General features: G+C 39.1%; 5 protein-coding genes and 2 pseudogenes across 10 annotated transcripts; 5 read left to right on the plus strand and 2 right to left on the minus strand.

Moving 5' to 3' along the window:
• The first annotated feature begins 1,793 nt into the window (after window positions 1–1,793).
• Window positions 1,794–3,879, plus strand: LOC120295668 (annotated as a pseudogene).
• Window positions 3,880–11,158: 7,279 nt separating this feature from the next.
• On the plus strand, window positions 11,159–13,120 carry LOC104434498 (sodium channel modifier 1). 2 transcript variants are annotated; one of them, XM_039316821.1, is made up of 3 exons: window positions 11,159–11,367; window positions 12,296–12,736; window positions 12,926–13,120. In XM_039316821.1, exons 1-3 carry the CDS (start codon window positions 11,191–11,193, stop codon window positions 12,971–12,973), a joined length of 666 nt encoding a protein of 221 aa, XP_039172755.1. In that variant the 5' UTR covers window positions 11,159–11,190; the 3' UTR covers window positions 12,974–13,120. The 2 variants fall into 2 exon arrangements, with proteins under 2 accessions (XP_039172755.1, XP_018723375.2); XM_018867830.2 differs by lacking the exon at window positions 12,926–13,120 and having other exon boundaries at window positions 12,296–12,891.
• Window positions 13,121–14,085: 965 nt separating this feature from the next.
• Window positions 14,086–17,416, minus strand: LOC104428993 (DExH-box ATP-dependent RNA helicase DExH18, mitochondrial-like). Of its 5 annotated transcripts, none has more exons than XR_005552824.1 (2): window positions 15,229–17,416; window positions 14,086–14,453 (listed from the first exon to the last, which is right to left on the minus strand). XR_005552824.1 is itself a non-coding variant. In XM_039316612.1 (2 exons), exon 2 carries the CDS (start codon window positions 16,526–16,528, stop codon window positions 15,938–15,940), a length of 591 nt encoding a protein of 196 aa, XP_039172546.1. In that variant the 5' UTR covers window positions 16,529–16,641; window positions 16,863–17,416; the 3' UTR covers window positions 14,086–15,937. The 5 variants fall into 5 exon arrangements, 1 of the variants encoding a protein (XP_039172546.1); XR_005552823.1 differs by having other exon boundaries at window positions 14,086–14,790; XR_005552825.1 differs by having other exon boundaries at window positions 14,086–15,121.
• A 4,963-nt stretch (window positions 17,417–22,379) lies between these two features.
• On the plus strand, window positions 22,380–23,066 carry LOC120286049. The gene is made up of 2 exons (XM_039317002.1): window positions 22,380–22,808; window positions 22,916–23,066. Exons 1-2 carry the CDS (start codon window positions 22,543–22,545, stop codon window positions 23,064–23,066), a joined length of 417 nt encoding a protein of 138 aa, XP_039172936.1. The 5' UTR covers window positions 22,380–22,542.
• A 58-nt stretch (window positions 23,067–23,124) lies between these two features.
• Window positions 23,125–25,929, plus strand: LOC104438113. Its single transcript, XM_010051195.3, has 4 exons — window positions 23,125–23,147; window positions 23,701–23,771; window positions 23,985–24,323; window positions 24,549–25,929. Exons 3-4 carry the CDS (start codon window positions 24,095–24,097, stop codon window positions 24,854–24,856), a joined length of 537 nt encoding a protein of 178 aa, XP_010049497.2. The 5' UTR covers window positions 23,125–23,147; window positions 23,701–23,771; window positions 23,985–24,094; the 3' UTR covers window positions 24,857–25,929.
• Window positions 25,930–45,249: 19,320 nt separating this feature from the next.
• On the plus strand, window positions 45,250–48,357 carry LOC104452479 (26S proteasome non-ATPase regulatory subunit 14 homolog). The gene is made up of 6 exons (XM_010066957.3): window positions 45,250–45,506; window positions 45,664–45,841; window positions 45,939–46,020; window positions 46,541–46,717; window positions 46,796–46,963; window positions 47,964–48,357. The coding sequence occupies exons 1-6, from the start codon at window positions 45,362–45,364 to the stop codon at window positions 48,153–48,155; spliced, it is 942 nt and encodes a 313-aa protein (XP_010065259.2). The 5' UTR covers window positions 45,250–45,361; the 3' UTR covers window positions 48,156–48,357.
• Window positions 48,358–48,515: 158 nt separating this feature from the next.
• On the minus strand, window positions 48,516–49,232 carry LOC104452480 (annotated as a pseudogene).
• Window positions 49,233–71,280: the final 22,048 nt, after the last annotated feature.

Genomic DNA, 71,280 nt, shown 5'->3' on the forward strand with positions numbered 1-71,280 from the left:
GGTGAAATATATAAGACACGCTATTTTCATTTTTGACAATTTGAGCTTTGAAGATTGGTGAAATATATAAGACACGCTATTTCCCTTTTTGGCAATTTGAGCTTTGTAGAGCAATATTGGAGCATAGACTCTCCACTGCTTATATTCCTCTTTCATTTGTCAACTTAACTGTGATATGTGATGCGCATTTCTATGATTTGTCCATTCACCCATTGATCATGCATTGACCTTGACCTCAAGTTCAATCTCAAGACAAGAAGAACCGACCTCTATATGTCTATTTGTCAAAGAAACCTCCTTTGCTTGCACCCTCACTGCTCGATTGGGGGATTTGTGCGAAATCCAAAATTCGAGAGATGTCGCATCGGAGATTTTTGTCAGAACAATCCCAACATGGAAATTCACTCTTTTTTACTTCACAAGAACCGTCGATATTTGAAGAAACACAAGTACATCAAGATAATCAAATGTGCAAGCTCAAACTCGCCTGCCATGCCAGATCACTTCGAAACTGACCTGACCCAATCGATGCGGATAGACTTTATTCTCATGGGGGATCGTTTCACGTTAAGTATGCTGCAGGGGATGCCCAATGTGCACCCGTCCTTCAAGCGAGTGAAAGCCGAGAGAGGCCAAGGAATGGTGACGTCATGGGTTGCATACATACATATACGAGTAGTAATATAAATTATATTAATATGTAATATCTACATATGTATATATTTTAGGGAAAGGGAGAGAGAAAAGAATTGGGGGCAAACGGCAAGGGAAGCAAAAGAAAGGGGGGAGAAAAACACTGGAGAAAGCTTTTGGACCCCTTCCTTTCCAACGGACAAAAATTAAAGCTTACTATTATGTGTTTTTCTTCTCTCTTTAAGAGCCCCACTAGACTGTCCTGATAACATAATTCAGCTGAAGCGGAACTATTTGATTCACAGCTTTTATGCAGAAAAGGGTAAGCCAATCACTACCTTAATAAGGTCATTATGCATAAGAGCATAGAAGGCGATAAAGTATTTTGGATAGAAAATGTTGCCCATAAAAATCCATTTAGAGAGAGAGAGAGAGAGAGAGAGAGAGAGAGAGAGAGAGAGAGAGAGGGAGGGAGGGAGGGAGAGAGAGAGAGAGATTAGGAGTGGATAGTTAGGACACAGGGAATAGGAGTGCATAGTTAGGACACAGGAAGTATGCTGATGAAATTTTACTTTTAGGACAATAATGAGGAAGGAGAAGAATCATGTATTAGGTGTACGCAAATTTCTCCATTGGAGCTTCTTGATTCCCAAAAACATAATTAAAAAATTTCAAATTATACTCAAAGTGACATAAATATATAAATATTTATAATATAAAGTCCAAACTATCCTCCGGAGTTGTTCTTTGAGGTATTTTTGTTCTTAATCTTCTGCTTTTCTTCAGTACTAAACCAATCTAAAAATCTTTTCATTATGTGTTAAGCTTGCTGGAGAGCAAATCATGTAACAAGCACCAGGCCTACTACTGAATTAAAAAAAAAAAAAAAAAAAAAAAAAAAGAAGAAGAAGGAAAAATCAGCTAGCCTACCACTTGATAAATTAACATTGTTATTGCTCCTTTTCCCACCCTCTAGCAGCCAGTTACCTAGCACATCTAGCTTACACACTTTTGCTTTGAGATTTATGAGATGCATTTGATTGACCCTTACGTATCACTTTTTCCACGTCCACCCTCTCCATCATCCCGGCGGCAAATCATCTTTCCCAAATCATTGATCTTATTAACTTCTATGGTAACATTCATCAGCCAAGGCATATACTGTTTTTCTATGCAGTCAGAGACCAGTGATATATCTGCTACAGTTGTATCTGCTAATGAATCACAAGAAAATTCTCTTAATGCCAAGGACTGGGAATTAGGGATGTACCGAGATGAAGTAGCTGCTAGCCAAGGGATCAGGATTAGAAGAAGGCCACCAACTGGACCTCACTTGCACTATGTTGGGCCCTTTGAGTTTCGATTGCAAAATGAAGGCAACCCTCCTCGAAATATTCTGGAGGAGATCATATGGCATAAGGAAAAGGAAGTCTCACGGGTAATTCACTATAAATTTTCTTGTCGTATATCAAACAGGCAATATTTGTGACTCATTGTGATCGGTTGTTTCTTACGCTTTTAATTTCAGTTCAAGGGAAAGCAAGATCTGGCGGTGCTTAAGAAAGCCCTTCAAAATGCTCCCGAGACTAGAGATTTTGTTGGATCTCTTAAAGCTGCTCATGAGCGAAAAGGACTTCCAGGTTTGATTGCTGAAGTTAAAAAGGCTTCTCCAAGTAAAGGAATACTGAGGGAAGATTTTGATCTAGTAAGTTGTATATTCTGTTGTATGAACGACATCCCTATCCTATTTACGGTATTGTAAGTAACCCTACTTGAAATCACACCAATGTAACAATGCATGCTAGGTGACAATGGATATGTCCTCATCTCTTTATAAGAGAATGTCACAGTTCCAGTTACAGATATCTATCACCTATTAAGGCTTTGGGCAGCCTTGGTTTGTATCCACTATTCATAGCTAAGACGATATAGGTTCAACCATTGTTTCCATGAGAATTTTCCCCAGAATACTTGACTTCAGCTGTGCAACAGAGAATTTGGCAGACATACCTTGATTGGAGAAGAATCATTGCGACCAATCCCACTTAATGGGAAAGGACTTGATCGTTGTTGATGTTGATGGTGTCTTGTAAGCTGTGGCGGTGATCTAGCTCTGAAGTTTGATGAATAGTAGGGACTGTTAGAATCTCTTGAAACAATTATTTTTGGCTAATGTTTCTTTCAGATTGAAATCGCTCAGGCTTTTGAAAAAGGAGGGGCAGCATGTCTATGTGTTTTGACTGATGAGAAGTATTTTAAGGTAAACATGTTGGTGAACGTCTTTGGATGTAGCATTTTAATGTTTGTAAGTATTAGCAACATGCCGGCAGTGGCTGATATATGCCCATTCATTTTAATTTGGCCAATGCAGGGGAGCTTTGATAATTTAGAAGCAATAAGGAGAGCAGGAGTAAAGGTTTGCCCCTGGAGATAAGCTATCTTCTTGAATGGGTACATCGCTATGAAGTTCATTTTTGCTTATCCTCTTGACGAAATGAAATCTATGCAGTGCCCTCTCCTGTGCAAAGAGTTTATTGTAGATGCATGGCAGATTTACTATGCTCGAGTAAAAGGTGCAGACGCCATTCTTTTGATTGCAGCTGTGCTCCCTGACCTTGACATCAGCTACATGATTAAGATTTGCAAGATGCTTGGCTTGGCTGCTCTTGTTGAGATTTGAATATCTCTCTTTCTTGTATACCTTTCACTACTTGTAATTTTTCTCATTTCAAGCTTGCTTTGCTGTCCTGGTTGAGAGTTGGCTTTATCTCATTTCGAGCTGGTTTTGCTCTTCTGATTCAGAGTTGGCTTATGTCATTTGAAACTAGTCCTGCTCTTCCGATTGCAAGTTAGCTTAGGAAAATTCATGATGTCATTCATAAATTATATTTCTACTTCTTGTTGAAACAAATCCTTCAAAAGTTTGCGAAGCTTTTATGCCTTGTTATAGTCATCTCTTTTAATTGTGATTGGAACTTCTGTGATATTCTTTTTTATTAGTCCTTTGTGATCTATGTCCCATACCTTGTAACACAGGCATTAGTATGATCATCGCCCTTGGACTTTTAATTCAGGCAGTTCAGTTCGACTCTGGTGTGGTCAAACTAATTTTCTGATGAGAATTGCATTTATTTCCAGCTGCATGATGAGCGGGAAATGGATCGTGTCCTTGGAATAGAGTGAGTCGAGCTTATTGGCATCAACAACCGCAATCTGGGTAGGCTTTTCTTATATTTGATGACATAGCTTTTTAACTAGTTAATCAATTTTACATGATGCGAGTATCAAGGTAGAACAATTTTGCACTAGTTAGTTTCCATTTATTATTTCCAATTAAATCATTGATGGTAAAACCAATGAATAAGCTTGGAATTTTGAGGACAGCTAGTGCCACAAAAAAAGAAGAGTACAAAGTAATTTTGTAGGAGATGACATCTTAGGTCCAACTTCATCGTAATAAACACTGATTGTTCACATTTGATAGACTGGGAACCTCTCCTGGCCATTGCGTGCAATTTTGCCAATATATATCTGCCGTTTGTCTAATAGCCTTTCCTCCATGTTGAGCATCTTGTCCACGAGTACAAGAGCATGGTATATTTCGCATTCTGTACTCTCTCTCCAGAATGCCTTCCAAAATTTGCCTAGGCTGCCTACTGTTGAGGGTAAAAGGTCATCCATAGTTTACACGATGCAAATTATAGGGAACGCTAGAAAAATTGATGTGATCTATGTTGCTCCTGCTAGTATATTAAACATGTTCCTCTCCTCTATGAATAAATTAAATGAGAAATGGCAGCGCTCACACTCATTTCCGTAAAAAAATAAAAAAAGGAAAGAATATTTCCATTGAAGAGACAACAAGCATGGTCACCTAACATCATCGTGGACGCCACTTTCTAGATTTGAACACTTGATAGAAGCTGGACCTTCTGGAAACGACGAAGAACACTGCATAGTCGCCACCACATTTAATCAGGAAGAAACAACAAGATGTAATCAAATGAAAGAATTCACATTATAGAAGGTGAAGTACAGATGATGGTAGAAACATTACAAACATTGCAAGTCATTTTATGTAATCCATATTCTTTTCATATTTTGTCCCGTTTCTGTCAGAAAACTAAAGTCCATAGTTTACATGATGCAAATTATAGGGAACACTAGAAACATTGATCTGATCTATGTTGCTCCTGCTAGTATATTAAACATGTTCCTCCCCTCTATGAATAAATTAAATGAGAAATGGCAGCGCTCAAACTCATTTCCGTAAAAAAAAAATAATAAAAAAAAAAAAGGAAAGAACATTTCCATTGAAGAGACAACGAGCATGGTCACCTAACATCATTGTGGACTCCACTTTCCAGATTTGAACACTTGATAGAAGCTGGACCTTCTGGAAACAATGAAGAACACTGCATAGTCGCCACCACATTAAATCAGGAAGCAACAACAAGATGTAATCAAATGAAAGAATTCACATTAGGGAAGGTGAAGTACAGATGATGGTAGAAATATTACAAACATTGCAAGTCATTTTATGTAATCTATATTCTTTTCATATTTTGTCCCGTTTCTGCCAGAAAACTAAAGTCCATTTCACTCTCTGAAACAACAGGTCATACAAACGCACCTGGAATTCCCGGAATAATGAATCTAGACTCTCTCAAAACATCATGGAGTGTTCTCTTCTCGTTAACTCTGATCCACTTACTGGCAAAGTCATCACCTGAAAATATGCCCAGAGATTAGATGGGAATTGAGAATTGCATAAAATGTATAAACTTGCTCTACTTCTTTCAACTGAAATTTTCTCCACACAAGGAACATGAGAGAAAAGGATGGACTATCTAAAGCTGCCTTTCCGTAAAGACAGATGAACTCGAGACATCAATGACAAAAATGTCTATTTATCTTTAATACCATCATAAATTTTCTTTACATTACATGCTATTTATTTTCTTGTTCAAAATCAATACTCTTTCACAATCTTTATCAATTCAATTTAACCCATCCTCTTTTTGAAATTTTTTTTTGCTTTTTTGGGGGAACCAAAACCATTTTTTCCAAATACCGAGGTGCACTAGACTTGAATGCATTTCAGGCTTTCTTTATTTACAACAACCCTCTCATACTTTGTAATATCATTTGTTATTTGCTACCACAATTTTGAAACGGGTCTTGTTATTGAGTATCCCAACACTTGTTAATCATACCACTAAAAAACCTGTTATTATGTTGAAACAAGCCCGTGCTCCACTCGGGATAATGAAATGCCATATTAACTGGAGATATAGAAAGATTGGTTACAATGAGTTGGTTACAATGAGGCGTTTCACAATACGAGCCATCAAAACGATCCTTAGAAAGAAAGGCTAACCTGGTTAATTGGCTCACCAAGTGTTGCACAGTCCCATGATCAAGGCCTATTGGCTCATTTTTGTGACAAATGGTATCAAAATAAGGTTTTAAAATTGTATGTGTGAATGGCGTTTGTTACGATGTTTCCATAGAGATCAAAACCCTTCATTGGTCTTGAGTATGACTCACAGAAAAGACGGAAGATGGGTACTTGTTGGGCGAGCGTAGGCCATTCATGTGAAGCTTAGGGAAAGGCAATGATCATGTGGGGCAAAGGAAACAACAACGAGCTATACATTCTGTTGGCAAGCATTAGCCACTTATGTAAGACCTCGGCAAATGCAGTGATGGTTTGAAGAAGTCAAGGATATGAAGAATAGCTCACAATGAGGGCATTTTAAAAAATCAAGTGGGGAAAATGTCTGATCTGACTTTTCCTCATTCTATGAAGGCAAGGAAATGAACTCTGTAATATGAGAAAAACATGAGGGGTTGATATAACTAATATAGGAAAAAAATACTAAAAAATTCTAAACCTATTGCATTGGTACCAATTTAGTTCTAAACCTTTTAATATTGATATCAATTTAGTCCATCCGGCCAATTTTGGCCGGCCGGTGCTGATGTGGACATCAGCCAGTAGCCAAACGCTGACGTGGCAATTTTAATGATTTTTTTAATTATTTTTTGAATTTTTTTTATTAATCCATGTGAAGGCAAAGAGAGAGAGGCGAAAGCTTTCTGAAATATATTTTCACGATGCGATAGCTTCCGCCTTGGAGGGACTATTCTAATAAAAACTTCTTTTTGCATTTTATGATAATTCATTCTTATACATTAAATGATGAAAAAATGGATGAAATAGTAAATAAAAGATGCAACCAAGAATTAATAAAGAAATCTCTTGAGAAATAATACATTAAAATTAAAAACAAAGATTCACGTGAAAAGCCAAGATACTGCCAATACAACGTTCAAAAAGAAAAAGAAGAAGAAGAAGAAGAAGTCTCCCAATAACATGGTCATTGCTCCACGTGAAGAGAGGCAACTCAAAAAGGAAAACTGGGATAAATCATACATAATGTAATCATGATTGTAGCTATGCCATTGGCTGCCATCGTATTCTAAGAAGTAATGTTCCCCCGAGCGGAGACTAGCAGGACTCAGGTGCAAAATTACCTTACCTGGCACGCTAGTAATGGCATCTAATCATCAATGGGCTTATGTATTTTATATCAGTTGTAACACCATTTCTTTCGTTACTTCACTTAACATTATTTTATTATTATGTGGTGTCTCTTTAAAATATGTCATATTCACTAAAGCTACCATGATAATGACATAGATCGCAATAATGTTCGCATATCACAAGTAAAAACTTTGATAAAGCAATTTAATGTCAAATGATTATCATGTGTTAGTTAGGAAACTTTTGCTAGATTTGAATAGCTAGACTTAATACTCTCTATGCACATATCGTAGTCGCCTTTTCCTCATGTTAATTATTAGATTGCTAATCATGAATGGCTAGCCTAACTTAACAATCTCATCAAATTGTGTACAAGTGTAAGTGTGGAAGAATATTTGGCGGAGAATATTGACATACAAAATAAGTTTGACATTGGCAGACACAAAAAATTAGATATTAACATAACAATAAATTGAACTTGGCAAACAAAAAAAAAAAAGCACGAAGTTTCTCCATTTTGATTCCCAATTATGATTTGTGGAAAGTGAAATTAAAAAAAAAAAAAACTAAACTAAACTAAACATTGGACTAGGAAAATAATGCGAATGTGAAATATTCTCCATGCCATTGCGGGTAACTTTACCATTTAAACTCGATCATAGGCAAGATGTCAAAATAGCAAAACTAAAGATACAATAATGCCACCTAGCAAGATCCCATTGAATCCTAACATATATAATGTCACTTCTAGGTTCCTTAATGTTGCGACCTACTCCTTTGAGAAGGGAATATACGCTTAGAGGTAGTGCGAAATTCAAGCCAATGGCATTCGATTTGACAAGAGTTCTTCCAAACCTATTCCTCTTGTGACATAACCATATGCAAAATATGGGAGAAAATCTCACTTTTCGCATAACCAGTGATCTTGGAAACGAAGACTTGATTACACTAGTTTTAAAACTAATGCCCCTTCAGCATCTAAACTTGATTATCTGCTAACCAAAGTATAAGGACGACCTATTGAAGATTTTAAGATTCACCCTAACCATTGGAAATAATGCTTTGACTAATCCAGAGGAACTTATCAGCATTCAGCATCGCATCACAATGAAATCCCATTAATGAAGAGCCAAAAGCAGAGATGAAAAGGCAAATACTTGGACGCACGTTAACCTCGATGGCCCCATTCATTTCTAAGTGGTCAGGTGTTGAAGACTCGTTGATATCCTGCCAGAAACGACAAAATCGATCAAAAATGAAAAATGAACTAACCCATCTCGATTCACTTCTCCAGCAATCGGAAGGAGCAAGCTCGAGGTGTGGCGTAAGGAGGAAGGACAAAAAGGAGAGAGAAAGTAGACTAGGTGAATCCCTCCTTAGTCGCAAAAAAAATTCTCCTCCTTACTTCTCTTGTGTCTTCGAACATCCTAATTTGAGAGAGAAAATAAAAACGGTTAAGAGAGAAGGGTAAATGAGGGAATGGGAAGAGAGAATTCGGAGGAGATCCGAAACAATCTTTTGTGAAACTTCCACTGGCTCGTCCTCCCCTCCCCTTCAATGGATCCGTCCTCACCGCTAATTCTCACCCCCGACTGCCTAGCGATCGTCTAAGAGAGGCTCAACCCAACAAACTAGCGACTCGAAAAGTGGAATATAAATTGCACAATTAAATGGGAGAGATGCTAAGCACATAGCAATTGGTAGGAGGATTTTCTTGGTGAGAAATTTCGTCCAAATCTTGGTATGTAAATATCTAATAATTGTTATGTGCTCAACATTTCTCCCATTTAATTGTGCAATTTATTTCTCCCGTTTAATTGTGCAATTTATATCCCACTTTTTTGAGTCGCTAGTTTGCTAGGTTGAGTCTCTCTTAGACGATTGCTAGGCAATCAGGGCAGAGAATTAGTAATGAGGATGGAATCCGCCGAAGGGAAGGGAAGGACGGGCCAACGGAAGTTTCACAATGTTTCGGATCTCCTCCAAATTCTCTCATCCCATTCCCTCATTTACCTCTCTCTTAACTGTTTTTATTTTCTCTCCAAATCAAGATGTTCGGAGACAGAAGCGAGGAGGAGAATTTTTTTTTTTTTTTGCGACCGAGGAGGATTCACTGAGTCTACTTTCTCTCTCCCTTTTCTCCTTCTCGAACTTGCCCCTTCTGATTGCTGGAGAAACAAATCGAGATGAGTTAATTTATTTTTCCCTTTTGATCGAATTCGTCGTTTCTGATAGGACATCAGCAAGTCTTCAGCACCTACCACTTAGAAATGAATAGGGCCATGTTAACGCGCATCCATGTATTTTACCTTTTCATATCTACTTTTGGCTCTTCATTGATGGATTTCATTATGATGCGATCCATGTATTTTACCTTTTCATATCTACTTTTGGCTCTTCATTGATGATTTCATTATGATGCGATGACAGAAACTAATGCCCTTCAAAATCTAAACTATTGCCCACTTACACCAATCCTCTTTTCTTATCTAATTTTTTCCTCCTTTTTTCTTTCTGTCACTCCTCTTTTTTTAATTTTCTTTTCCTATTTTCCATTATTCCTTATTTTCTCTTCCCTTGCGCTGTCCATCGTCTTCTTCCCGAGAACGACTTCTTCCCTGCGAAGCCCCTCTTCAACCGAATCCCACCATTTTCTCATGAGCCCTTGCCGGCGCTCAGGCCACTGCCGAGCCACCACCTGGCGTCGATTGTTTTGCACGACAGCGCTAGTCACCGCCGGCCAATCACTCGGTCGCCGGCCGTGCCTTGCCAGCCATAACCGAACCTCACTGGCGACTTCAATGTCGCCGAAACACGTGATACAAAACGGCATCCATTCCAACAGAACGAGCACACAAATGAGTGGACAGGAAACTAACCATGGCGGTCTCCAACCGCGGGCTTCTCTGGCTTAAGGAATGGCATCTCCGGCGGCGAGGCAGTCACGGCCAACTCGAACGATGAGGAATATGCCACCAAAAAAATCAAAGAAAATGCCGATTCAGTCTCAGTTTAGTGACTCAACCCGACCCAATTAATCAGACTTTCAGAAACCAAAGCATTCATAACGGACAATGAACGATGAGAAACCGCAAAAGCCTCGCCTTTTTCTCCACGGCAATCCCACCCAGAATCCCAAAAAACTCAAGACTTTTCAATATTCCCGCACGGACAAGACAGACAGAGACACCCATATTCAAGAAAAAGCGTCCGCGCATACAGAGACGGTACCTTGTCCAGACGATGACGACCCAACCGGGCCGCGAGAGACGAGGGCGTGATGATGGTGGCGGCGGCCGTCGCCGTTCAACCGTGGGCATCGCCGGCAGTGCTCGCTTTCTCGTCACTCGCTCTGCGAACGAGAGAGAGAGAGAGAGAGAGAGAGAGAGAGATTTTCCTGAGGGGCGACTGTCCTCTGCTTTTTAGATCAGGAAAAAAAAGGGAAAAAGCTTAATGACTGCACCGTTACGCTTCCTGTAGGTTATCATTATAGATTAGGAAGTTATTTTCGAATTCAATATCCATAACCGTATGTGATAACTGCTTTTAGTGGGATATAAAAGCTCACTTTATCATCTTTGTAACGCACACTCACACAAATTAATGATAGCACGTTTTTTTTCTCTAATTTCCTCACAAATTTACATTACTTGCAACCTTTCAAATCTGGTAATTGCACGTCTATTTTTCCTTTTGACATATCGTCCCATTTATATTCCAATCCAAAATTAGCAAAGGACCCTTTAACAATTTTGTTTATTCAATTTGATCATCTCCTTTTGAATAAAAAAAGATCATAAATTTTGATACATTAGTAACAAATCAATGGTAAAATTCTAAATTGGTATTACATAACATTTTACTATGTAATTTGATGGTAATATTTAATGAAAATTAATATAAAATAAATTTATAATAAGTGTAATAGTTTTAACCCTAGATAAATACGTTATATTGAATCACTGGACAGACGAAGAAGAGGAAGGAAGAAGGAGAAGAATAAGGGAATGAGCGTGTTCGGAGGAGATAGCTGGGCAAGAGAAGCCCAGCACCGGAAGAGAAGAGTCGACGATCTGGCCGTGGAAGGCCTCGACGCCTCCTCCTACAAGAAGCTCTCCTCCGGCAAGTTCGCCTGCCTCGTCTGCCCTGGCGCCCCCGTCCTCGATTCTGCTCTCATGCTCTCCGTGCGTCTCCAGTCTCTGCTTACGCCAACTTCTATCGCTCAATCAATTTTTATCTTGTGGGTCTGTCTTGTCTTGAATGGCTGTCTATTTGATGAGTGGCTGGAGGATTGTAGCGATTCTGCTAGATAATTTGCTTGTGGTTCTGTTTTGTCTTGATTGGTTTTCGGTTTGATGAGTAGCTGGAGGATTTTAGCGTTCTTGCTAGATAGATGAGACAAGTTATGGGTCTGACGGGCCATTTGATCCCGATAAATCTAGTTGTCGGAATGGGAAAATGTGTGATCAATGTCTTTTCCGTCCAGTCCCCAGAATTTCGGGGTTGGCCTCGGCTGGCAAACGACCATCGAGTTGCGATTTTGAATCTGACCAAGTGTGTTTTCGGGCGTCCTCTCGGCCGACTGTCTTGTGGATCTGCTTTATTGACTACCGTGCACTGAAATGTCGCATTTCTAACACGATGGTGTTGGTGGTTTGATTTGGTTGGAGAACTGTGCCATGGCAATGGCAGGTACTAACTAAATTGCTTGTCCTGCTTGTGATGTTTTTTTTTTTTTTTTTTGGTGAAAATCCTGCTTGTGATGTTTTTTTTTTCCTGCTATGTCATGTCGGTTGCGCATGAGACAATGTGGATTTTCCATGCCTTATCTGCAAATGATGAGTTGCTTTGTTTCGTGGTGATTCAACTCGTTTATGCTTCGCTATAAGAAAGACATTAGAATGAGAAAACTTGGATTTTAAAGAATTGAAATACATTTAAGTGGAGGTTTGCTGGATGTTTGAGAAGCCGATGTTATTTGGGGCACGTGATCATTCATATGGTCACTACATGTATGGATCATTGTAGTTTTCTGCTGCACAGATTGTCTTGTGAATGTAGATCGTTTAGATATTTATTAGTTTTGCATGTTGATATTCTTTTATTATGCAGATGCATTGCAAGGGGTCACACCACCGTGTTGCATTGTCGAGATTGAAGGAGAGAGAATTGAAAAAGAAGGATGAGATCGACAAGAGAATAGCCTTGTCTGATTGTACTGTTAATACTGGCACTAGTACTTCTATTTTAAACAGTATAAAAAGTAGACCCTTGATTGAGCAAACAAGGAAGGCCGTTTCTGAAGTACTTGATAAGGGAAACACTAGACAAGACGTCCATAACAATGGTCATAGTGGAAAAATATGTGGGAATCTCCATGGTAATGAAACCTCACATGTGAGCGAAAGCTTCTGTTTCGCTGCAAAAGAAGCAGCTGAAGAGGTGGTTGTACAGCAACAACTTAGTATGAGAGAGCACCGTGAAAGAGAGCTCAAGTTTACTTCTGCAGGTTGGAAGCGCGACTGCAATGGCAGATGGTTCAAGGATGAAAATGTGAGTTCTTTCAGCAATTTGAATTACATTATATTATTTTGTAAGGCATCACGCAGTTGTAATTTGTAATATTTACAATAAGGACGACTGAAATCTGGCTCTCTACTATTCAGTAAATGCCAGTTGTGCAGATGTGATATCTGTATTTTATCTTAGGCATTGATTGTGGCAACTTTATGGCATTTGCAGGTTGAATTCGATTCAGACGAAGAAGATCCAAATATTTGTCTTGGATAACACGTAGATCTTACACCATTTATTTCAAGCAATTGATAGCAGAGAACTATTAAGACTAATGAGAGGTGTTCATGTGAAAGTTTGATGTCTTGACCTGCCAGGCTGATCTCTCATAATACCAATCAAATATTACTGCAAATTTCCATCCACAGATCTTAAATACTTAAAGAAATGTTTTTTGAGAGAATATTAGCTTTTGCTCTGGGTGTTTGATGAATTAGTAATTTCTTTTTTAGTGAGTCACTAATTCCATTTTTCATCATCGTTTGAGTGTTTGTTGATTATGATGGTAGTTTGTCTTTTAATTGTGTTTATGTAATTGTTTACCTTTATCCATTGCTTCGAGACGCCCATGGAGACTTTGGGGGCCTACTAGCTTGTCGATGACGAGACCACGAGCTGTTCATTTTTCTTCTTGAACATACATTGTCTCTCTAAATTTGCACATTGCTGCTAGGTAATATTAAAATATAATAAGTGTGCCATGCACAATGTGCATATTCCTACGCCAACATAAAAATCTAAATTTCGATTAAAAAAGCATCACCACCCAATTAACATAAGTACTAATAAGTCATAATTGCTTTTTATAATTAGATCATTCTCGAAGATGATCGCAATTTAGAATGCGATAGTCTGCGAAAACATGACAATACAAGCGCTCGGACTATCCTTTTGGCTTTGTGAAATAATCAATTACGAGGATGTCCTTTATGCTGCATGAGGAGAAAAACCAACTCCTGTAACTTGATGCCGTTACCCTTAACAGGATCCTCTAAAACGTAACAAGATTTAGCCATTCCCCAAGATTTTGAGGATTCATTTCTTACGATCTATGAGATATAACCCAAGCATGTCTAGATGTGAGTAATTTTTCTCCTGGCTAGACTCGATTCAAATCATCTGTGAACTACTTATCATTCGAGAAGAAGTATTTACCATCACGAAGGGCATGCGCACAAGGGGTCATCTCCTTGTCTTTGTCCTCTCATTACACGATCAAATTTAACAGCTTCACGTGAAACCATACAAGATAAGAATCTTTGATTTCGAGACATGGTCGAAACTTGACGTAAATCCTGCTACACAGATTGCTCCTCAACCAGAGGAAATTTAAAATGAAAAATTATAATATTAAAATAGAGACGATCCGATAAAATACCATATTAAACCAAACGTAACATCATTCTCATTAAGAGAATACACCCTCACTCAATAGTCCCGAAGCATGCTGATGAGAACAACTGGATAGGAGGATATAAGCACATAGGAAAATACCAGAAAGATTGAATGAATCCCAACGAAGGATGGTCAGACCCAAACTGATGATGAGAGGCACTCTGTTGCACTAGTATGAGCTATCCATCCACAAAGCCTGGCCTGACTAGTTGCTTGAACGCCATGCTGCACTAGTGACGATCCACATAGTATCCAAAGGTAAAACTGAGCCACCCATGTGGCAGAGATGGATCTGTTCATTCTGAGCAATAAAGGTAATCAGAGCCACCTCTTACATCCTCTGCATATGCATAGCCTCAAGCAAAGCATGGGGAAAACAACAAATTAGCACATTATTCTTGCATGGAACAAATCTGAAGCATCACTATTTTGGTGGATTATTCTCTCCCATTGTCCTACAGTACAAAGCACCCTTTTCATGGGCATTTCGGGATAGAAGCTACGAAGAAATATTGGTTGGAGATAATTTGACAGTCAGAATATTTTGTCAAAATTTTAGCTCTCTCTCATTGAAGCAAAGCACCCTTCACCAGCCTGCTCACATGAAACTGCTTGCTGCTGCAAGGTCGGCACAATCCCTAATGAAAAGGCAGGTAAATGAGTTCAAAGAGAATGTAAAGAAGGAGTGCTTAGAGATTGTTCAGATGGAATGGATGCATGATGCTCTATCGACACCTTCACATAATAGGCAGATGACATTGCATAAATTGCTATTCAGTGGAGACAACCTGCAATAAATTATTCTAAATCTCAACAGACAGAATGTGGAAGTAAAGCAATCTGCTGCAACCAGAATAGCTTGGCATGTTGAGGGAGGGCTTGTGAGCTGTTGAAAGAACATCATCTGGTCTTGCTGGAAATAGTTCCAGGATAATGTCAAAATTCCTCCTGAGTTCCATGGGCATTTAACTAGGAGACGGCAATTGTGGTGGGATGCAAGGGAGAAAGCATCTGAAATAATCAGAATTTGCATGTCTATACTGGAATTGGAAGCAAACTAATCCAGGTTAACTTACAAAGATAACAGTTTCGCGACTGACTGCGGTCTCTCATAGCCATCCTCCTTTTGTTCAGGCTTCTCTTTAGGCTTTCATTTTCCTGCCTGCCTTGATTCTGGTTTCCAGTTAGCGACTTTCAAAGAATGACCCAATAACTCAGCAATGCCTGTCGCCATAGCTTCTGCCTTCTTAATATATGGAAAAGTTTACTCCTCAAAGAAGTGAGACAACCACAGATACATAGACAGCACCTGATGTTTGGTCTCCAGATCCAAAAGCTCAGCATCATTTCGAGCAGAGCCCTTAGGCAGGCCCACTGCTATATTAATTGGATTACAATTGGTGCAAAACAAAAGTTTTGACTGTAAGCTGTGGCAAACCTCAGAAGATGATACATTGATTTTGGGTCTCTGACATTAATTGGTGCAAAACAAATTTTGAAGCGATCTTCAAGAGATAGCCCAAGGACCTTCTCCAACATGTCTACCACCCTCTTAATATGGTCGTGCCGACACAAGAAGTATGAGCCAACAAGACGGCAATTTTCACCAAATTTCTAGAGTAGCTTGCAGAACGTAACATTGGGAAGTTGGAAAGCAAAGAGCTCAACCTGCTCAAAGAAAGGAAAGAGACCCACCTTCTTAACTTCTTCAAATGGCTGCTTCAAACACTCAATGAGATACTCTAAATCATTAAGCTCAAAGGTAGTTGTAAGCCCATCAGGATATCAGCTTCCTCTTCTACCAGCTCTTCCAGCAATCTGCTTCACCTGTGAAGCGGGAACTGGCACCATCTTATCACCGTTGTACTTCGAGAGAGTGGAAAACACAACCCTTCTGATATTCAGATTGAGACCCATCCCCACTGCATCACTTGCAACCAAGACATCATTCTCATTGTCTTGATCATTAAACAAGTTAGCTTGCTGTCTTTGAGTCTCAGGTGGCAAGGCACCGTATATAGCACAGCAGCGGTGATTGGTGTGCTTCTCAATTGCCAATTTAACCTCACATATTTCTCTCAAAGAAAAGGCAACTACACAATCACCGGATCGAACATTGCGAAGATGCCCGAGCAGCGTCTTGGCTTCAACAACCAGTGGCTTGAATCTGTCGTAGTGGCATTCGTGCAACTCATCCCCAGTATCAGAACAGATTTTCCTCACCATATTCAGAACACTTGGATCCCCACAAACATGTATCTCATCGACCTTAAGTCCTAGCAATGCTCTCGTCCATGCATAGCCTCTGTATGGGTCTGCCATCATCTGGATCTCATAAATTATGGCCACATCACATAAGTGATCGGTCAACGCCATTTCCACAGTACAAGCAACATGGTTCGAGAAAGGGACATTCTTCTTTTCCTGCTTAGTGTGAAGACTAAACTCCCAAAGCACTCACCCTGTCAACCACTTCCTTAGCCAATAACCTAAGCGGACTACAATAAGATTGTTTAAATGAAGAAACTAACAAAAATATTGCATGTTACTTTACTTGTAGGATTAGACAATGTGTAAAATTTAGGGGCTTGGGCCCCTTTTGTTATAAAAAGAAAAGGGTGCTCCAGTAAGCTAAAAATACAGTTCATGGGCAGCGACGGCTATTAAAATTTTGAAGTCCAAGGATGTTTCTTATATCTGTGAAAAAAACCTCAAGCTCCTGAGCTTGAAGCACGACTTTCAAATGCAGTTATGGCTGCCATCTTCAATCGTGAATCCTTCCCATTAGGCGGCTCTTCCTACATAGAAATTGTTGCCAAATGATGAAATGTCATGAAATATCAGTGAGATAATGCATGCCGACGTACAGAAGAACGTTATGGCAAAGACGCAACTCTATTATGTCCTGAGACATTCTAAAACATTAGAGTAAAATCTCTTAATGTTTTGGGAACAACTGTTTCGAGAGCAGACATTTGCCTGTACTTGAGAAACTTTTGCATTAGTATAGAGGTGATGCATGAATATGTCACACCCATGTTTTAGTGACTGATTGTTGACTGGTGGTGATCGAGGGTACGGAGGAAAAGGAGGAAAAAACAACGATCAGCCATGTTGGGCCGAGCGGTGCAGAGGAACTTTATTTGCAGGTTAATGAACCTTTTAAATGCAGTCGGTATAAGAATACAGAGCCATATATCCCATCACATGCTTGTATATAATTTCTATTGCTAAAATAGGTGCAAGAATCCTCCAAAATGAAGCAGGAATTTCGATCAGCTATTCACAATTGACAATAACTCGCTCAGTACTGTAATGAAGAACTCTCCTACCAAAAAATAATAACTAAGTTAGCTAGTGTTACCTCAATCTACAATCTCGAAGCATGTTTACAACGGCAAAAATAAACTAGCAATCCAAATGACTGCACACTAATGCTGTGTCGATATTTGGTTTTGTACACTGAAAATATATGCATCAGAAGCAGTCCTAGTTCTGAAGCTAACATCAGAATGACGAGAATTTTGTATAGCTAGCTGCTGCTACCTCATTCATAAACATTTGAAGGGTGATACCAGATATACGATTTGAAAGAATATCATATTTCATTCAGATATGTGTTAACTTTCCAATTTTCTCTTCATTAAAGCTGGCCCCTGCAGCTTTTAACTTGTTCTACCAAATCTATAAAATGAAAGGGAAAGAAAACGACAGGCATCATCTCAACAGAACAATGCTCTCCACTGATAATTACTCTTACCTTTAGTCCCTGTCAGATGATTGCAACAGATTTCATCAAGTGATGGACTCTTGAGATTTGGACAATCGATAATGCTCATTCGTTCCAAGTTTGGTGCAATGCGTAAGCCACTGGAAATGCTAATGAGCTCTGGCAATGAGAATAGGGAAATCCTTTTCATGTTGGCGAGAAAGTAAGTACTGTCGTCAATAGGAGTATCTTCACGCGTCACTAAACTTAGACATGTGGGGTCTTCGACTTTGAGCTCTTCTAAGCTATTAAGGTTTTTTTAGTAGGTCAGGTGTAAATATGGTAGTCAACTGAGGGCATGTGACTAAGGCCAAGCATTTAAGATGAGACAAGGATCTCGACGCGGCAGCCCCTCATAAATGCACCTCAAACTCTTCATATGATATACATAGAGATATTCAAGTGACTTGAGAAACCTCTGATACAATTTCACTTCTTTCAGCTTCATCGTACATGTCAGTTCCATCAATAATAACCCGAATCTCATTACACTCCCCAATTATGCAGCATTTCGGTTGCTCCATGCCGCAATCCCAAAATCGATAACTTACCGACATCCATATGGCGGTCTAAGAAAAATGCAGTAACATGCCGCCGAAGGATCTTCTCGGATATCTATAGGCACACACTTTCCACATGTGGGAGATCTAAGAAAATTCAAATGTTTTGATACGTCAAAGGTGTCTAGATCGTTGTCACATTTCAAATTCATTGTTGGCAGTCATGATGAACGCATCATGTCTTGTCTCCCGGTGGATCTTGAGTTTGAAATAGAACGCTGGATAGATCCCTGAAATATGTAAATGGTGTCGGGATGCCTATAGATATCCAGAAGATCCTTCGGCGGCATGTTACTGCATTTTTCTTAGACCGCCATATGGATGTCAGTAAGTTATCTGATTTTGGGATTGCGAACATGGAGCAACTGAAATGCTGCATAATTGGGGAGTGTAATGAGATTCGGGTTATTATTGATAGAACTGACATGTACGATGAAGCTGAAAGAAGTGAAATTGTATCAGAAACATGGGAGGATGACACGAGGTTTCTCAAGTCACTTGAATATCTCTATGTATATCATATGAAAAGTTTGAGGTGCATTTATGAGGGGCTGCCGCATCGAGGATCCTTGTCTCATCTTAAATGCTTGGCCTTAGTCACATGCCCTCAGCTGACTACCATATTTACACCTGATCTACTGAAAAACCTTGATAGCTTAGAAGAGTTCAAAGTCAAAGACTGCCCACATGTCTCAAGTTTAGTGACATGTGAAGATACTCCAATTGACGACAATGCATTTACTTTTCGCCAACATGAAAAAGATATCCCTATTCTCATTGCCAGAGCTCATTAGCATTTCCAAAGGGCTTACGCATTGCACCAAACTTGGAACGAATGAGCATTATCGATTGTCCAAATCTCAAGAGTCCATCACCTAATGAAATCTGTTGCAATCATCTGACAGGGACTAAAGGTGGGAGTAATTATCAGCAAAGAGCATTGTTCTGTTGAGATGATGCCTGTCGTTTTCTTTCCCTTTCATTTTATATATTTGGTTGAACAAGTTAAAAGCTGCAGGGCTAGAATGAAGAGAAAATTGGAAAGTTAACACATATCTGAATAAAATCTGATCTTCTTTCAAATCGTATATCTGGTATTACCCTTCAAATGTTTATGAATGAGGCAGCGGCAGCTAACTATACAAAATTCTCGTCGTTCGATGTTAGCTTCGTAACTAGGACTGCTTCTGATGCATATATTTTCAGTGTACAAAACCTCATATCGGCACAAAGATTAGTGTGCAGTCATTTGGATTGCTAGTCTATTTTTGCCGCCGTAATCGTGCTTCAAGGTTGTAGATTGAGGTAACATTAGCTAACTTAGTTATTATTTTTTGGTAGGAGAGTTCTCCATTACAGTACTGAGGGAGTTATTATCAATGTCAATTGTGAATAGCTGATCGAAATTCCTGTTTTACAATATGTGGAAATACCGTACTTTTTATCATGATATTCTGCTTGTGTTTTATTTTTCTAATTTTTTTCTACTTTTGCCTTATCCCTATTTTGTCTTTTACGCTGCACCTTTTTCTATGCAATTCTCCCTCCCCTTCCGGAAGCAAACTTTTGTTTTCTTTTTTCATATTTTGTTTTCCTTTTTACTTTTTCTTTTGTTTGTTTATTTTATTTCTTATTTGTCTTTTCCCCATGGTCTTCTTCCTCACGAATTTTTCTTCGTTAGTCTTCTTCTCGCCGACATCTCTATGCACGTCTTCCCCCAAAACTTCAACTAGACAGCAACACCGGCATAGCAACCAGCAAACCTTCAACCGCCGAACCACCACTGTCTACCGGTTGTCCACTCCAACCGGCGACGACCACCGTTGGCCACGAACGCCGGCGGCCAAACCATTTTCGGGCACAAAAATCCCCCTCGGCTCAAGAAGACACTATTACTCCACGAAAATCGCATGAAATCGCAATGGGAACATAAAAGACAGGCACAATCCAACGTATATAAGAGCAAACACGAACCAAACCGAGTTTCAACCTGGGTTGCTTCTCGGTTCACTCTGGGACATTTTGTCAAACATATGAGGTGCGCTACTATAACGATGTGTTTTTAGCTCAACCGACGCTCGAACCATAACGGGATCTTGGACACACAGACAAACAAGACATCGGAAACAAAAAGTAAGGCGATGCAGGCTGGAGCTCGCGCGAACCAGACGGCCACGAGCTCCAACCTGGTGTACCCGAGAAAGAGATCACACACGAAGGCCTAGGTGACTTACCTGGTTCGGGTGGGGCGCTGTGGCGAACGATGGCTCTCGGGCGGATGAGTGACGATCGCGATGTTTTCCTTCGAGCTCTCTCTCTCTCCCTTCGGCTCGTCCTCTCCTTCTCTCTTGCTCTCTCTCGACCAAAAAACCAGCTGAGAAACCCCTTGATGTGGGCATTTGTGGTCGCCATGACGCTCACCGGGTAGAAACGGACCGTCCCCTTAAGCCCGCTTCTGCGGAGCCGCTCTCGCGTCGAGGGCGAGCGCTTGCTCAGGCACGGCCTCGAGAGCGAAGAAACAGTGGAAAACGTAGAAGCGGAAGAAGCAGCTTTGCCCCGACTTCAACTTCCTCTCGAGGTTCGCCTCTGCGGGATCGTACCTCCCAGCGCTCTTCGGCGTCGCGCTGAAGATGGAGTTGATGAAGCTTACCAGCCTCCCGCCGGGCGAGACCCGCTGCTGCTTCACCTTCTTCAGGTTGGTGCAGATCCTCGACGCCGCGGACCTGAAGACGCCGCCCTAGTCTTCTTGGCCTTCTCTACGTTCGCCAAACGGAGCATGCCGTATCTCCTCCCTTTTGGCGGCGGCGACTCTCGTCTTCACGGGCCAGAGCCTGAACGGCGCGAAGCAAGAAGACGACGAACTGGTCATCGTTCTCGCGCCCCTGACGGACTCGGTGTCCGAGAACGAGAACCCGCCCGAGCTCGAGTCGGAAGAAATGGACGGGCTCGTACTTGGGCTTCCTGAGCAGCTCCTGCGAAAAATGGCTCCTCTTCGCGTCCGCCGCGGCATTGGCCCTGTCGCTGCCGCGCTGCTTCTCGACGGAGGAGGCGGACCGCGGGCCCTGCTTCTTGGACAGCGCCTCCCTGCAGGATCTTTGCTGCTCCGGCTCGCGCTTCGGCTTTGCGTTCGTCGATGGATTAGTGGATCTCGTCGAGGAGCGTGGACGAGAAGGACGGGCCGTTTTCTGCTCTTCTTCTTCATCTCTCGGAGATACCTTCCCTCTTTCAGTGCCCTCTCGAATCCAGAAGAAGGGCGTCGGGGAGCGGGATCCCGTGCACGGTCGAGCCTCTCTTTGGCTCTCCACTCTCTCTCAGGTACTTCTCTCCCTCAAGCTCCCTCTCCCATGTCCTCTCTTGAGCGGCTCTCCTTTTCACCCTTTTCACTTTCTCTTTCCTTTCCTTTTTCCTGCGGTCCCTCGTCTGCGTTCTGCCCTGCTCTCCAAAGCTGTCGCTTTTGTCGAAGACGAGAATGTTTCCGGCTAGGAGCCGACACGGCTCGTGGAGAAAATATTCAGTGGTTCGTGCGCGCCACGTCATCCGCCGACGTGGCACGCACGTACCACTCAGCTTTCGACACTTGTCCTGGGGGACCCGCTGGAAAATGAAAAGACTCGCTCGTCTCGGCTCGGCTCGGCTTGGCGTGGGACCCACAATCTGGTCAGACTGAGGAGAAAATCATGCGCCATTTTAAAAAAATTTCAGACTGAGCGAGGTTTCTTCTTCTCTTTCTTCGCGCCTCTCACTCACTCTACCCTCCCTATCTCTCTCTCCGACGAACAGGACGCGACCTCCCATTCTCTCTGTGCCCTCCCTCCGGCGAACCACCGCCAGCAACCGGCGAGAGGACCGCGAGATCTAGCTCCCTCCCTCTGCCCTCCCTCTTTCCGACCGACGAACCACCGCACGGGACCGGCGAGAAGACCGCGACCTCCCTCTCTCTCTGCATTCCCTCTTTTCAACCGACGAACCACCGCACGGGCGAGAGGACCGCGAGTAATCGACGAACCACTGCACGGGACTGGCGAGAGGATCGCGACCTCCCTCGACGGGACTGGCACGTGATGTCTCACATCAACCTCGACGGCTTCTTCGGCGACCTCCCTGGGACCGGCGACGTCTCCAGACTCGGGGCTCTCGACTCGGGGCTCTTGTGGTTCGACGAGATCGAGAACATCCTGATGAAGGACGACGATATCCATGTGCTTGCTGAGCCGGGGGCTGAGTGGCCGTGCCGGAGGGACTCGAGCTTCCCGCGGACCTTCGCTTCCCCGGCCCCTCGCCGCCGGCTTCTCCCCGCCTCCTGCAAGATGCGGCAGCGCGGCCTCAGGTGCTCCGCTAGCTGGTTGATTTCCTCGGTTTCCATGGCGCGTGTTCCGGATTCTCATTTTTTTTGTTTTTGTTTTTGTTTTTGTTTCATGTGTGGATGACTACTAGTTCTGGGAGTAGGAGGCCGCAGGTCAAGAAGGCTTCGCCGGATAGGCCGCCGTCGATTGTGATTAATGGAGAGGGCGAAGAGGACGCTACTTTGGCGGAGAGCATGCGTAGCACCGATTGGGAAATTCTGGCGATGACTCGAGGACGATGATTCCGATGGAGTCGTGATTGATGTGGAGAACCAGAATGCGATAGAACAAGCTTCCGACGTATGGCGATGGAGACAAATTTGGTATTTTTCTTGTAGCATTTCTAGTGCTTTCTTGGGAAATTTTTTTTTTTTTTTAATCTGTCTGGATACGCGTATGCAATGTGCATATTGATTCTAGTTCATGAATATCTCACAAATTAAGAATTTGAGAGCATGTTTCCTTCAGGGGAGCTGCAATTGTTTTACAGCTTCAAGCACAGTGACACTATTGATGGTTGATGTTGCAGTGCCGCCTATCCTATATACGGGCTTTACTTTTTGCACTATAGCATCAATGTGGTTGAATTGCAATACATCTACATTGCTCAATTATTAGGTTGTTCTTTCCTTAAAATTAAGAGCTTAGTACACTTGCCCTTCCTTTTTTGTTCTGTTAGGGACTAGAGAGCAAAGGCTCCATTTGCCTCTGTAATTTATTTTCCCGTCTGTTTTACCTATAGGAAATATGCTCTCATTCCAAGTCTTTTGAATATCTGTACATGTTCTTATATGGTGTGAGTTGTTACTTCTATAGTAGGCCATCAATCGTTCTTTAAAGATATATTATTAATTCCTTCAATTTTTGTGGCTTCAGGCACCATGTTTCGTCGATGGAGTAACTCTCACCACAGTGAGGAAGATGACTCGCTGCAGTTTGAATCTAAGGTAATTAAGATTTCAAAATTACAGCGCTTGTAAGGACTGGACATTAGAGTGTATCTCCTTGATCGATTGCTCATATTTATCTGATTTCCATGGCTGACCATGTGGTTGACCTAAGTCAGTAGTTTTTCTAGCCATGAGAAACCGTGAAGTGGCCCTTTTTGCAGATAATACTTTACCGTCAATACACCCCCTTATCTGTACCCCTTTTTGCAGATCATGGGCATCGGAGGCAAAGTCGGCGGGAATCACAGCGGGGTGATTCGACTTCATCGACTTTCGTTGGGACACTTCATCCCGGAACGCCTGGTCCTAGAGGCCAGTACATGGTTCCAAGCAGTTACAGTTTCCCAAGGTCGATGAGTACTCCCTCAAGGAAGATTGACGGGAGTTCGGCCACGTCTGGCGGTTCCAGAAGCGGTGGTTTCCCAAAGTCCAGGACTATGGTGGGCCCTGATGCTCATTCAGGATCTTCGGTTCTCATCTGCCACAAGTGCGGGGAGCAATTCAAGAAGTTGGATGCTGTTGAAGCTCATCATCTCTCCAAACATGCTGGTAAAATAACATCTTACCTTGAACCACATGATCATATCTGTTTCTGCATTGCCTTAGCAGTTTCTCATTCTCTGGTCTAAATAAATATAAAATCGTTTGTTTAATTTTGGAGTAGCCTGAACGAACTGGGGATTGAACTTCTGGTTTTTAGCTTATCTGAGGATGGAAATTCTTAGACTGAACTGTCAATTTGATTAATGTCATTGCAACTTCTTCTTTTTCCAGTAACTGAACTAAGTGATGGAGATTCATCCAAAAGGATAGTGGAAATAATCCGCCAAACGAGCTGGTTGAAGTCTGAGCACAGCAGTTGTGGACAGATTGAGAGGGTCTTGAAAGTCCACAACATGCAAAGGACCCTCGCCCGGTTCGAAGAATATCGAGAGATGGTCAAGATCAGAGCCAGCAAGTTATCCAAGAAGCACCCCCGCTGTTTGGCTGATGGGAACGAGCTCCTAAGATTCTATGGCACGGCCGTGGCTTGCTCGCTTGGCACCAATTCTCTTGTGCCAAGTGTCAAACAACCGTGTTGATATGAATTCAATATTCTATCAAACACTCTTGAGGCAGTCATTAGTTGGTCCAATTCCTAGTAGAGATACACTAGCAGACACTACTTTTTTGGTGCACCACCAAGAGGCCATAGTCAACTTATCTCGTAGTCCAGCGGCCAACAAAGAATAGAGCAACATAGATTAGTCCCATTTTAAAGTTTGCCTGCTCTCTCATGCCATGCCCGTCTCTTTTTGCATTGCTCTTGGCTCTTGTTTCATCTTTGGCTTGGTACATCATCCATCTGTGCATGAGATGCTGTTACAGTTGTAGAAATGCTTTAAATCCATCATTTTGAAGGCTAATATCCCGAGACCCCTTATTTTCTCACTTCGTTGTGCTGTTAATATGAGAGGATGTATTTCCTCCTCTTTTTAAAGCCAAGTTACGAGAATTCTCCCGATCCAAGACTGACGCTTCACATTTTTTGGCGCAGGTTGTGAAGTACTTCTTGGATGCTAAGACTTTTCAAAAGGTTAAGTTTGTGTACCTGAAGAACAACGACAGTGTCGAGCTCATGAGATCATTCTTTGATGAGGAGAACCTTCCTACTGAGTTCGGAGGAAGAGCAAAACTGAAGTACGACCATGAAGAATTCTCTAGGCTAATGGCTCAGGATGATATTAAGGCAGCCAGTCTGTGGGGATTTGATTGGCAACCTGAGAGGGCCTTTCATGACGGGAACAAGCATTCTGGAGCTGAGGTGGCTCCTGAGCCTGTTGGGGTTGCACCGCCAGCAAGCTGAGCATCTATACTGCATTCGGTAGGTAGATAAGCAGGCTAATGTGCGCACCCGAATGAACAAACGTGATGGTCGTGAACCTGGCTAGTTAGGATGGGTGGCTGCTAACTGTCTCCGGCTATACGTGATATTATATATTAATACAGAGTACCTACAACTGATGATATAACTAGCATTCTGCTGGTATAACTTCCCCTGTCGCGGGGACCTGTCTCGATTTCCATATTGGAAAAAATTTGCACCATTTGGTCCATAAACTTATATTGTTAAACTTCATTCGATATCTAAATTCGACCCTATATTTTCATTGCATTCTTTTTCTCTCAACTTCTCTTCACTCGATATCTCAAACTTCTTTCCCGTGCTTGGTACGGGCTTATGTCTATCATTCACAGGCTTTGCCAAGTTGGACTTGTCTGGATGCCGTCAGCCAAACCTTAGCAGCGGCTGTTTGCCATCTCTAGCTGATCACATTGAAAAGAAATGAGACAACGACGCTGACATGTTCTAATCGAATTGAATGTTGCTCCAAATTTTAAGGATCACTAATTTCATTATTCCTTTTATCTTTCTTTCTGGGAACAGTTTCCATATGCCCAGGACCGTTTGAGGTATGTATAGTTGCTGTTGTAGAAAGATTTACTGGTCCGCGCGCTCCTCTGTAGTTGGCTGAGGATCCTTAAACCCTTAACGCTTTTACCTCCTTCAGGTTCTTCCTTTTCATGTGTTTTGTGAGTCTATATAGCCAAAGTATCATGCCCGACAGAAGAGTCCGCTCGCTCGTTTGAGAGAGGAATTACTTTCCTTCCTTCTTAGAAGGAAAGAACGAAGAAGAAGAGAGAGAAGATAATAAATGTGTGGAGACTGTGCAGAGGAAAGAGAGAGAGCATGCAAGGCTAGCGTGCAGGCTAGATGAGAGAGAAAGGTGATTATTTTACATGCATAAATTCCATCTTGGCGAGCCAGCCCCACGACGCTACGCTTCATGATTGGTTGTGGACCATACTTCCTGAGCACCTAATATTTTCTCCTACTTGTCACGTGGCATTGCAAGGCCAAAAACTGTCCAATCAACACGTAGAAAAGCAAAGGTCAAAGGTAGGAGAAGGTTTCGACCAAAAAAAAAAAGTAGGAGAAGGTACAATTTTCGTACCTCCGAGATAAGACAAACAATGCCAAAAAGGCGCTAAAAACTACTGATTTCCAATCAAATAAAAAAAAATCGCTTATATAAAACAAAAAATCATTGGGGTCTAGCTTCGGGAATCAGACCTCCATGATGCTATTACAATGAGAATATGTGGTTTCATTAAGTATTATTCCGTTAATGTTGTAACTAGTAAATGTGCTATTTTCTATAGAATGACAAATAATAGGTACCTAGCTATATCCTAGCCCCATGCACCTATTGAGAAATAGATGTGGAAATTGAATGCAAGAAAGTGAGAATTGCATTAAACAGAATAATAATGACTACAAATAAATACTTGAGAAGGATGTCAAGGCCCTTTCGATCATTTTCTGATGTTGAACTTAAAGCTTCTTGTTTTCCTAGAAGATGATGGTCCTACTCCTAGATCCAAGTAGTCTATTCTTACATGTTACGGATTACGAGAATGAACAGAAAGTGGGGTACATCTATTGAAGATGCTATTAAAGCAACAATCGAAGGAGTGCCTCATTGCCCTCCATGATTGATTCCTATAACATTTCTTTCAATCATCCGGTCTAAAAAAACAATGACCCCAAGGTCCAGGAAGCTGCCGACTATCCCAAGCTTTGGATGTTGAATGATTTTTCTGTCTCTTATCCATTTGAATGAAGAGAATAAAGGTGCTTATTTCAATATTTTACATGAAGACATTGGTTCTAACCAAAAAGGAAAAGGGAAAAAACAAATTTTTGGTATTGTTGTCATTGATACCTCTCATGAGAACGCTATGCAACTAAAAGCACTAGTTTCCATAAGTTGTTAATAGCCTTGTCCTTCCAAGGTTTCCTTTCCATCTCAATTTGCCATTTAATATTTATGTAAAGCATTTATGGGAGAGAAAATGGCACTATGGAAGCTAATATGAAAATCATCTAAGTATAAGTCTCAAAAAGAAAAAATGGAAGATTTCTTTCTAGGATGCTAAATATGGGTTCAAAAGTGAGCAGCGGATGAATTTGAATCTTGTTGGTAATCTTTATTAATCGCATGTCCCAAATATAAGTTATAATCATAAAAAGTTCACAATTTTAACCAAAGATTTCTACTTATAAAAGAATTTGAACTTATTAGAAATTAATCTTTATAGAGAGATTGTATATAATTGTTCTACACATCATAACTTTGTTAGTATTCTCATATTCCAAGCCACTAAGCTCGTGAAAATACTCAAATTTCACGGGACTCTTGTAAAAAAAAAAAAGATAATTGGAAAGAAGAAACAATTATTAATGAAAGTGCATAGACCCTGGTTAGATGTATGCTTTCCCTCTTTCCTATCTATCTTACCATTAATGGGGACGGGAGATGGCTATTTTGAACTATTTAAATTAAAATTATATGGTGTGTCTAAAGCAATTTATAAAGTAATTTATACGGTGGAAATAGGTGCTGTCATTTTTGGTTAAAATTATGTGAAATCTGAGGCATTCATCGCCATATACCTAGAATTGTCCTTCGAAGGATGTGCAAACTCTATGGTCTCCACCATTAGAAGAGTTCATGGAGAGTTTATGGCTTGATTAATAAACAAGAAAGGAAGTGCTCAGCTTTGTTATGCTTGCTTACCATGTGATGCTCAATGCTCTAAAAAATATACGTGCATTGAAAATTATAATATCTCCTTAATTAGTCACCTTAGCAAATATATGCCCATGTATTTAACAATGGACTGGAAAATGGTGCAGAAATGGGATGGCAATTTCTTTCTTTTGACTTGTTTGGCAACTTAATAAAATAGGAAAATTGAAGACTCGGAAAAAAAAATCAGTTTTTCTTTGAATTTTATCTTCGCTCTTTTTCGTAAATGCAAGAATGTGGGCAAACGATTTGCAAAGTATTTGTCAATGGGATCCCCTTCGTTTGAAGAGGCAAATAGAAATCAAAGTCGACAGGATTAAGGATAGTCGAACAGATCTAATCGTATCCACCAAAGTCCAAATTATTATATGGATATTTCCAAAACATTTTATAGAAACATTGCAAAAAACCTAACCATCTTTACTTATTCGAAATCGCAATTTGCACCATATCTAATCTTAAGATACTATACTTTCGCATATGATACGCTCTCACTTTTTAAACAATGATAATTTTTTCTCCATGTTTTTCCTAAAGTAAAATGTAGGGTTTCGAGTAAAAAAGACATCCCGATACAGATGAGAGACTGGAAACAACGGTTAACAAATTTAAAATTCCACTAAGAGAGGAGAGGAGAGAGAGTGGAGGGACCTTGAACACATAATCAAGATACCCACATGACCAAAAAAGAAAATAACAAATAATAAAGACACCCAGATGGCAAATGGGCACCAAGGGGAAAAGAAAGAGGTGGTGGGGCCAGCCAAAAATAGAGAAATATACATGAAAAGGAAAAAAAAAATTGCCCGACTTCTGTTCCCATTGGGAGAAGAGAAGCACAGGATCTCAGTGACGGCCATGTTTTCTTAAAATTTGCCAAGTAGCTAAATAGCTATTTAAATTATCCTTTTCTTTTTTTTAGGTAAAAAGATAGCTGATAGATATTAAAGATTTACTAGCCCCCAAAGAAAAATTAATTTTGATCCAAAGATGACCGGAGTTTGATAGTTTTGATGAAGAAAATATTTTCCTTAATCAATATGTCTAATCATTGACTAGGTTTTTCTATTATTATTTTATTTTATGTATACATGTCTTTGGAGGGAATAAATAGATGCACAAGCTCCTTTTCCAAATTGATGAAAATCACATGCAAGTTAGATGAATTAAATTTTGTTGAGGTTTTCCTCAATGGCTAATGAATTATGAAACATTTTATTATTATTATTTGCAATCTCAAGATATTTTATGCTGCTTTTTTTAGTGTAATTAATATTTCAAAAAGATAAATTGAAGCGGTGAGCTTTTTATTCACCAAAACACAGTGTGAAAATATAAAAATAAAAAATTATAAGTATCCCGGTATCGGGTGTCTCATCCTAAAATGAAGCCCACCAAAACTGGAGTTGCTCGGGGAATTGCTTTGAAACAAGAAAGAAGACAGCATTCTCTTCTTCGAAGAGGAATCGGAATGGAAGTAAAAGGAAGAGGAACAATGGAATGATTCAGAATCAGGATGGAAGCTGCACAAGCTCGATGGTCATTTTACAGAGGAAGAAATTGAAGTGTTAGGTGCAGTATTTGTCTTTTGTTGATTTGATTTTCATTATTTTGTTTTGTAAAATTGATGATTATCGTCTTTTCTTGAAGTGACTCTCAGTTCAAGCTTGGTAGCTGTGAGATAATGGTTTTATGAGGAGAAGAAAAATCATGTTCCCATTCCCATTTTCTTGATTTCCCTCTTTATATCACGCTAGAAAGGGCATGCTGATGCTTGCCCTTTTCAGCATGAGCCTTCATTTCTTGCCCATTTTAAAATAGGGGAACATAATTTTGATCTTATTTTTAGAATTATGAGGAATTGCTTTTCACTCTATGGACAAAAGGAATAGGCTTTAGAGGCATGGTTAAGGAAATTTGTGCCCAAGGCCCAAGTTGAGCATGGTATCTCATGAAAAAGATCAGGATGTTTGAGATACGATATCAATGTCAACAGATGTCAGCTATCTATTGCTATATTGTGAAGTGAAGATAAAAGTTCAAAGAGCTATTTCGAAGAAAAAGAGGCCGGAGGAAAGAATGGTATTAAAAAAAGGTTAAATTTTTTCACTAAAATTCGGTTTCTTCTTTCTCTTGTCGATACTTATGTATGCTTGATGTTTAGCTCATGGAAAAATGTATAAAGTTATTTTTCACGCAAATAGTTACTTTTTTTTTTCCAAATTGACTAGTAATTATGAAGATAGGTCACATATACTACATAAAAGAGAACGCGAAAAAGAAGTGGAAAGATTTCAAAAATTTGAGAAAGTTCAATTATGAAGATAGGTCACATAGACTATATAAGGAGCCATATTGCCTCCAAAGGTGGTATCCTGTAAATCTTTCTTTGAAATGGTTACAATCCAAATACAAACTTTTTATTTGGAAAGATATTGAACCAATTTGTCCTAAATGATTGCATCCTTTCAATTTTTTCCTAGATATCTACTCTCTCTTTTTTTCCTGTCAATGGGTGAAAATATATAGATCTATCTTTTTTATCCAATTAGAGACTTTGAGTTTGCTTGTTTATTCAAGAATAGTCACAACCTTTTTAGCTCTTGTTAAATCCGTAAAAATCATATTTTCCTCCAAATGTTATCCAAGGCATTTTTCACATGGATGGTGCTTGTAAATCATCCTTATGTTAATTCTTTTGTTTGGATATTCTTTTTAATCTTCATGCAAAAATTGAATAAATAACCACCACACAAACTTGAAGCGTCATAAATATGTGGTTGAAGATATATGGTTGTTGACATATATACACACATGTATAGTTATTGAATTAAATTATAGATAAATTGTTTAAGCATAAAATTCTAAACATATGTTTTCTTACATAATTAGTATAAGGGTGTAAATACATCCATAATCTTGACATCAGTAACCTAAAAAAGTTTCTAGCAAAATCCTAAGATTCTGTGGTGGATAGATGCAATAATATTACATGAATACATGTTCATTACTATTTATGACAAAGGTTTTTTTTTTGTGATTAGGTTTAATTCAACCCTATCTTTCCAATAAATCCTCCTTTTTTCTCAAACTCAGGCTAAATTATCTAGAGATTTTATGTGCGCATTACTATTTATGATAAAGTTTGTCTTTTGTGATTATTTTTAATTCAATCTATTTGTCCAATAAAACTTCTTCTTTTGTTCACAAACTTGACGTAAATTATCTAGGATTATGGCTATTAAAGTTTGTCTTTTGTGATTATTTTTTCCGTGTACCTACCCCCCTCAGCAACCTAACCACCGTTTCTCTCAACTCACGGTCATGGACATGTCCGATTTCGTTTTTCTTTTTCATTATTATGACTCTCATGTATAAAGTCATTACCGAAAAAGCAACGTTGTGAATGGCAAGTGAATGAATTTATTTTGTACACGGGTGCAAATAAAAACCTGAAGGCCAAGACTGAAGCAGCAATCCTTTTTCGCTGATTCTACCTTACAGTTCATTTTGGTTCAAGCCAAAAATTTGATCTTGCCTAGCTTGGATTCTTCAATTATTTCCTTTATAGGCTAACTTAACTAATTGACTACATTATTGAAATGAGCAACAAAAATCACGGCATAAACTCGAAAATGGCCCGAAATGAGCCAAAAAGTGGATTACGATTTCTGAAAATAGTTGGTACATAATAATTGTTTAACTTATCAAAGATAGGAAAGATTCACATTTTTAAACTTTAAAAGCAACACGTGTTGACTTGAATTCTTTCAGTACTAGCCTTTTTTTTTTTTTTCTTTTTTCGGATCAACCCTACAAAATAGCCCTCCAAAAGATAAGTAAAGTCTATTTAGCTCAGCCCAAAATTACAATCAAACTTACTTCTAAAATCTGATTTTTCAGCCATAGTGAAGGCTAGCCCGCGCTGAAGGGTCGCTTGCCATTGCATTGCGGGAGACGAAGGCCAAGAGGAAGAAGGGGAAAAAGAAAAGAAAAAGAAAAAGAAAAAGAAATAATTAATTAAAAAATCAAAATAATTATTTAAAAACTACCACATCAACCTTCACGAACGAAAAGAAGTTGGAGGATGCCTCTAGTTATGATGGAACGTGAGAAGAGGTTGGGGAACGCCTCTAATTATGGTGGACTTATCTTTTTGTTTGTAGTTTCTTATAACAATTTGTTGGAAAGATTAGTCGTGGTCTTAAAATTCTTTTGTAAATTATTTTATTAGATCATCATTTACCTTCAAATCATTTCCAACTGTTCCCTTTGGTCCCTCTTTAAGCTGTATCGTTAGGGTAATTCGAGAAAAAAAACATCCTTAGTCAATGAAAATGAGGATATTTTTTCCCCATCATTCCTCCTACCTCAGGAGATTTTTCCTTTTTTCTTCTTCCTTTTCTTTTCTTCCTTTTTTTGCCCTCCTTTTGATTGTTTCACTTTTAAAAAAATGGGTTAAGTTTAGGTTTAAAATTGGAGTGCATTTTGGCAAAGGTGGATTAGGGAACTATTGATTTATCCCCCAAAAAAAAAGAAAAGAGACGGAAAAAAGAAGGAAAGAAGATAAAATAGAATGGATCCAAGAGGAGTAAATGTGTAAATCCTTCGTTTCCCCTTGTGTGCGGGGAGGCTTTGAAATTGGGGGTTGGATTTAGATCCGGCTCCAATCGGATATGTGTTTTTTTTTTTTTTTTTTTTTTAGATCGAGTCTCGATGTACTGCCTTGAGCATACATGATCGGATATGACCATGGCAATTCTGATCCAACTAGTCGAGCTTGCCTGTCCATTTCAATTTTAGAATACACTAGTTCAAACTTCAAATGTACGGGTTGCACCCATATCAATTCCGAAATTAGACTAAACTCCTATCAAACTTTTATTGTGTATGCTGGTTTATTTCCTAATATATAGAAAGCTTGTCACAATTTTGTACAATTATGGGTGGCTATTTGAGATAAAACACGATTCCGAGGGTCACTTTGAGAATTCTATATCAATTTGGGGGATATTTGAAATGAGATAGAGAGAGATTGTTTGGATTCTTGTCGGGCCGATTCTTTTTGGTAGCTCATGACCACAGCAACTTCTACTTTTGAGAGGGCTTATTTGGCAAGACATGTCCAAGATAGTCTCTTGTGCCATATTTCAAAATCAACCGAACTCGGAGCAACCATTTCGATTCAATTTCTCCTCATAAATAGTGACCGTCCAAAATTTAACATAGAAATGCCTTTTGGCACAACCCTTAAAATATTTTTTTGTTACTTAGCTTGTTGCTCATAGCTAGACCCATTAAACAGGTGGGTCAAATCGAGTTTGGATCGGATAATAAATGATCCGATCCAAATTGATCCATTTAACTCATTTATTGTAGTGTAAATTTTTTTACCCATATCCAATTTGACCTATACTTAACATATACCCGATCCATTTAACTAAATCTAATAAATTTTATTTCTTATATATATATTAAAAATGGTATTGCTAAAATAGTTTTATACAAAACAAAATTAATGAACAAATTTTATAATTTTTAAAATAATTATATTTTTAAATGAATTTTAATTAATTTAATTAATTTAATTAATTAAAATTAATTTTTTAAGAGTATAATTTTGAATTTTTTTTTTTGTTATTTTTCTTCTTTGGCTAGCCATCGGCCACGACGACAACCGACAACCGGCCATAAGGGAGCCTTGAGCTCGCCCGACTTGCCAATGCCGGTGAGCTCAAGGCTCGCTAGATCGACAAGGCTCGAGCCTTGTCGATGTCGGCAAGGCCTCCACCTCACTGGATCTAGCGAGCTCAAGCTCGCCCCTCACCGGATTTGGCAAGGCTCGAGTCTCACCCAACGTCGGCGAGTTTGAGTCTCGCCGATCGCCGAGGCTCGCGATTTGGTGAGCTCGAGGCTCTCTAGATTGGCGAGCTTGAGCTCGCCCAATGCCGGCGAGGTCGAGGCTTTGCCTAGTCGGTTGCCAGCCCTCACGTGCCAACCACCAGAAGGAGGAAGAAGAAAGAAAAAAAAAAATAAAATAAAAAAAAAAAATTATAATTTCGATTTTTATAAAAAATATTTTTGTAAAGTTAAAGAGAGAAGAGAGAGAGGTTTTGGTTGAAAATGGGTTCTACATCCAACCCATTTAAGACCCACTTAAGACTCACTTAAGACCCACCTATTTTAAGCATTTAATTGTTAAATCCATTTAATTAGTTTCTTCAAAAAAGAAATGATCCATATATGACCCATTTTTCCACCTCTACTCATAGTACGTGCTCGTGAGGCTTAAAGAGTATGGTTGAGTTAATCGGAGAGCATTGAGCTTAATGTAGGCTTAGTCTTGGAATATCATATGAGTCGGCAAGTCGGCGCACTAGGTCGATTTGAATGTAATTGTGCACCTATTCCTATTAAACGAAAATAATACCAATATCTATAATGAAAAAATGAACTAAGTTGATGCTATTATTATTTAGGAGTTTCGCAATAAAGAAGTATTGATAACAATTTCTAATCATGAATCTACATCCTTGCCAAGCCTCAGCAAGATGGAGACAAAAAAGTTAACTTTGTAAGGGCGTGAATATTACTTGTTAGAAAAAAATTTATATTAAATAAAAATTAAAATAAAAGCTTCTATTCCTATCTTGTTGGATAAAATGAGAAGGGGAATTCTATCCATTAAACCAAAATTTTCAAGCTGAGCGTCAATTAAGAAAATCATTCCTACTTACGTCTTTAAACACGGATTTTACGACATAATGGAACCTATTGAAAAATGTACGGTTGGAACGGTAATATCCACCGACCCCCCTCCCCAGTTATGAAGGTGAAAGGGAGGAAGGAGAAAGAGAGAGAGAGAGAAGGAGAGAGACTCAGGGTGTCACTGTCGTGGACCCCACCCCCATCGTGGCTTCAATTTCATGCGGCGCAACAAAAAAGATAAAGTGTCCTGTCTTGTCCTTTCTTTCGGAAAATCTCGTGTCTGGTCCTTTCTTCCGGACTTTTTTTTTTTCCGGGACTTCTCGAAGGATAAACAGTCAAATTTCCTTTTCCCAGCCTTTTTTTGATGTGACGTGGCGAGGGGTCAAATCGTCAGTTCCAGCTTACGATGGAGGGGCGGAGGGAGGGCGTCGGTGTGATTAACACGCATCTCCAGGGACTTCTTCTAACTCAACTCTCCCGCCCTGCCAAACTCCCTGGCTCCCTGTCCACGGCGCCCAACCAAATGAAAAGAAATACAAAAAAAAAAAAATCTATAATAATTTTCTTGGCGCTGCTTTGAAGGGCAAGCCCGTAATACAAAATTTTTTAACCATCAGACGTGACGTAAATAAAAAAGAATTACAAATTATCTCTTTTTTTTTAACCAAATCGCAATGTTAATCTTTTCTACTTTGATTATTTCATATTAAGTAAGAGAAAAATACAAGTGTCTCTATGATATTAAAGCATCAAACGAGTTAAAAACTAATCATAGTATTGGTTTACTATCCTCGTATCAAAGTTAACCAATCCGGCTATAAACTAGCAACAATTCACTAAAATTACTTCACTTCTCAAATTAATTGAACTTATTTACTCGGAATATTTTTTTTTCCGTTGTAATCAAAGATGGACGTTGCCTTAGATGACTTTTTTTTGTTAGAGGAGTCTGCTCATGATTTACTAAACTCAACAAATGGCCTCCACTCAAGCCATAACTCTTCCGATTCCACCATAAACTCCGTCTCGTTCCTCGACATAAGCCCCACCAACACATCCTAAGTCAAAGGACACATATGCCCCTCCCTTGGCTTATCCCACAAGGAAGGGACAAGTGTCAATTTTGTCATAAATATCTCAATTTTATTTGTTCTTAATCTTCCCATAGAATTTCAAAATATCCCTTCTCGCCGCTGCACCGACAAATTTCAACAAAAATATAATAATTCTTTTTAACACAAACTTGTATATTTCGAGAATCTTGTAGGCTTGCTGAGGTTACTTGTTAGCACTTTTGCTTTTTTAGTCTTTTTATTAGGAATAAATGCCATCATTAGCTCAGTGTTATAGCAATTAGGTTCTGCACAGGAAATGCAATAACGTGACCACATGTTAATGTAAACACAAAAATCTACGTGTTAATTTGAAGAAATCATATTTGCCCTAACCTCTACCATATCTCTCTTGCAATTTAATTCATACATTTTTTTTTTGTAACTATTCAATTTTGCGAAAAAGTTAGGGAGGAAATTAAGGGTTGTTATCACTACTTCGACTAGATATATAATGCACCGCACACACATTAATATAACTACATGACACATTAAAAATCACAAAAAAAATTCTTAATTAGATATTTAAGAATTTTTGGAGGTTCATTCAAGAAATAAATTTCAGAGGTAGTTCCGTCCTCCCTCTCTCACGATACCTATTTTATGGAGAAAATATTTCGCAACCGCCACGTCACCCATCTACATGACATATACTTATTTATGTGGATTCATTAATAAAATGACACGTGTCATCTGAAGTTAGAATAAAAAAATTATTATATGAACTCATCTGTCTCTCTCCTCTAGGGCTTGTTGCAGGCGGCGGTAGGCTGAGCGGGAATCAATGGCTCCTCTGTCTCTCTCTTTCTCTCTGCTCCTCTCTCTCTCTACTCTTATCCTATTTATGAGATCCATGAGACCCACTGCTCCATGGCCACCGTCCAAGTGAACCGGCTGGTGGGCGCGGGGCGCCGCCACGTGGCTCTGCTGTCCCCTCGCCATCGGAAGAGCTTCCACTTCTTAGTCTCGTTCTTTTCTCTCTCCACAAGCCGTGGCAAGGCAAGGAGAACTGCTCAATTCAATTCAAATGAAAAAAAAGAGTAAAAAGAAAATAAAAAGCAACAATCACTCGTATATAAAAAAGCCATTATTTATTATTTATAGAGTAGTAGTTGTGGTCGTGTGGAAATATATTTGGAGGATGCCACAATATACTAGGTGGAGGCGCTTATCGGGCGGGCTTTGGTGAAATATTAGGATCGCGCACTTTCTTTCATCCTAATGCGAACGAATTCGTGGATAAGGTGACCACTTCGACCAAATATCATCACTCGAGCCCGCCTAATAGTGTCTTCAGTCCCTTGTGACTCTGACCTGACCTGGTCAGGACAAGCTTGGGGAATCAGACCTCCATGATGCTATTACAATGAAAACGCGTGGTTCCAGATTGTGGCATACATAAGTATTATTCATTAATGTGGTAACAATTAAACGTGCTATTTTCTATATATCATGTTGAGAATAAGTAGTAATCCCATAAATGAGGTGATCAAATCTATCATATCCTAGCCCCGAGCATCCGTTGAGAATGTAGAAATTGAATGATAACATAATGGGAATCACATTAAACTGATAAATAATAACTAAAACCAGCCACCAAGGTCCAAGAAGCACTCACGAGAATTACTTTGGCCCATCGGAGACTTTGGATTTTGTATGATTTTTTTGTAGACTATGTGTGTGTACAGGTTGGGCAAGCAAATGAGTGATTGCTTATTGTCAGGATATAAGGCTCTCATCCGTCTATCTCTAAAGTATTATTAATTGATGCTTATTTCAACATTTCATATGAATACATATTGGGTCTAACCAAAAAGGGAAAATAGAAGGAAGAAAAAGAAAAAACTAAAACTTCAGTGGTATTGTTGCGATGGATACCTCAGGCTTTGCAACTAAAAGCACAAGTTTCCCTAAGTAGTTGATAACCAAAAGGGGTCAATTAGTTCACACTTTTAACCTAAGAATTCTCTCCTCCCCAAATAAAGACGCTCGGATGCGGATGGGCCCCACGAGCAGAAAAGAGAGAAGTGGGGCCCAGCTAAAAATTGGAGAAATATACCAAAAAAAAAGAGATTTCCACTTTTTTGATTTCCACCTTTATTTTACATCACACTGGAGAGGAGAGCTGGGCAGGAATAATAATGGCGGCTGGGGTCTGGTGCTTCTTAAGGTGAATTGCTGATTTTTCTCTTTGCCTCGAGCCGCACGAGCCTATATTTTCTGGCCATTTTAAATAGGAAAAAACCATAAAATTTGATTTTATTTTTTGGTATCATTAAGGAATTATTTTCACTCCGTGATGGAGAAGAGGACTTAGGCCATGTTTGGTTTAGCATTTGGAATGCTCTTTGGGGCTCTAAAGGGGTTTAGCCAAATGCTGTAGTGTTTGGTTCAATTTTTTGAGAACTTTGGGAAGATGCAATTGCATCTCTAAGGGGTTTTAAAGGCTTTTGGGGGAATGGAGGGGTAGAGATCCATTGGGAAATTGCATTTTCGGAAGGCAAGTTGTACTGTTCATCACTGTTCATGCAACTGGTGGAGAAGACGATTGGGGGCCGACGACCGCCGACCAAGGGTCGCGCGTGTCGGTGATCGCCGCTTGAGGGTCGCCCAACCCTGGCAACCTCAGGCGACGGCCGCTTGGGTCGTGCGATTGCCTGGGGTTGCAACCACCCAGGCGATCGTCGCCTAGGGTCGCCCACCCTCGGGCGGCCGTCGCTTGGGGTCGCCCGACCCGAGGCGCCCGTCCGGGGCTAGATCCGGCCATTCGGTGGTCAGATCCGGCGGTCCAGCCGCCGGATCTGGTGGTCTGGTGACTGGACTTCAAAAAAAAAATACAAATATATTTTTGCTTGTTTAATTTAATAAAAGTCAATTATAAATGCAAATTTTATAAAACGGTATTTTGGCCAAAGTTGTTTTTTAATGCAAATTTTATAAAACGGTATTTTGGCCAAAGTTGTTTTTTAATGCAAATTTTACTAAACGATATTTATATTTCGGAAAACCCCATTCACCTAAAGGAATTTACATTTTTGCAAATGCATTATTCAAAAGCCGAACCAAACGGGCCCTTAACCCGGTGCATTTTACTCTTGAAAGACCTAAACTTATATATCGATATATCCTCTATTCTAGCACCATTTAAGGGCATATTTATCGCGTTAATATAAATTCAAGATTTTTTACGACACAAAATATTTTAAATATGTGTCTCATAGTGAGCAAGTTTGCAATGAATTTAGTTTGTGATTTTTTTGGGTACTAACCTTAAATACCTAGGAAAAATGGAAAGTGTTGATGGCGCAAACTTCAGCACGAGACATGGCGCGCATGTATGTAGCCAATATGCCTGACCAAAATAATTTAGAAAGGCGAAGCAAAAGGAGGGAGAAAATTTAGAGGAGATGCGGGTCCCATCTTTGTTATGCATCCCCCCGACAAAGATTTGGCCCCAGCCCTAATTCTTATTTCCATATTTTCTTCATTCATGAATGGTGGTGTGTTGTCATTTCATGCACTCTCCCTCTCCTTTCTATCTTTCCATGCGTCGGCTAACCGACAGAAAAAAAAAAATCACTTTTTCATTATTTATTCACGGGACTTTGGTCACGCAAAAGGGTCTTGTTCCCAGCAAATTAGAAAATAAAAAAAAATTATGCATTTTGCAAGCATGAACAGAAAGGAGGCTCACCACCCGCCTCGGTGGCTTCGCTAGATAAGGTCCTGTTGATCCTTACTTTCAAGGTGAGAGGTTCGAAACCTAATGGAGGCGCTTGGTGCCTTAACTGCTTGCACGGAATGGTGGTTCCCTCGTGCGGTCCCAGGATTTGCCCGCCGGCTACCGGCTGTACAGGGTTCCTTGGATCATAAGAAAAAAAAAAGGAGGCTCGAGAAATGTATGTTTGTCATGTGGCGGCTCTTGGGTTGTCATTCATTCAGGTGATCCTCCCAATCGTAAGGTGAGGGCCATGATTTATCATCCCTGCGCCCATGCTTCCTAATTTAGAGGATCAAGGCGCCCTGGCTATTTTTTTCTATGTTGTTGCCAGGGCCATGAAAATTATTGAGGAGGGCATATGTATCATTTTGGTTCTCTAGGAAATCTATTTTGGACTCTCTCTCTCTCTCTCTCTTCGTAGGTTGGGCTTTCCTTGGCATACAAATGCCATTCCATGTTTGCTTGTTCACGGCTCGACACACTAGCTGGCACTCCTTTCTTTTCCTCTCTCCTAACCACCACCGTCATCTCAAACTCCAATAATTCCCAATTCTTATTTTTTTTTGTCAGTCTTATTTTATTTCTATTCAAACTCTCGCTATTAGATTTTAGATTTTTGCTCTCCCCTTACCGTAGGGCGTGAGGGTCAAAATCCATATTTAATACTGAATTGTCCCTATCCCAACCCCCGTGAATGTGGAAATTCGAATCCTCCACCTCACTCTTTCGTATTGGAAGAGTGGCCATTGGGCAATCCCAGTGATTCAAGAACTAAGAACTCCCACTTCCCCCTCCCCTCTCTCTCTCTCTCTCTCTCTCTCTCTCTCTCTCGTTTGTATAATGGGAAGTTTATTGCTCTTCCATTTTCCCGCACCCCACCTTTCTGAAGAAATCTGAAGTTGCAGCAGAAAGGACAAACCTTTTGCTATCAGAAACTCCGGAAACAGGAGGCAACTCTTGCTAATACAATAACCTCGTAAAATGAAGCGGAAAAAAAGGAAGAAAGAGAGGGAGAGAAAACAATATTTTATGTTGTACCAAATCTTTAGGGTTCTGGGGCCGTTTGGTTCAGCTTTTCCAAGGAGCTTTGGGCCCGAAAGTCCCTTAGGAAAAAAAATTGGTGTTTGGTTCAGCATTTGAAGCTCCCTTTTCCAAATGCTGACCTTTGAAATGCTAAAAGCCAAAGCAGGTCCCCACCTGTTTTGGGCATTTCAGCATTTTCGGCATGCTGGTCTAAGGGATTAATGAATTTTTGCTCAGTGCCTATTTTACTCTCAAAATTTTATTAAAAGTCCAATTTTACCTAATACTAAACAAAACCCTAATTCTTTCCTCTGTTCTGTAGCATTCTCCATCACGTGATGACGGCTCTCTTCTTTGTCTCTCTCTCCTTGCAACTCGCACCACTCCATCAAGATTTGAATTTGAGTACCACTCCATCAAGGCCGAAGTCGTCGCGATGAGCGAGCGAATCCGAGATCCGAGGTTGGTTTTGTTTCTCTTTAATCGTTTGCTTCCTCTCGCGGATTGGCGACGGCTCTGCTTCCTGCTCCTGCATCGGTGAAACCCTAGGGACGAAATGGGGGTTATCCTGTCTTGTGTTGCTGACTTGAACTTGCCCTTTCGATTTGAATCGGTGGCAACAAGGATCAAGGTGCACGAGCTGAGGCAGAAGTCGAAGACCGACCTTCTGACCCAGCTAAAGGAACTCAAGGTCGAACTCGCCCTCCTTCGCGTCGCCAAGGTCACCGGTGGTGCCCCGAACAAGCTCTCCAAGATGTACGTCACTGTTCTTACTTGATTTTCGTGATTTCAATGGTCTACATTGGAGCTTTTTTATGTTTTTGGTAGATGGTAATGTTGGGTTTGGGATGACCATGAGCTTTGGTTATGGTGGTTAAATTGGGTTTTTGCACATATTGAATTTCTTGTTTGTGGAAGTCAGTCAGAGCATGTTGTATTTGTTGCTGTTTATATGATGAATGATCAATGTTTTGGTGATGGGTACTTTTTGGCAATGGGTGGCCGGAAGCATGGGATGGTTATATTTTATAAGGCATTGGAAATTCAGAAAAACTCGATTGGTTGATGAATCTTGAGTGGATAAATGCAAAGAGTTGGCTTTTTGCAAGTAACTTACTGAGATTTCTTTGAAAGATGACGTCGCCAATCAGTTGCTGTGATGTTATGGTAGCTTACGAGTTGGCAACGCTCCTGCTTGTTCCGTGTGCTCCTCAGTGTCAACATCCCTTCAACATCCTACCCTGCAAACATAGCAATGTCATTTATAGCCATTGATGTGTGATAGAATTAAGCTTAAACCCATTGTCATGCTTTATGAATTATCCATTTGCTCACGCCTAAACTTTTTGCCTAGAGACCTGTCATGGATTGAATTCGTCCATAGCAAGGAAACCTGACCTCTAAACCAAAATATTAATTTGCATAGTCTTGCATTCGCATCTCTTACTTGTGTTTCTTTGCAATTTGTTACTAATGGCATTTTATCATGTCTGCATCGAATAAAAGATGGGTCTTATACGAATTGGCCCGATAGACGTCCCATCGTTCAATTGGGCGGATGATCCTTCATGCAATGTGGCGCTTATGCTTAGCGTGAAATCTCTTAAATATTGCAGACTTTTATTACATCATTAGCTGTGACTTTCTGTCTTTCTTTCATTTTCCTGAAATGTTAATTGTGTAGCAAAATAATAGTCATATTTCCATTGCTTTCTGCATTGCCCGTGAAAATTAGTCCTTTCGAAGACGACAAAACCTTTTTTGTTTAGACAAAAGCTAAACATTACGTGGTCCAATATATATTTTTTTATCTTCTTAATCTTCGTAATACGCATGATTAGTATTTTGGGAATTGAATATTTTCTCAATGAGCACGTTCAACAAATGTCTGGACGGTATTCGTAGATAAGATTTTCTTTTCTTCTTTTATGGCAAGGTCATTGAAGCCATACATGGTAGGTGGTGCTGGTGGTTAGGTGGAGGCTAGGCTGAATTTGTGTCCATTGAATGCAGTGTTGACAGAAGTTTCCAGCAACACAAACAACCATGTGTCTATGATATACATTTATATGTCCACGAAATGCTCGAGAAAGACTTACAAGAATACGTCGATGACATCTAAAATCGAGAGTCAATAAATTCTCACGAAGGAATTCAACATTCTCACCATATGTTGCAAGACATCTGTCAAATGCAGCATTAAACTATAAATCAAAGATCTAAACAAAAATCAAATTCAGATTAATGTATGCAGCATAGGAATTCATAGAACCAAAAAGGGCGCAGAAGCAGACGTTTAGGTGATTGAATTATCTATCATTCAGACAACTTGTTAGTTCTCAGTGATCAAATGTATTCTCTAGGAAAACTTGGGAGGCAGTCCACGTCTCAGAGGCATGGCAAATAAGGTAAAATAGTTTTTATAATAAAAAATGTCTTGAAGGGTAAGAAAGAAAAATTATATACAAGTGGAGGAGGGTCTTGTGATTCCCAGCCATATGGCTAGGAGTCTTAGTGGTTAATTGCAATGAAGAGGAAGTGCAATATTATCCTAGCAAAACTAGCGAGAAGAGGATAACAATAAATTTGGTTCGTTCTTAAAAGTAGTGAAAACGATTCGAGTGTTTGAGGAAGATGAATATAAAATCTCTCTCTCTTGAGTTTTCGAGGAAATCTCCCTCCTCCCTCCCTCCCTCCCCATTGTTATCAATTAAAGTAGTGAAAACGATTTGATTGTTTGAGGAAGATGAATATGAAATCTCTCTCTCGAGTTTTTGAGGAAATCTCCCTCCCTCCCTCCCTCCCCCATTATTATCAATTATGGTGATGATCATACGAGGGTCCCAATCGTTTTTTCTAGGACTTGGACTTTATACCTTACGGTGGATAGGGGAAAATCATGTCCATTCAGTAGGGGGCACTTAATCACTAGCTATAAGGATAGTGTCCATCATCATTACTAACTTTTAATGCTAGAAAAATAAATATTTATCTATCATTACAATCCAATATTATCTAATTAGTTATACTAAAATAGATTTTTAGACATTTAGTTTGTATAATTTAATGAGAGGGAGTCTTTCTTCTTTTCCAAATAAAAGTTCAAAAGCTTTCGTTAAGTAGTAGTAGAGGTTTTAGAAGGTTTAGTAAGTTGTTGTTTAACCATATGACTATTTGTCTCCAAATATATATATATATATATTGTAATTCAAAGTATGAAAAGAACTTGAGAAACATTGTTAAAGTCTCCAATTTAATTACAAATATCTTATTATGTAATGAATTCTAACATTGCACATTGAACTACGAATAAAACTTATATGATAAAAAAAAATTGTTTCAACAAATAGGTATTCACATCATGTTGCATATTATATGTTAAGGGAAGTTATGCAATAAAACCTAATATTATCTTCATTCAGGTATTGTACCCAACAATCAACACCACTTGTCATGGATTGAGTAGAGGCGAAATGGGCCTTTTTAACTTGGCAATCGGGCATCGTCACAGGTAAAGTCACAATCAAAAGCAAAATGAAAGAAATAGAATAGGCAATTGAATCATAAACTAAACTTAATGAATTGCTTCTTGGCCTTAGTTTTGACGAAAGACCCGACCAAGTGGACCCGAGAAGTGCTTAATGCGGTGGCATAAGAGCTAAATTTGTCTCCAACTATGTGGCCTTGTAAGTCTCCAATAGGGGTTGCCGTGTGATGAGCATACGAATTGCAAGCAAACGTGGGAATGTATTTTGAGAAAATGCAAAAGTTTTTTGAACTAAAAGGGTTTTTTTGAAATTGAAATAGTATTTGGTAGAGTGCTTTTTAAAAATACATTAAAAAGCAATTTGATGTAAATGCCGTTCATAGTTTATAAAGGATTTTTGGTAAATTTCAATGTTATAAGAAACCTCAAAGCTATGGCACACTAACCTATGGCAATTTGACCTTGGTGTTAATAGAGGAGAGCCCGTGATCTTTTGCACGATCCCAACTCCTTTAATATCAAGTTGAACTTCGCGTAGAAACATGAAATTGAAAGAGGAACTTAGGTAGGTGCAATAGATTAATTCCTCTTTCCATTTCTTTAGTACATTTCGTACACGAGGTTTTGGGTCTTTTGAGAGGTCATCAGCAATATAACATATGAAAAAAGAAGAAGAAGAAGATATTAATTATGATCAATTTAACTTATTTTGATTTATTTATATGAACGTCAAACCCCCTTACTAAAACACATAGATACTAAAAAAAAAAAAAAAAGCAAATCAGCAGCAGGCCTCCCAAAAGCCCAGACACGGGCTTTGGCTTGCAGCAAAAGATTCGTCTCCTTTCTTCTCCTCCTCTTCTCCATCGGTTCACAGCAGCAACAGAGAATCCCGAAGTTGGATGTCCGGTGGTATGGAGAGGCTTCAGAGAATGTTCGCCGGCGCGGGAGGTGGTCTGGGCCACCCGCCCCCCGACTCCCCGACCCTCGATTCATCCGAGCAGGTCTACATCTCCTCCCTCGCCCTCCTCAAGATGCTCAAGCACGGTATGGTTTCTGTCGCTCGATTCCCATTTTTTTTTTTTTAGTGTCGTGGGTTTCTGTCGGCGCGGTTTAATGGGTAATTCCGGTTGCTTGCGGTTGTTCCATTTTTAGTGTGTCTTTGCTTTTTCCCTAAATTGGGACTTGGGATTTGACCGACCAGGGAGGGCTGGGGTTCCCATGGAAGTGATGGGGTTGATGCTTGGGGAGTTTGTGGACGAGTACACCGTCCGAGTCGTCGATGTGTTTGCTATGCCGCAGAGTGGTACCGGTGTCAGTGTCGAGGCGGTCGATCATGTGTTCCAGACCAACATGCTCGACATGCTCAAACAGACTGGAAGGTTTAATTATCCACGCACCCACTTGGTCCCATTTGCTTTTTCTTTCTAACTGGATGGACATCCCTTTCATCGAGCTATTATGTGTTCTGCATTGCAGACCAGAGATGGTGGTAGGTTGGTACCACTCTCATCCTGGCTTTGGATGTTGGCTTTCTGGTGTGGACATCAACACTCAGCAGGTCATCTCTTTTACCCTATATTTGATTCTTATAGGGAGCATGTAAATTGTAGTTACAAACTAATGAAATGAGCTAGAGTTTAGCTCTCATCTGTGGTTGGAAGAGAGATCTGTGATTAGACTTGGTTTGGGCCTTACGTAGGTGGTCTGGATTTTGAATCCCAATCCGGTTTAGTTCGGTTTCTGTCTGGGAACCAAGAACCGAACAACATAGTACAGGTTCAAAAAACTGGGACTGGGAACAGGACTGAATTCCACCAGAACCTAGACCAATCTTGTTCTTCAATTCCTGATTTTACTCTGGAATCATGCTCACCCCCATTTGAAGGTTGTGGCTTTGGAAATTCACTCAGAGAGTTGTACCTCAACATATTTTAAATATTTTCACTCTTGGTTGATAATCATATGATTGGTTTCTTTTGTCCTTTTTTTGCTAGACTATAATTGCTTATAGGTTTCCAGTTTGATCCAATTGTTAACAAGGCTGCTTTTTACTTGTGCTGTGTTCTTATAAAAATCAGAGTTTTGAGGCATTAAATCAGCGTGCGGTTGCAGTAGTGGTGGATCCCATCCAGAGTGTCAAAGGGAAGGTTGTGATTGATGCCTTCCGTTTGATCAACCCACAAACCATGATGCTTGGCCAAGAACCCAGGCAGACAACCTCCAACCTTGGACATCTCAACAAACCGTCCATCCAGGTGAGTTTTGACCAGATAATATTCTTTTTGATTATTGAGTTTTGATCTTATCTCATGGGGTTGACTTCATGTTTCTAGGCATTGATCCATGGGCTGAACAGACACTATTACTCAATTGCCATCAATTACAGAAAGAATGAACTTGAGGAAAAAATGCTACTTAATCTTCACAAGAAGAAATGGACAGATGGCTTGACGCTTCGTCGTTTTGACACACATTCTAAAACCAATGAACAGACTGTTCAGGTAAGTCAAGGTCTTAATCTGTCGCATAAAGATTGGAGAATTGGTCGCGCCAGTCACTTAGAGGTGGATTCTAGACAATGCAAGACAAGACCCTCTGCTTAAGCATATTTTCATCTGATGTCCATTTTTTCCTAATTAATCAAGATCAATTAGCTTGCAATGCATATAGATTTCATTGAACTGGATGCTGAAAAGCTGCCATTTCTTGCAAAACAAATGATTGTTTCCAAATTCAGATCCTTGTTTTAGGTGGATTTTTATTTTTTTGAGTAGGAGTAAGATTCATGCTTTATTATCCAAAAGCTAAGGTCGTGCTTTATGCTTTACATCTAGGCTGAGAAGAAAGCATCCAGGGGAAAAAAATATAGTTGTTTGTTTTGTGATAAGATTGGTTACATAGTGTGGTTCATTCTTTGGTATATTCTCTTCCAAAAACTATTAATGAAAGTACACTGCAGATACACCTCCCCCCTCCCTTCTCTTCTTTTTTTCTCTTAAACGGATTGGCAAAGACCTATTCAATGAAGGGCAACAGGGCAACAATTGATTGGTGACAATCTCTAGTCAAAGCTTTACATGATTCTTGGTGCATACTCTGGACAGGTGTTACAGATATATTAGGAACATTTACGGCAATGGACAGGGATGACATTGTGTGTGGTGGTGTAATAAATGCCTCAAGTCTGAAGACTTGAATATGGGTTTTCTTGTAGGTCCATTTAAGTAAGTGGAGGATATATATAATTCACCCGTGGCAGGATTAGGAAAGTGAGGAGGGTTGTTGGCCAGTGAGTATAACCGGTGATCGTTTGTATCTTATTAGAGTCCAATAACGAGTAGTGGCTGGCCACAATATCCATATGGTAGGGCCACAGGAAACCCATCTTTTTCTGCAGTTCATTATGAATATCATATCAGTTGGTTGGTGGGCGGATGTTTTTCATTTCTATTTATGGCACAATCAAAATGAGTTGATTTTTTCCCCCTTCCAATCTTGCAGGAGATGCTGAATTTGGCAATCAAGTATAACAAGGCAGTGCAGGAGGAGGATGAATTGCCACCAGAGAAGCTGGCGATCGCGAATGTGGGAAGGCAAGATGCCAAGAAGCACCTCGAGGAGCACGTTTCCAACCTTATGTCTTCCAACATGGTTCAGACCTTAGGGACCATGCTTGATACCGTAGTCTTCTAAGGCCCTCCGAATCGGCATCTTATGTCACCTGCATTCTGCACAACTCTGTATCATCTTTTGCGGCGGTGTTCCGGGACTAATTATTACATCGGCTTGATCAGTAGACGCTGCAGCTTGTAAGAAATCTAGCCCTTTGTTCTCTGCTTTGCTTGTATCCCCATTCAAACAATTCAGTTACCAATTTGTTCTTATCCAAGAAAGGGAAAGGAAAGGAGACGGTTTGTCCGCGAGCCTCTGTGACATGATCTCTGATACTAAATAACGGGGCAGGTCTCCTGTCTCCGTTCAGTGGGGGACGATGAATGGAGTTGACAAAGATGTAGCCACCGCATCGCCCCGTGGGCGGACATGAGACAAGAACTTGGGCATGCATCGTCATTGCTTTACTTAGCAGCCACACGAGCCAAACGTTGTGAAGAGTGCCTCCACAACATAAAGTGTTTATGTTTTACAATTCTAATTAGAAGTAACACAGCGATGAAATCTTAAAGTAACTTATACCGGAATACACACTCGGCATCTTTAGGTTGTCATTGTACCGTACCTGAGTCGCATAGCCAAGTGGTGCGACATGTTGGCGCCGCCGTCACCAGCAAGGAAGAGCCGATCGAAGTTGGCATGGTCCCTGAGCCACAGCTCGCACCGGGCTTCCTCCGAAGTGATCCACTGCAGAGCAGCCCAGGAAACATCGTAGGCCGTGGGGAGGGCGTGCTCGGGACTCGGCGATAGTCAACGGAGATGAGGACAATGTTGCACTCGGCAACAAGGGCATTGAGGCTGGAGTAATATTTGGGGTCAGCAATGGAGGAGATGATGAAGGCCCCGCCGTGGAAGTAGAGGACGAGGGGGAGTTTTTGTGGTGGCGGATGCCAAGGAGGGGCGGTAGATCCGGGCAGAGACGCCAGCGTCGGGGAGGATGAGAATGTCCTTGGATTTGACTCCGGTCTCGGGGTCAAGGCCAGGTGGGGCGATCTCGAAGCCGGCAAGGCGTTCGAAGGTGCCGTCCTTGTAGACTCTGATGTAGGGGAAGATCTCGAGCGAAACCTCCTTGGATGAATCCATGTGAGAGAGAGAGAGAGAGAGGTCAACGATATTGATCAGAGATAGGTGAAGATGATGAATTGAGAGACAAGAAACAGCGATGGCTCGAAGAGGGAAAGAAAGCGGGTCTATTTATTGAGGAGGAAGTTCTGGTAACTACAAGCAATAACAACTTAGGGAAACAACAATGGGTTTATTCATCTATTTTTTCCTTGAATAATATATAGCTAATGTTTGTTCGTGAAGTAATGAGATTGTGCATGCCATCATTTGCTCTTTTATACTCAATGGATGAATACTTCTCCGGGATGTGGTGCAATTGTGAGCGCTCTACATAAAAGTCCATTTCAATTTAAAAGAAAAAAAGAAACCATTTTTACTAGAAAGCTCCTCCTTCTAAGACATTTCAATGTCAAAGGGAAGCATTCAATCACACCATAAGGACTTAACTTTTATTACTTATTAAAACAAACTATTCTCCCAAGAAAACAAAAAACTTGCAGCTGTAATAGAAGATAAACAATTCCAAAAGATAAAATGAAAAGCATATAATATGCAAAATTTACCTTTCAGCAAAGCTTGAAATTCGTCTAATTTGTATAAATCGAAACTTTCCTAAGAAATGCATATGTAGGGTTTTTTTAGGTGTGCTTTTCTAAGAAATGTGATACCATTTTCATATTGACGGTGTCAAGTGTGATATCCTGAAATTTGGCCCTATTTCGAATATATGAAATTGTTGTTTCGTTGACAGGCTTATGGTTGTTTATGCGCTTATTTTCAAAAGCTTTAAAGATAAAAAAAAAAAAAACAGTTGCCCAAGTTTATTTTAAAAATGATTGTTGGGCAAGAAATAGAGAAAAAAAATGAGATGTCAGGTTTGGATGGCAAAATTTATTGGATCAATAAGTTTAAACTAGGTGTGTGTAAAATTTGATGGATTAATTTTGGGGGGATAAATCAATAGTTCCCCAATCCACCTTTGCCAAAACGCACTCCAATTTCAGACCTAAAACTTAACCCATTTTTGAAAAGTGAAACAATCAAAAGGAGGGCAAAAAAAGGAAGAATCTCCTGAGGTTAGGAGGAATGATGGGGAAAAAATATCCTCATTTTCATTGACTAAGGATGTTTCTTTTGTCGAATTGCCCTAGCGATACAGCTTAAAGAGGGATCCAGAGGGAATAGTTGGAAATAATTTGAAGGTAAATGATGATTTCTAATAAAATAATTTACACAAGAATTTTAAGACCACGACTAATCTTACCGACAAACTGTTATAAGAAACTACAAACAAAAAGATAAGTCCACCATAATTAGAGGCGTCCCCCAACCTCTTCTCACATTTCACCATAACTAGAGGCATCCCCCAACTTCTTTTCGCCCGTGAAGGCTGATGTGGTAATTTTTAAATATTTTTTTTTGACTTTTTAATTAATTTTTTTTCTTGTCCTTTTCTTTTTCCTCCTTGTTCTTGGCCTTCTTCTCGCGCAATGCAATGGCAAGTCGGCGAGCTAGCCTTCATTGTGGCTGAAAAATCAAATTTCAGAAGTAAGTTTGATTGTAATTTTGGGATGAGCTGAATAGACATTACTTTTATTTTGGAGGGCTATTTTGTAGGGTTGATCCAAAAAAAGAAAAAAAAAAGAAAAAGAAAAAGGCTGGGACTGAAAGAATTCAGTGCAAGACGTGTTGCTTTTAAAGTTTAGAAAATGTGAATCTTTCCTACTTTGGTAAGTTAAACAATTATTATGTATCAACTATTTTCAGAAACCGTAATCCACTTTTTGGCTCATTTTGGGCCATTTTCGAGTTTATGCCGTGATTTTTGTTGCTCAATTCAATAATGTAGTCAATTAGTTAAGTAAGCCAATAGAGGAAATAATTGAAGAATCCAAGCTAGGCAAGACTAAATTTTTGGCCTGACCCAAAATGAGCTATAAGGTAGAATCAGCGAAAAAGGACTGCCACTTCAGTCTTGGCCTTCAGGTTTTTATTTGCACCTGTGTACAAAATAAATTCATTAACTTGCCATTCCCAATGTTGCTTTTTCGGTAATGACTTTATACACGAGAGTCATAATAATGAAAAAGAAAAACAAAATCGGACATGTCCATGACCGTGAGTTGAGAGAAACAACGGTTAGGTTGATGAGAGGGGGGTGGGGTACACGAAAAAGAAATAAGAGAGTAGAAAATTGATAAATAGCTTATGCGACGTGGAGCTCCATCTCCTGTCAAGAGTAGATCACCTGGCTAAGAGGAAAATTGGAATGATTAGATATCCTACCGACGACCGCCCACCCTTTGGATATGAAATGTGGTAGGTGCGTGGGAGATTTGAGAAGACACCGTGGTTTGTGAAAGAAAATAATTCTACTTATTTTTACCTCAAGTTAAAATTAAAATTGCTTTGGATATGTTGATGTATAATAGAAAATCTCTAACAAACTCACAAATTTAATAGCCAAAGTCCTAGATAATTACCTCAAGTTTGCGAAAAAAGAAGTTTTATTGGACAAATAGGTTGAATTAAAAATAATCACAAAAGACAAACTTTATCATAAATAGTAATGAGCACATAAAATCTCTAGATAATTTAGCTTGAGTTCGAGAAAAATGAGGATTTATTGGAAAGATAGGGTTGAATTAAACCTAATCACAAAAAAAAAAAAAACATTTATCATAAATAGTAATGAACATGTGTTCGTGTAATATTATTGCATCTATCCACAGAATCTTAGGACTTTGCTAGGAACTTTTTTAGGTTACTGATGTCAAGATTATGGATGTATTACACCCTTATACTAATTATGTAAGAAAACATATGTTTAGAATTTTATGCTTAAACAATTTATCTATAATTTAATTCAATAACTATATACGTGTGTATATATGTCAACAACCATATATCTTCAACCACATATTTATGACGTTTCAAGTTTGTGTGGTGGTTGTTTATTCAATTTTTGTGTGAAGATTAAAAAGAGTATCCAAACAAAAGAATTAACATAAGGATGATTTACAAGCACCATCCATGTGAAAAATGCCTCGGATAAAATTTGGGGGAAAATATGACTTTTATGGATTTAACAAGAGCTAAAAGGTTGTGACTATTCATGAAGAAACAAGCAAACTCAAAGTCTCTAATCGGATCAAAAAGATAGATTTGCATATTTTCACCCATCGACAAGAAAAAAAAGAGAGTAAATATCTAGGAAAAAACTGAAAGGATGCAATCATTTAGGACAAATTGGTTCAATATCTTTCTCAATAAGAAGTTTGTATTTAGATTGTAACCATTTCAAAGAAAGATTTATAGGATACCACATTTGGAGGCAATATGGCTCCTTATGTAGTCTATGTGACTAATCTTCATAATTGAACCTTCTCAAACTTGAAATCTTTCAACTTCTTTTTTGCTTCCTCTTTTATGTAGCGTATGTGACCTATCTTCATAATTACTAGTCAATTTGGAAAAACAAAAAAGTAACTATTTGCATGAAAAATAACTTTATACATTTTTCCATGAGCCAATCATCAAGCACACAGAAGTATCGACAAGAAAAAGAAGAAACCAAATTTTAGTGAAAAAAATTAACCTTTTTTTTTTAATACCATTCTTTCCTTCTGCCTCTTTTTCTTTGAAAGAGCTCTTTGAACTTTTATCTCCACCTCACAATATAGCAGTAGATAGCTGAAATCTGTTGACATTGATAACGCATCTCAAACATCCTGATCTTTTCATGAGATACCATGCTCAACTTGGACCTTGGGCACAAATTTCCTTAACCATGCCTCTAAAGTCTATTCCTCTTGTCTATAGAGTGAAAAACAATTCCTCACAATTCTAAAAATAAGATCAAAATTATGTTCCCCTATTTTAAAATGGGCAAGAAATGAAGGCTCATGTCGAAAAGGGCAAGCATCAGCATGCCCTTTCTAGCGTGATATAAAGAGGGAAATCAAGAAAATGGGAATGGGGACATGCTTTTTCTACTCCTCATAAAACCATTATCTCATAGCTACCAAGCTTGAACTGAGAGTCACTTCAAGAAAAGACGATAATCATCAATTTTACAAAACAAAACAATGAAAATCAAATCAACAAAAGACCAATATTGCACCTAACACCTCAATTTCTTCCTCTATAAAATGACTATCGAGCCCGTGCAGCTTCCATCCTAATTCTGAATCATCCCATCGTTCCTCTTCCTTTTACTTCCATTCCGGTTCCTCTCCAAAGAAGAGGATGCTTTCTTCTTTCTTGTTTCAAAGCAATTCCCCAAGCAACTTCATTTCAGGATGAGACACCACATACCGAGATACTTATTATTTTATTATTTTTATATTTTCGCACTGTGTTTTGGTGAATAAAAAACTCACCGCTTCAATTTATCTTTTTGAAATATTAATTACACTAAAAAAAAAAGGCAGTGTAAAGTATCTTGAGATTGCAAATAATAATCATAAAATGTTTCATAATTCATTAGCCATTGAGGAAAACCTCAACAAAATTTAATTCATCTAACTTGCATGTGATTTTCATCAATTTGGCAAAGGAGCTTGTGCATCTATTTATTCCCTCCAAAGACATGTATACATAAAATAAAATAATAATAGAAAAACCTAGTCAATGATTAGACGTATTGATTAAGGAAAATATTTTCTTGATCAAAACTATTAAACTCCGGTCATCTTTGGATCAAAATTAATTTTTTCTTTTGGGGCCAGTAAATCTTTAATATCCATCAACTATCTTTTTAACTAAAAAAAAAAAAGAGAAAAGATAATTTAAATAGCTATTTAGCTACTTGGCAAATTTTAAGAAAACATGGCCGTCAGAGTTCCTTTGCTTCTCTTCTCCTAATGGGAACAGAAGACGGGCAATTTATTTTTCCTTTTATGTATATTTCTCTATTTTTGGCCTGCCCCACCACCTCTTTTCCCTTGGTGGCCCATCTGCCATCTGGGTGTCTTTATTATTTGTTATTTTCTTTTTGGGTCATGTGGGTTTCTTGATTATGTGTTCAAGGTCCCTCCTCTCTCTCTACTCTCTTCTCTCTCCGTGGAATTTTAAATTTGTTACCGTTGTTTCCAGTCTCTCATCTGCATCGGGATGTCTTTTTACTCGAAACCCTACATTTTACTTTAGGAAAAACATGGAGAAAAAATTATCATTGTTTAAAAAGTGAGAGTGTATCATATGTGTGAAAGTATAGTATTTTAAGATTAGATATGGTGCAAATTGCAATTTCGAATAAGTAAAGATGGTTAGGTTTTTTGCAATGTTTCTATAAAATGTTTTGGAAATATCCATATAATAATTTGGACTTTGGTGGATACGATTAGATTTGTCCGACTATCCCTAATCTTATCGACTTTTATTTCTATTTGCCTCTTCAAATGAAGGGGATCCCATTGACAAATACTTTGTGAATTGTTTGCCCATACACTTGCATTTACGAAAAAGAGTGAAGATAAAATTCAAAGAAAAACTGATTTATTTATTTATTTATGAGTCTTCAAATTCCCTATCTCATTAAGCTGCCAAACACGCTGAAAGAAAGAAATTGTCATCCCATTTTTGCACCGTTTTCCGGTCCATTGTTAAATACATGGGCATATATTTGCTAAGGCGACTAATTAAGGAGATATTATAATTTTCAGTGCGGGTATATTTTCGAGAGCGTTGAGCGTCACATGGTAAGGGTGTGCATGAAAAAAAATTTGAAACAAAAATTGATTTCTCAATTTCTATTTCAGAAATTAAGAAGTTAAAATTTTAGCTTCTAATTTCTTCTTCAAATCCATTTTTGGAATAAAGATCTATTCTAGAAATAGAAAAATCAAATTGTGTTACCAAACAAATTGATGTTCCAAACTTGTTTTGGGAAACAGAGAAATAGAGAAATAGAAAAGTAGAAATTTTATCATGCGCGCCCCAAATAAGCAGAACAAAGCTAAGCACTTCCTTTCTTGTTTAGTAATTGAGCCATAAACTCTCCATGAACTCTTCTAACGGTGGAGACCATAGAGTTTGCACATCCTTCAAAGGACAATTCTAGGTATATGGTGATGAATGCCTCAGAACTCACATAATTTTAACCAAAAAATGATAGCACCTATTTCCACCATATAAATTACTTTATAAATTGCTTTATACACACCATATAATTTAAATTTAAATAGTTCAAATAGCCATCTTCGGGCCCCATTAATGGTAAGATAGATAGGAAAGAGGAAAAGCATACATCTAACCAGGGTCTATGCACTTTCATTAATAATTGTTTCTTCTTTCCAATTATCTTTTTTTTTTATTTACAAGAGTCCCGTGAAATTTGAGTATTTTCACGAGCTTAGTGGCTTGGAATACGAGAATACTGACAAAGTTATGATGTGTTAAACAATTATATACAATCTCTCTATAAATATTAATTTCTAATAAGTTCAAATTCTTTTCTAAGCAGAAATTTTTGGTTAAAATTGTGAACTTTTTATGATTATAACTTAGGTTTGGGACGTCCGATTAATAAAGATTACCAACAAGATTCAAATTAATCGGTTGCCCACTTTTGAACCCATATTTAGCATCCTAGAAAGAAATTTTCCCTTTTCTCTTTTTGAGACTTATACTTAGATGATTTTCATATCGGCTTCCATAGTGCCATTTTCTCTCCCATAAATGCTTTACATAAATACTAAATGGCAAATTTAGATGGAAAGGAAACCTTGGAAGGACAAGGCTCTTGACAACTTATGGAAATTAGTGCTTTTAGTTGCATAGCATTCTCATGAGAGGTATCAATGACAACAATACCATAATTTTGTTTTTTCCCTTTTCCTTTTTGGTTAGAACCAATATGTCTTCACGTAAAATATTGAAATAAGCACCATCCAATAATACTTTATTCTCTTCATTCAAACGGACGAGAGACAAAAAAATCATACAAAATCCAAAGCTTGGGATAGTCCGCAGCTTCCTGGACCTTGGGGTCATTGTTATTTAGACCGGATCATTGGAAGAAATGTCATAGGAATCAATCATGCAGGGCAATGGAGCACTCCTTCAATTGCTGCTTTAATAGTATCTTCAATAGATGTGCCCCACTTTCTGTTTATTTTCGTAATCCGTAACAACATGTAAGAATAGACCACTTGGATCTAGGAGTAGGACCATCCTCTTCTAGGAAATCAGGAAGCTTTAAGTTCAACATCAGAAAATGACCGAAAGGGCCTTGACATCCTTCTCAAGTATTTATTTTTAGTCATTATTATTCTGTTTAATACAATTCCCACTTTCTTGCATTCAATTTCCACATCTATTCCTCAATAGGTGCATGGGGCTAGGATATAGCTAGGTACCTATTATTCGTGATTCTATAGAAAAATACTATTAAAATTGGAAACCGCGCTCATCTCTAGTTGGAATATACACATAATACGCACGATACTGGCACGGCACATGTACGATGCTAGCACGACATGTGCATAACACACTTAGGAGTCCAACGCCTATTAGAAAAAGTAGGAAAAGGGAACCCACCGCGCTGTAGGAATTATGCCTCCTCCTATGCGATTGCAGCATCTATAGTTTGCATCGTGCTAGGTTTTGGTTAGTCCCTCTCCTCCTCTCTCAAGCTCTCTAGCATTGTAACCAATATTTCCAAGCATTCCATCAAGTTTTTCCATAAAAACTAATCAATTCCTTGTAAATCAATGATGTTGCCCAAAAAACAATAACAATAATTTAGTTATATTTGAGTGCACTTTTTTTTTTTTTAGCTTTATTACTAATAAAAATGATAAATCTACTACCAAAGGTCCTTTTTTTAATGCATAAAAAAGCAACAAAAATTACTTAATTTTATATAACATCATCCACTTTTTCCTTCTTTTTTAGCAAATTTGGGATAAATCATCCTAGAAAATAGTTCCTGGAAAATAATTCACAGAATATTTTATTTTTCATTATTATTTTTTCAATTTCTTATATGAGGCCAAATTTACTTGGAATATTAGTATAACAAATAAGATTTTTGGTAGAAATTGGAGTGATGAGTGAGGCGAGCGAATACATAAACCAAATCTATAGTTAAGTAGTGAGGACAATGATTTGTGGTTGGGAATATCTAAACTCTTCTCCCTCTTTGGGTCGGTACTAGCTGGGTCCATCTCCAATAGACTTCCCAGCCGTATCAAGGTTGTGTTGGCTACAACCATTCTTACTACTAGGCCGCCTTATCATCAATATCGGGGCAGGCTATACATTTATTATAGCATCTATCTACATTACAGAGATATCTCCCACCTTTTATCGCGGCTTGCTCACGTCGTTCCCTGAGGTAGTCATTTCAATTCTTTTCTTTCCTATTTTTGTAGCATATATTTAATTTTTAAAATTTATCATCAACTTTTGTCTAAGTAAAAAATAAGGTTAGAAAATTTAAGTTAAAGAAGTTGATTGTTTTTATGCTTGTTTGGGTGTTTCATATTTTCATGAATGGGGGCACCCTCTTGGCCTACGTCTCCCACTATTTCTTATCTAGGATGCGCACTAAATTCGCACGATCTTACCTATTCTATTTGGGAGGAATCCCTTTTGGCTTGGTCGCTTTTGGGGTTTTGGCCATGCTAGAATCTCCCCGGTGGCTTGTCAAGCATGGTCGTGTGGAGGAGGCGAGAGACATTCTGGCATGGATCTCTGATTGCAAGGAGGAGGTGGCATGTCGACTGGATGAGGTCATTAGCCAGGTTAGTGGGGAGGGCGTGCGGCAGGCTGTCATCCACCCAGCCTGATCAATCCTACACATGAGCATTTGTGTGTTTGGAATTCACTTGTTCCAACAAGCTTCTCGAGTGGACACCATACTTGTTTATGGCCCTCGCAATTTTTAGCAGACGAGCATTGTCAACCACAGGGAACAGCTCCTCCTCCTCATAGCAGTGGACCTTGTGAAGACCATGTTCACCCCGGTCTGCGCCATTAGCATTGATCAAATGGGGCGGCGAAGGTTGATGCTCATTAGCATTGGCGAGATAATCTTGTCACTCGCCTCCCTGGGTGTATCCCTCACTATCATCCACCACCATGAGGAGGTCGAGTGGGTTGATGCCATATGTGTCTTCTCATTGCTGTGCTAAACGACCTCCTTTTCCATTGGGATGGGGCCGATAGCATTGGTCTACAGCTCAGAGATCTACCCGATGAGGTAGTGCACCCAGGGGTGCGCAATTAGCGTTGCAGTGTGCCAGGTGATAAGCCGGGCGATGTCCATGAGTTTTATGATTGCCCTGTCTCGGGCTGTGGGGGAAATACCAACATTAGGCCAAACTTCAATTAGTCAAAAATATTTTATGAGTTATTAGTACTATGTCAATTGGATTTGTTATGATTTTTAATCGAAATTTAGGTTTTTTTATATTGATGTTGGAATATGCACAAAATACGCATGATGCCGACACGTCATGTGCACGATCTTGGCACAGCACGTGCACGATGCTAGCACAACATGTACATAACACACTTAGGGCACATATATTTTATAAAGTAGCAATGTGATAATATCGTGATTGTTATTTCTTTTATTCTTCCACCTCTAGCTTTTTTCCCAAGCCCGAAGATGCCATCCTCGCTCTACATGTACGGCACATGTACGATGCTAGCATGACACGTGCATAACACACTTAGGAGTCCAATGCCTATTAGAAGAAGTAGGAAAAGGGAACCCACCGTGCTGTAACAACTTTGCCTCCTGCTATGCGATTGCAACATCTATAGTTTGCATTGTTCTAGGTTTTGGTTAGTCCCTCTCCTCCTCTCTCAAGCTCTCTAGCATTGTGTCCAATATTTCCAAGCATTCCATCAAGTTTTTCCATAAAAACTAATCAATTTCTTGTAAATCGATGATGTTGCCCAAAAAAATGATAACAATAATTTGGTTATATTTGAGTGCACTTTTTTTTTTTTATCTAGCCTTATTACTAATAAAAATGATAAATCTATTACCAAAGGTCCTTTTTTTAATGCATAAAAAAGCAACAAAAATTACTTAATTTTATATAACATCATCCACTTTTTCCTTCTTTTTTAGCCAATTTGGGATAAATCATTCTGGAAAATAGTTCCTGGAAAATAATTCACAGAATATTTTCTTTTTCATTATTATTTTTTCAATTTCTTATATGAGGCCAAATTTACTTAGAATATTAGTATAACAAATAAGATTTTTGGTAGAAATTGGAGTGATGAGTGAGGCGAGCGTATACATAAAGCCAGACCTACAGTTAAACAGTGAGGATGATGATTGGTGGTTGGGAATATCTAAGCTCTTCTCCCTCTTTGGGTCGGCACTAGCTAGGTCCACCTCTAACAGACTTCCTAGCTATATCAAGGTTGTGTTGGCTACAACCATTCTCTTTGTCGGCTCCCTCTTCATGATCTTTGGGCCAGGTTTCTTCTACTTACTACTGGGCTGCCTTATCATCAATATCAGGGCAGGCTATACCCTTATTATAGTTTCTATCTACGTTATAGAGATATCTCCCACCTTTTACCGCGGCGTGCTCACGTCGTTCCTTGAGGTAGTCATTTCATTTCTTTTCTTTCCTAATTTTGTAGCATATATTTATTTTTTAAAATTTATCATCAACTTTTGTTTAAGTAAAAATTAAGGTTAGATAATTTAAGTTAAAGAAGTTGATTTTTTTTTTTTAATGCTTGTTTGGGTGTTTTAGGTTTTCATGAATAGGGGCACCCACCTGGCCTACGTCGCCTACTATTTCTTATCTAGGATGCGCACCAAATTCGCATGATCTTACCTATTCTATTTGGGAGGAATCCCCTTTGGCTTGGTCGCTTTTGGGGTTTTGGCCATGCCAAAATCTCCCTGATGGCTTGTCAAGCATAGTCGCGTGGAGGAGGCGAGGGACATTTTGGCATGGATCTCTGACTCTGAGGAGGAGGTGGCATGTCGGCTGGATGAGGTCATTAGCCAGACCAATGGGGAGGGCGTGTGGCAGGCTGTCATCCACCCAACTCAATCAATCCTACACATGAGCATTTGTGTGTTTGGAATTTACCTGTTCCAACAAGCTTCTCAAGCTGACACCATACTTGTCTATGGTCCTCGCAGTTTTTAGCAGACGAGTATTGTCAACCACAGGGAACAGCTCCTCTTCCTCATAGTAGTGGACCTTGTGAAGACCATGTTCACCTTGGTCTGCGCCATTAGCATTGATCGAATGGGGCGGCGAAGGTTGATGCTCATTAGGGTTGGCAGGATGATTTTGTTACTCACCTCCCTGGGTGTATCCCTCACTATCATCCACCACCACGAGGAGGTCGAGGTCGAGTGGGCTGATGCCATATGCGTCTTCTCATTGCTGTGCTAGACGGCCTCCTTTTCCATTGGGATGGGGCCGGTAGCATTGGTCTACAACTCAAAGATCTTCCCAATGAGGTTGGTTGCGCGCCTAGGGGGCGTAATTGGTGTTGCAATGGGTCAGGTGATAAGCGGCGCGATGTCCATGAGTTTTATGATTGCCCAGTCTCGAGCTGTGGGGGAAATACCAACATTAGGCCAAACTTCAATTTAGTCAAAAATGTTTTATGACTTATTAGTACTTATGTCAATTGGATTTGTTATACTTTTTTAATCGAAATTTAGGTTTTTTATGTTGATGTTGGAATATGCACATAGTACACATGATGCCGACACGTCACGTGCACGATCTTGGCACGGCACGTGCACGATGCTAGCACAACACGTACATAACACACTTAGGGCACATAATTTTTATAAAGTAGGAATGTGATAATATTATGATTGTTATTTCCTTTATTCTTCCACATCCAGCTCTTTTCTCAAGCCCGATGATGCCATCCTTACTCTACAACTCCTTCTTCATATTGTTCAGGTATGTTTAAGTATGGTTTGAATCGATATTAATATTACGTGGAATGTGGTCATATTTCCCAACCTAACCTCTTAACAACTAATCTGTTTGTGAAATTAATTTACCATTCTCCTTTTCACTGAAAATCCTAAATGATCGGTTTCATTTGCACAGTTGTAGTTGGACGTTGATCGTTGGTTGATTGTTAATTTTTAATTTTGTGTCACGAAGAGAAGAAAAGAAAAATTGTGAAAAATGATGAACATAAAAGAAAAAGAGTTGTAGCTTGACTTTTTAACGTGGCATGTGTCACATTGACATTTGGGCCCATCATCATCTGAAATCCCTATAACTTATCTCTCTCTTCAATTGTACAACTCTCCCTCTTCTCTCTCTTCTTATGCGTTTCAAAGCCCTCCAACCCTCCCAAGACTCTGCCGCCTCCGGCATGTCGCCTTCATCTTCGCCGCATGTTCATCCACTTCTTCTCCGACCTCTAGCGTGGCCACCTCTTGTCCAACTCCTCTTGGGTTGGCCAGGAGATCCAGGCCGCTCTAGATCGCAAATCTAGAGTTCCATCTAGAGCTCACTTGAGCTTAGATCCGAAATCTGAGGCTTAAGTTCGCTGGCCGAGCATGAGTGTGATGACAGAGGACTGAGATAGTGGTGAGGTGGTGGATTGAGACGGTCTGTTCTCTTTCTTTTCCTATTTCTTTTGTTCTCTCGAAATCGAACGCTTGGAAGGAGAGTGCGGGTGTTTACCAAAGGGGAAAAGGTCGGGCCGGTGCACCTCGTAGGGCCAAGCGAGCACTCGAGCGAGACTCGCATTTCTCGTCATTGCAGGGCGACCCGGATGGTTGGCGAGTCTCTATTTTTGCTGGCAATCGGCGTTCGCAGCCAGGTTGGGGACTGAGACGGTGAGGTGGTTGCCTCTGGTGGATTGAGATGGTGAGGCGTTGCATGTCCGGCAAAGTAGGAGAAGACGAAAAAAGGAAAAAAGAAAAAGAAGAAAAAGATAAATAAAAAATTAATTGAAGAGAGAGAAGCTGCAAGATTTTTTTTTATTTGGTCATGTGGGTTATGGGTTTGAGTCCCTCCTCTCTCTCTCTCTTCGTGGAATTTGCATTGGGAAAAACGTGGATAAAAAATTATTGCTTTTTAAAATGTGAGTGTGTCATATGCGGAAGTATAGTATTCTAAGATTAAATATGGTGGGAATTGCAATCTCGAATAGGTAAAGGCGGTTAGTTTTTTTGTAATCTTTCCATAAAATCTCTTGGAAATATTCATATAACAATTTGGAATTTGTTGGATACCATCCTTAATCCCACAGACTTTTATTTTAACCAAGTGGATCCCATTAACAAATACTTTGTAAATCTTGAATTTTTCTATCTCATTAAGCTGCCGAACTTGCTGAAGGAAAAAAAATTACCATTGCATTTCCACACCATTTTCCAGTCCATTGTTAAATACGTGGGCCTGTATATTTCCAAGAGTGTCGAGTCTGCACATCCTTCAAAGGAGAATTTTAGGTATATGGCGATGAATGCCTGCCTGGAAACTCACATAATTTTAATCAAAAAATGATAGCGCGTTTAAATTACTTTATAAATATAGGGATGAGGCCTAGTTTTAGCTAGCCCATTTTCAGCGAGTTTTGGGCCGGCTGAGCCCTTGGGTTTGGCCCAATGTTCCTTTCTCGTCATCCCCATCTTTTCACTTCTTTTCAGGCCCAATCCTTTCTCTTTCCTTTTTCTTTAATCCATGACGTGCGCCCAAGAGTGAAAGGAAAGCAAAGTCCGGCCCAAGCTGTCTTCTTCTCCCTTCGCACGCTCTCATGTTGGGGGAGGATTTGTTACGAAATTAGTTTCGTGACTCTTATTTATCGAACAACTCAACTTGTTCGTAACAAAATTCTTTATTAGAAGATAATTGTAACATTCAAAGACAAACCATATTACCTCACTTTCCTATGTACTGATTTCCTAGTAATTCATTGACTTATCTTTTTCTCTCAACCACCTAGAGAAAATTATGAAAAATGTCATAAATCTATTGTTGATGGCCAATTCAATTCTTAGTTTTTTTTTTTTTTTTTTTAAATTTTGCCAATTTAGTTCTAAACCTTTTGACGATTACCCAATGTAATAATTTCAACCAATTATTATTGAAAGTTGCTAACATGGACATCAACCATCCTATGTGGTATGATTAGTGTAGACATGCATGGTTTTTGTAATTTTTAGAAAAATTATGATTTTTCCCTTTCTTAAGCTAGATTAGTGAGACCTTAGACTAGGCGAGGCAACCCTAGGGCCAATCACTTTAGTTGGCAATCAACAAGGCCCGGCAACTAGCTAAGCAAAATAAAAGAAAAATGGAAACTTAAAATGATTTACAACCTAAATTAGCGAGAAGTCCTGCTTTTATAAATCGTCAAAAGTTTTATGACTTATTTGAAAAATATATCACTGAATTAATATATGTACAATATGTTTAGGAATTTTTTGTCAATCATCTCCAACCGCCTACTTCGCTACTCCCACTTTAATTTTGTCACATAGAAATTGTATGTTCTCTTATCATAGTTAACTTGTTACATGTCCATGCACACCCAAAGAGGCCAATAATACTAACGATTTTGACATGTAATTAGCAAATAACTAGTTATAAAGCGATTTAGCTAGAGAAATCTAAAGCATTTGATGCACCTATTAAAGTATTCATTAGAATTTTACTGGTAACTTTTGTTTAATTTATAACTTAAGTGGTAATCTTGGCCTCTTTTTAATTCGGACGTGTTGTGAATGAGCCCATGCAAGAATTTATGCAGCCAATCACACATGTTCAATGCACACCAAAAACATCACATGAGCAAATATAAATAAATAAGAGAATAAATAAAATACTAATGAATCTCATCTCAATATCATCTGTCCAAATTTCATCGACCATTGAACTAGGTTCCCAAACTCCAGCTAAATCAATCTGACCACATTTGTACCCTCATTCACATGGGCCCAAATTTTAGTACCCCTTAAACAAATTAAATATGGCAATTAGAAAAACGCCAGGAAAGGTATCATGAAAATCTCTATCCTATCCTCTCCATTTGGCCTATAATTAATAATTCTACTATTAAATAAAAAAAATGCCAAATAATGTATTACCAAAATCTCTTCTCTATCCTCAACTTTTTGTCTATAATTAATCGTTTTACCAAATAAATAGAAAAATAACAAAAAAGGAATTAGGAAATCTCTATTTGTATCCTCCCTATCTAGTTCGTAATTAATAATTTAACCAATTAAAGAGACAATTTCAAAAATGATATTATAAAAATCTCTCCTTATCCTATCCATTTGGCATGTGATTAAAATTTTTACCAAATAAATAAAAACCATGCCAAAAAAGGTATTACGAATCCCTATCCTCTTCATTTGGCTTGTAACTTGGAGTTTGGGAACACAATTCAGTGGTTGGTGAAAGGTATCATGAAAATCTTTGTCCCATCCTCTCCATTTGGTATGTAATAATAATTCTACTATTTAATAGAAATGCCAAAAAATGTATTACCCAAATCTCTTCTCTATCCTCACCTTTTCGTCTGTGATTAATAATTTTACCTAATAAATAGAAATAACGAAAAAAATGTATTAAGAAAATTTCTCTGTATCTTCCTTATCTAGTTCCTAATTAATAATTTAACCAATAAAAAAGAAAATTCCAAAAAAGATATTACAAAAATCTCTCCTTATCCTATCCATTTGGCATGTGATTAAAAATTTTACCTAATAAATAAAAACCATGCCAAAGAAGGTATTACGAATCCCTATCCTCTTCATTTGGCTTGTAACTTGGAGTTTGGGAACCCAATTCAGTGGTTGGTGAAAGGTATCATGAAAATCTCTGTCTCATCCTCTCCATTTGGTATGTAATAATAATTCTACTATTTAATAGAAATGCCAAAAAATGTATTACCCAAATCTCTTCTCTATCCTCACCTTTTCGTCTATGATTAATAATTTTACCTAATAAATAGAAATAACAAAAAAGGTATTAAGAAAATTTCTATATGTATCTTCCCTATCTAGTTCCTAATTAATAATTTAACCAATAAAAAAGAAAATTCCAAAAAAGATATTAGAAAAATCTCTATCCTTATCCTCTCCATTTGGTATGTGACTAAAATTTTTACCAAATAAATAAAAACAATGCCAAAAAAGGTATTACAAATCACTATCTTCTTCATTTGGCCTGTAACTTAGTAATAGATTAAAAAAAAAAAGCCAAAAAAGATAATGACGAATTTCACGGTAAGGACACTTTCAAGGGCACTCTTGCCTTTTCACACGGGTCAAATCATCTCATTCCTATGGTCATTACCGCCTCTATTTTGCACAATTCTATTTTATTCATTGAATAATCTTATTAAGGCGTACATGGTTTGTAATGTTTTCAATTTTGGTGCACTAACTTCCATAACATTTAACAACATTTTTTCATTTTGTTCCTTGCATCACTTTGGCACCTACCAATATATCCTATTTATGAGAGAATCCTCGAACTTCGAGAGGTCCAATTTATTCCGTGTATGAGTTCAATTAATTCCGGGAACGAGCAATCATCCCGTTGTCATGCTTAAGGTGTATTTAATATGTAGATTTTTCAATTATAGTACACTAACTATTTATAATTGAAAACGATTTTTGTCCCTTTGTTGCTTGTCATCACTTTGCCCCTTGCCCATAGGACCTCCGTTTAGGATGGGATATCCGAACTTTGAAGGTTCAATTAATACCCCACCTCTCGCCGTCGCATTCTTGTGCATAAATATTTTACCTTTCATGCTTCATCGATAGATTTTACACCGATCATTTATCGGATTTTATTAACTAACGCTTTTAAGGTATTTTCATGTTTAACGTCCCAATCATGCATCTCGAAAGGAAGAAGATAGTTTGAAAATGATAAATTCATGTATTTTGATGATTAACAAGCGTTCCTGAACATTTGTTGACAAAATGCCAATATTTACTTCTGGTAGAACATTTTTTAGTGAATTTTTATTTAATTATTTCCAGGGAAAATGGCAAGCGAGAGAGGTTCCCTTGCCTTTCTTCTATAAAATCCTTCTCCTGCAACTCAAATCCTATTCTGCATCTTCGTCAAGCAAAAACCCTACTCTCATTCAACTCTGCCATTCACGCCGCTCACTCAATCAACTCTCGTCTTGCTCAAGTGCAGATCCACCTCTGCTTCTCTGCGTTCCTCGCTCGCTTCTTGTCCTTATCTGATTCCTGTAGCTGGAGAGATCGTGTAGGAATCCTTCTTCATCTTTGCTTTGATCTGGGTGTTGCTTGAAGCCAACATAAACAAACGCATGCTTTCGTTGCTTAGCATTAGATTGTCGACTTTCTCGGTTCGTGTTCTGCCGCTCTCTTTGTTTTCAAAACCCTTTTTCCTTCATTCAATGACCTGACCTCGAAAATCTCTCTGTGAAAAAGTCGTTGTAGTGGAATGAAGCCTTGTATCTGTTTGTTTTGTTTTGGTGATTAACGAGTATCTTTTCTGCAATTGTCACTTCATTGACTAAAAGCTTTGGATCTTCACCGGTTCTGCCGTTTTATTTATTTTGAATCGATTCGTTATTTTATTTTAACGCACTTTTTTGGGACGTACCAGCTTCGGTCAAGGATGTCCAACTCCATGCCTCAACGTCGGTCACCGACTGTACACAACGCTCCTGATGCGGTCGAGCAGGAATTCGACCATCCCACAATCAATCTCAACCGTCTAGATCTGAACGATCCGAGGGAAGATCAGGATCTGGATTCGTCTGACTCCAATTGCGAGAGCGTCGTCTCCATCAATCAATCTGGCTTAGCGTTGGTGCCGTTCATCAGCAGTGGGTTGACCAAACTCAGCGAGGAAGACAAGGTCTACCGCTTTCTCAAGGAGAAATTCATTTGGCGGCTAGGTGCGCTTGAGGCGCAAGTTACCATTGTGGCAATCCACTGGAACTACTATTCTAGCGTCTCTGCCAAAGCACGGGCACAAGTGTTTCAAGATAGCTTGCAGGTAGTGCAGAAGAAAGGCATCAGCAGCGACGTTAACGAGAGGTACGCATGATATGCGACCTCGAGGGAAGGGGTGTCCGAGATCTTCTCCAATTGCTTTGGCTGCAGTGAGAAGCCTGAGAACAGTGGCCTGTATGGTTGTGGCTGCAGTAAGAGAATATCTCTTGATATGTGCAACATCAGGAACTAGTCAAAGGAAAGCACACTAGAAAGCTCAAAAAGTTTGCACGTTGTTCCACAATAACATTTTGGTAGAGCAAGTACTTCCTTTTCTAAGCTCAAAAATGCGATTACCATGTGCAAAAATAGACATAATTTGGCCATAGCAAGAGTGATTAAAGCTCTAGGCTCTATAGAGATATTTGTTTTGAGTTCTCTCCAGAAAAATCAAAAGTAGATAACGACAGTACGTGTTACCTACTTTTGATTTTTCTCAAGAGAGCTCACAACAGATATCTCTATAGAGTGTTAGAGCTTTAATCACTCTCTTTGTGGCCAAATTATGTCTATCATTGCACATGGTAATGGCATTTCTGAGCTTAGAAAAGGAAGTACTTACTCTCCCAAAATGTCATGAAAATCTATCCTCTTAATGCACGCACTCTCTTTGCCTACTCTTGATTTTTTTCCCTAGAGAGTAAACGTAGCATGACGCAACCTTTCGTCAGCACAAGTGTAAATGGTGGAGCAAGGAAGATCACGATTCATATTGGCAACAGAGGCACATCAATATCCACAACAAGGAAGATCTCAGATAGTGTAAGGTCTCCCAATAGCATGCCATCCAGAAGGTCAAGTTTGGCATTAACATCACCAATGTCATAGGGCAATAGGCTTCATAGATTGAGTTCAAAATAGGAACAATTCTAGCTATAATACCAAGCTAGAATGTGAGAAAATTTCAAATTGTGTCTTGCTTTATTAAATAATGCATTGCATTAAATGGGTACACTTCCTTAGTGTTCTCCATTTGCTTGACACGGTTTTATAATGTTCTTTGTCTTGTGCATTGGGATCTCCATATCTTCAAATGCTAGAAGCTAAATAGATATGCATTTTTCAATAATCAAGAAATACTTGATCAAATATACCCCATAGATACACAAATGAAAGGAAAATTTTGAATATAGCACGGAATGATTTTGAGGTATAGTGGTAAGATGAGTAAAGGATTAAACATAACAAGTACCAAAGTAAATGGTTGCGCAATGGCAAGATTGTTAAAAAGAAAAGTAACTGGATGATTGTGTTCTCTTCGAATGTCTATTGCATTTTTTTTTATTTACATATAATTTCAATGTTGAATAACTGAACACCCGAAACATTTCAAATGACATAAATATCCTTACGTATAAAAGCACCGTCAATTATGTGCCCTTAATTCGTTCTCAAGGAAATAAGTAGGTTTGGATATTTTAAAATGAAGTAACAGTCCAGCATTTCCTCAAGGGGCTTTGGAGACTCAAAACCCTTTGGAATGTTAAACTAAACGCACCCTTAGTGAATGGTTTGGATGTCGCCAAATAATCTAGACGAGGCTTTTTTGAACTCTTGGAGAACATTGCAGTCAGTTTTCTCAATATGTCTCCAACATAACACCCACTTTGTCAATAATTTCTCTGTAAATAGATCTTGTAAACATTGTAGAGACAACAATTTTTCGTGTATATGGATTGGATGGGAATTGTCATAGCACTTTTGTCTATGTTGTGTGTAGGGCATGTCTTGCTTTATCATGAGTTAGGGTGCATTTGATTTAAATTATAGAGAAAACTTTTGGGAAAATGTAAAGGTCTTTAGCCTAAAAGGGTTTGGTGAAATGCATAAGATTACCTAGGCTGCAAAGATCTAGTGTGTGAACTAGCTCAGCTGATGGATTCGCTTGTTGGCCTACATTGGACTGACTTGCCATGCCTAAAGTTTAAACTCTGGTCAATGTCGATTGCACCACCAATTTTTTGGTCACTTGAACATTTTTTTTTTTTGGGGGTCGATCACTTGAACTTGACTCTTTGTAGAAGCTTTACGGCCCATTCTTTGACTTTATTGATTTTTCCCTCGCAAGCACTGACTTATGCTGTTTGTTTGCTCCCTCGCCTGAATTCCAATTCAGCCAAATGAGGTGAATTGCTCATACATGTTATTGATGAGGTTGAACTCGCCAAAAATGTTGCCCTTGTGAAGCTTGTGAGCCTTGTTCACAACTTCCCAGGGCGATTTGGCATCTGGTGTGGTCATGCAAGTCCTCCATCTCGTCAGCTAATACTTCAATAGTGGCAGCTCATATGCATATGAGTGGAGGGAACGAGCTTCGCCTTCTCGCTGAAAGCAACCGAGACACGTCTTGTCAAAATCTTATTCTTGTGAAGTAAATTACATTGCCTTCTTCAACGTAAATTCCTGTTACAATCAATAATGAGTATGTGCAATTTTAAAAAAGAATCATTCGTCCAAATTGTAAAGGTAGAATCAACTAGTTAAAAGGGAACGAGAAGCAAATAGATGTCGATGTCCAAACCATGAACTGTTCATGGTTTTGTGACTTGTCCCTTATGGAAATCCACGTGCAATTAAAATGAAAAAGTTCTCGCAATATGAACAGCCCTTGAGATGTAAAGATGAGGACAACGGCAAGATAATGCTGAAATGATATATCGAGCACATAAAACTATTGTTCTTTGGCAAAAATGAAAGATAAGAAAGGATAATTTAGTCGAGCCACCTACCCATAACCATAAGAAGAAAAAGTAATGATAATGGAAAGGAAGAAGAGGATGAATCACTAACCATGATGGGTGCATAAGCCACGTAGCCGATAAGCGTTGATGTGATCCCAGGTTTCAGATCTTCTTGTCTTGCCACATTCCATGTCAGTAGCATCAATGGTATACCTTGTCGATCATCGAGCCACCATTTTCTCTCTTTTGGGGCCCTTCTTCCCTCTCTTGGACTCATGCGCTCGAGCTGGTCTTGGATAAGCTTTGAAGAAAGAGAGGAGGAAACAATATCAAAAAGTCGTAAATCAATTATAATTATGTCAATTTAGTTATAAAATTTTTTTTTTATCAATTCAGTGTAAACCTCTCACAAATGTCAATTCAGTTCACTGGTTAATTTTGACCGGTGGGCACTACATGGATGCCAATTGCTTGCCGACTGCTTGATCAATGCCGACTTTAGGCTGCTTCTGCTTGGCCAGAACCGCCTCCTGGGACTGCTTCTTCTTCCTCGCGAAAATCGAACCGCGGGCAAAGAAGGCCCACTTGGAGCTTCACCTGCAAGCCATCCGAGAAAAAGAAAACAACGGCGAAGGCGAGCAACGACGGTAGTAGCACGCCCCGTTTCGATTTCGAACTACATAGGAGGACCAAGGCAAAGGAGCCGACCTGGTTTGGGCGCTGAAGAGGAGGTGGAGGCTTGTCGAGGAGAGGCGCGCTGTTCGCCACATTCTAGCGGGATAGAATCGCAATCGACGCCGGAGAAGTGGAAGATGAAAGACTGTGAAACATTTTTCGTTCTATTTTTTTTCTTCTTTTTCTCCTTTTGCTGGGAAAAAGAAAAGGTGTTTTTCAGCTCCGGTTTTTCGTACCAGCTTTGCTAGAATAATAACCGGTTATTGTGGTTATAAATTCTTGAGATTGAGTGGAGTCCATAATAATTTATAGTTATTTATAGTTAATTCTTTATTATTCAGAATATGTTCTTATTCTTATACAGTAAATAAAAAATTGTCATTCAATCATTTATTTTCTTTCATAAAAAGATGATATCGAAAAAGTCATCCATAAAATGACGGAGCGATGGTAAAAATAGGTCACAATACTTTTTGCAGAAAGTCAACGAACTTTCTGACCAATTTCGAATTTTGACTTTGTCTTTTTTTTTTTTTTCGAGATTTGTCTAATTATTTATTACAAGCTCAAGTTAAGGGATAAAACGATAAGAAACAAATCGAAATCGGTTGACATTTGAAAAACAAATCAAAGTGGTTATATCCACACGATAAGTAACAAATCTTCATTCATGAAATTTGGTGGATCAATGAGGTGATTTTTTTTTCTCTTTTGATTCACTATTCTTAATTATATTTTTTCTTTATTCATT

The sequence above is a fragment of the Eucalyptus grandis genome, chromosome 7 (assembly GCF_016545825.1).
Source record: "Eucalyptus grandis isolate ANBG69807.140 chromosome 7, ASM1654582v1, whole genome shotgun sequence".
Classification (NCBI taxonomy): Eukaryota; Viridiplantae; Streptophyta; class Magnoliopsida; order Myrtales; family Myrtaceae; genus Eucalyptus; species Eucalyptus grandis.

Excerpts from the sequence above, each read along its gene's own strand:
- LOC104438113 (XM_010051195.3), top strand. The coding sequence starts at position 24,095 with ATGGTTCCAAGCAGTTACAGTTTCCCAAGGTCGATGAGTACTCCCTCA. Across the intron at positions 24,324-24,548 it reads TCATCTCTCCAAACATGCTG|TAACTGAACTAAGTGATGGA; the intron begins GTAAAATAACAT and ends TTCTTTTTCCAG.
- LOC104452479 (XM_010066957.3), top strand. The coding sequence starts at position 45,362 with ATGTCCGGTGGTATGGAGAGGCTTCAGAGAATGTTCGCCGGCGCGGGA. Across the intron at positions 46,021-46,540 it reads TGGACATCAACACTCAGCAG|AGTTTTGAGGCATTAAATCA; the intron begins GTCATCTCTTTT and ends TATAAAAATCAG. Across the intron at positions 46,718-46,795 it reads TCAACAAACCGTCCATCCAG|GCATTGATCCATGGGCTGAA; the intron begins GTGAGTTTTGAC and ends TCATGTTTCTAG.
- LOC104434498 (XM_018867830.2), top strand. The coding sequence starts at position 11,191 with ATGAGCGTGTTCGGAGGAGATAGCTGGGCAAGAGAAGCCCAGCACCGG. Across the intron at positions 11,368-12,295 it reads ATTCTGCTCTCATGCTCTCC|ATGCATTGCAAGGGGTCACA; the intron begins GTGCGTCTCCAG and ends TTTATTATGCAG.
- LOC104428993 (XM_039316612.1), bottom strand. The coding sequence starts at position 16,528 with ATGGCGTTGACCGATCACTTATGTGATGTGGCCATAATTTATGAGATC.
- LOC120286049 (XM_039317002.1), top strand. The coding sequence starts at position 22,543 with ATGTCTCACATCAACCTCGACGGCTTCTTCGGCGACCTCCCTGGGACC. Across the intron at positions 22,809-22,915 it reads ATGCGGCAGCGCGGCCTCAG|TTCTGGGAGTAGGAGGCCGC; the intron begins GTGCTCCGCTAG and ends GATGACTACTAG.